Source organism: Pagrus major, chromosome 9 (genome assembly GCF_040436345.1).
Source record: "Pagrus major chromosome 9, Pma_NU_1.0".
NCBI lineage: Eukaryota > Metazoa > Chordata > Actinopteri > Spariformes > Sparidae > Pagrus > Pagrus major.
Window position 1 is genome coordinate 8,415,424 of NC_133223.1, and position 58,152 is coordinate 8,473,575.

The window sequence follows — 58,152 nt, forward strand, 5'->3', positions numbered from 1 at the left end:
TTTCCAATGATGTACAAAGCTTTTACATTGTTAGAATGAAATAATTAAGCTGTAAAAGTTGTTTGACAGCTTTTCCTGAAATCAGAGTTTACTTAAGAGAAATTATGGAGCAAGACAAGAAAAGGGAATCACTTTTCTACAGGGTGCCTACATTTTTAAAATATCTCTTCTGTGACCACACCAAACTAAACCAAAGTATAGATCAGCTACACAATCTTCTGTGAAATCACAACATCCCCAGAGACGCTCCTTCTTCATCCCTCACCTCTGGTCCACTCTGTCCGGCCCTAAAACACATAAAAGCAAAAACCTAAAAAACTAGTTTGAAAAGACATGTTCGGGGCACCTTGTTTTTCACATAAACTAACTGCAAATGTACCTCCCAATGGTTGATTGAATACAGGCAGAGAGACCAGTGTGGAAATATATGTACACATTTTATTTAGGACAGAGACACAGCCTCGGGGTGAGCAGCAACTGGCTGCAGCGTCTATACAAACAACATTGAGATCATCCTTTCTCACACATACATACAGTACATCTACCTACAGGCAAATTCAGAGCCAATTATTTTCCAACACCCCAAAATAAAGGTGTGTACGGAAGGACAGAAGTGGTGGGAATTGGCAAAGAAGTCAGGAAATAATGAGGATAAAAAAAAAAATCAGCACACGAAGAATCAAGACAAACTTGAACAGCCTGTTCACAAGTGTTATCTCAACAACATATCTGAGTAATTTTTCATTACTAATGACTCACTGTTCAATGCATGCTCTTAATTGACTTTTCCTTCCTTCCATGTCGCCACTGACTTCATTTCTTGTGGTTTACACATCTTAAGAAAGTTTCAAGAGTCTGATGATGATTTTCATCCAATTTGGCAAATTAACAGGAACCAATCAGTGTGTGGAAAGTAGGAAAAAAAACATGCAAACTATGACGCACAGCTCAGCGATTTGCAGAATGGTTACTTGTCACTGCAAAGTATGTCATAAATGGGCTTAAACATGCAAAATCTCTCTTAGAGTCTGCTCTGGAGTCTTCTCAAATTATCTATGGATAGCAAAGAGCGAGTAATCCTCAAACAGCCCTCACAATTCCACAGGCTGGAGGTTCACATCTTTGTTGTTTAAAGTCTAACACCACCACCCCTCGGTTTCCCATCTTTTTCTGTCACTCTCCATCAGTTGTCACTTAACTACAGAGCTACCCTGATCTTACTTCTCTTCAAAAACTTCCACCCAAACGCAAACTTTTCCACATACTGATTCGTCACTCTGTCACAAGACATGCAGGGTAAAAGATGAAAATGAAAACCATCTAAAGCCAGTTCTGATGTTGCTTTGGCTGCATTATAAAGCTCCCCTTCCATTGAACACGGTCACATGAAACTGTGTTGCATGAAAACGACAAATTAAAGGGCGGTTGTTGTTAGCAAGAGTGACTAACAAGAATATGGTCAGGGAGTGATGGAAAGGCCGGACAGGCTTTTGCACAGTGTACACACCAAAGTCTGTATCTGCTCAAGAAAAACAGAAAGAGATTATATTTTCATGCAAACAGCAGCGAGTGCAGGCGTCCAGACTGTCTCGTCTGGCTACAAGCTCAGCAGTTTGGCTCTTTTTCGAACGTTTTGTGTGTTGTCATTGAGACAAAATCACAGAACAGGAAGCAAGCTATTCAAATCCATGGATTAACAGCAAACATTAGCGTTAGCGTTACATGTGTGCCACTGAGCTGTTGTTAATAATGTTTTTTAAAATTCAAAAATAACAACAGGGTTTATTCCTTCTTCACTTTTTAACTTTGACAGGAAATAGAAAGAAAAACACACAGTAAAAGTAAAAACTGTAGGTTTTAAGGCAGCATGGAGAGGCGCCATCAGTTTGAAGTTTCTGACAGCAGCAGTGGTTCATTTAACATCGCAGATGTTCAACGCTTTGAAGACATATTGATGCCCCGAGCTCTGAGTTCACAGGCAATATCATACAGCTAAAATCTAGGCGTGTTGTCACGACATTTAGGTTTATGTCTCGCTGTAGAGGGGCTCCTCTAATATCAACTACACTTTTCAAATCCTAGGGAAAAAGATTGTCAGAGGAGAGTGAAGGGGAGCGCTGACTTTTGATTGGCAGTCCTGCACTGACAGGCTTGGTAAGGACTCTGCAGCGATCAGTAAGCGACTAAAAAGCTTTTCAATTTAAAAACCCAGAACCTTTTCCAACAGGGCCGTCGATCTAAGGTGACGTCGATCTTAGCCCATCAAAGTAACTTTACATCGGAGCTTTTTACTGTACACACTAAATAAGTTAACCCACTCCTACAGTGGCAAGAGAGCAACGAAACAAAGTCAGTCATCAGATGACCACTTTATAACAGTATGCATGTACGTATATATTTATATATAGTATGTGAATATGTACAGACCTGAAAATATAAACAACAACTCTGTGCATGGCAGGCAAAGGGAACTTTTCTTCATTCATTAAAACACTCAACATGTTACTTTGCAGTCTTGTCATTCTAGTGTATTAACTTTTGGTTTTAAACAGTGTTTTAAACAAGACACAGGGTGAGTAAAGGGAAACAACACAAAATTAAGTAATGCAACTATGTTGTGCCTCAGGAGGGTCGAGACAGTGTTGATGTGACTGCTCTGCCGATAACAAACTGGTCTCAAGCAAACAAATGTGACACAAAGGAATAATTTGGGAATTAGAAAAGTACACAAAAAGTATTTGCCATTTGTTGTCAATGGAGCACATCTGACATCCAAAGCACATCATAGCTTTAGAAAAGAGTTTTGGCCTCCTTGTCCACCATGACAGAAATGTTAGTACACTGAAAAGAATCCATTACAAAATAATGTGTCACCAAAAACAGGATTTGGAAAGCATTAACTTGGTCCAAGAAAAATGCTAAAAACCGAAAAAAAAACAGTGAAGGAAAATTCCCTCCCTATGTTCTTCAAATGCACCCAAAAAACGTTCTACACACACGTACACACAGGCTAGGTTTACAAACAACACACACATCTATCACATCCACTCTGACAGAAGGTGGAACTCAGAAAAAGGCACGACTCAGGAGGGTCTCAGTCTGGGAAGTTACTACAGTGAGAGAGGAGGGAGTTTCTGAGGGCCTCCCTCTACCCAGAAGCTGCGTGGCGATGGCATCACCAACGAATGGACGGGCTGCTCGAGGGTTACTCAAAGTTTAAATCGACCTCACGAGATCCTCAGATTTGTGCTGCATATGTGGGCCAGTGCAGAGCTGTGGCCTGGACAAGATTCAAATGTCATCAATGAGCTTCAGTCTTTGAGAAGTTGCAGTGATGTCAGAGGAAGCCAGCGCTTAATTAACTTCAGCGTGACGAAGATCCAACAAACTCTTCCTCTCTTAGAAGACAATGAGCTTGGCAGAGTGTTTCAGCTGCTGCTCAGTGTGTTTGTGTGTGTGTGTGTGTTTAATTGTGTTTTGCTGATCAGAGTGGGGATCATTGCAGCTGGACTCTGTACGCAGAGATGAGGAGCTTGACCTGAGGAAAGAAAAAAGGAGCAGTTAGCATAATCCACAACTGCTTCATCACAATTAACGTTTGCCTTTTAGCCTCTTACACTGAGTGAGGCAACAATGTGGAAGCTTTGTTTTTTAAAAGCTTTGCATTGGCGGGTTCTACAACCCCTATTTCTAAAAAAGTTTGGACACCTTGTTAAATGTAAATAGAAAAAGAAGGGAATCATTTGCAAATCCTTTTTCACCTTTACTTGATTGAATGCAGTACAAAGACAAGACATTTAAACAGGAACTTTAATGATTTTCAACCAACTTTGTATCACTACAATGTTGGTAGCAGCTGTACAATGGCAAACTTTTCTCTATTGCCTGCACCCAGAGCCCCCAACTCTTTTACTGTCAAAAATCCACCAAATGATGAAAAACACATTATCTGGTGTTTTCTAGAGCTGTTGTATCAACTACAGATTGATATGCCACATTTTTGTATGTGTGCATCCCTGGACATAAAAGAGTATAGTCAGATCCTCACACCCCTCACCCGTTACAAGAAAGACTATCTCTCTCTGGTAACGAGTGAGGGGCGTCTCAACAGACTCTGATCAAACCTAAAAACATATTTTAGTGTTCTGTTTAGCTGCAATACTATATTGTTTGTTACCAGCCTACCGCCTCGCTGTTTCCTGCTTAAAAACGGACTACAATCGAAAACCAAGCACCGCCCAGCTCGCAGTCCGTCACCCAGCACGTGCAGCGCAGTGCAATCTGGTTGTTGTAGGTTTTCTACCTTTTCAGCTTCTCTGTGTTTATTGGCAGCTGGCAAACCAACTTTCAGTTTTGGTGAGAGTTCAATGAGACGACGTCACTAACGACACTATTGGCTGTGTAGTCTTTATAATGACATATCTTCACAGTCTGATATTTCATTAGTTTTATGACAAAATGAGACTTTTATTGACTTGAAAATTATCTTTTAAATTGACAAACATCATATGTGTGACTCATGGCACAAGGATCAATCAATTATTTGTCTCCATTCACTACCAGGTCCCATGAGGGCCACCAGAAGGGTCGGGACTTCAGCACTCTATACCGTCAGTCTTAACAGGGCCTGTTAGAGCATAGCAGCTGTGGTCAGCTTGGACTGTCAGTTACAATTTATTAAGTTTTAACAGTTGAAAACATTTAACAAAATGTCCATAAAAGAAATGTCAAACAAGACCTGTAGTATATTTCACTCCTCCACCATCCATCTATATACTTGTATGATCCACTTTTATTACATAACACATTTTCACAGAAGTTGGCTACATAAGCAGCTTCAGTCTCTGTCTTCGCAGTTACTCTGGTGGTCTCCTGCACTTTCATTGGTCAGGAGTGCTACTGTATACTTGCTCACTCATTCGAAAATTACAAATGGATTCATCTCATTACCTTGACATTACCAAAGTCTGTGTTTTTGTGAAAGTGCATCACCTTGGCTGTTGGTGCCTCTGCTAGACGAATGAAGAGTCTGTTGATGCCTGGAACCGGGCTGAAGGAGTAGATGAAGTGACTATCCTGAAATGTTTGAGGACAAGAAAGTATACATTAGGAACAAGAAGCATTTTCCATGAATAACTTCGATTTTACACATTATGATATTTTGTTATTGTTTTATCTTTTGATCTGTTTCTGTTTTGTATGTTTTCTCTGTCATTTTACCCCTTTGTATTTTACCAAGTGTTTTCTGTTTGTTCTAATAATCTACTCACAAACTTTTGCTTTTAGTTCAGTGCTGTGTGATTGTCTGCTGTTTTTGTTAAGAACCAACCAGGAAGATGGGCAGCTGGAATTTGTCGTTGAGCACCACGGCATGGACGCTGCAGGGTCCGCAGAGCCTGGCTGTGATTTCATTCAGGAAGTTAGCATGGAAGATGAAGAGGAGGATGCCTGATCCTGGAGTGGGAGGGAGGGACAGAGGTATTGTGGGAGACAAAAAAAATTTAAAAAGGTACAGAGAATATCAGAAGTCTCTCACAATGTCATCTTCACAGCAGAGGTCCCAAATCTCAAATTGATCAATGACAATGTCATCAGCTCAACAACATAAAACCAAACCACATGTCTTATGTTATGTGACCTGATAAAGTTGTTTATCAGCTGTAAACATATATGATGAGCTCTAAATTGAAAGTTTGTGTTTTACCCTCAGGTTGAGGCTGTGACTTGAAGCCAAACTCCATGGAAAAGTCTGGTCCTTCACAAAGCCTGTGACAGGCGAGAGGGAAGACGGGCTCCAGCAGCACCAGACGAGACTCAAAGTATGCTCGGATGGTGTCCTCCGCCACACTGGACAGCCTGAGAGACCAAGAGATGGTCATAAAAAAAACGTTCTAAATGCCATTATGAGCAAAATGCATGAGAATACATGATGGATGGATGGACAAGAACACAAACACACATCAAAACGCAGGGATTCGATTTTAAAACTGCTGTGTAACCTTCTGTTTATTGGTCAGTATTAGTAATATAGTGCTGTATTCAATTTACTGACTTCACCTCTGATGATTTCTTCTAAGTACTCACGTTAAGATTTTTTGCAGACATGCCAAACTGTCATTAATAAAATATTTTAATTTTTCTTTCTCCTCCAACACACATTGTCTCTGCATGCTTTCGCCACCACTAGTGTTGAGCGAGGGTGGATGCTATGCTTAACACTTACATGCTTATGTGGTCCTTGATGAGGTCATAAACCATCAGACTGTTGCTGAGCTTGGCGAAGTACATGGCCGTGTTCTTGTGTTTGGACAGGATGTTGCAGTCAGCTCCGTACTCCAGCAGGAGGCGCACTACATCAGCGTTCCCTCTTTTGCATGCCTGAAGTGAAGGACAGGAAACATTTACCAACACAACCTGAGTCCCTTGTACAGATCTGACCACTGGAAATTACTCTGGGTAAGAAACCTGAAGGTACATTAAGTGTTTTCATCACAGCCTGTCTCTTTCTCTTGCTTTATCCCCTGTGACCGAGGATAGATTTGCTATGGTAATATGGCTAATGGTAAAAGTGTGTCATCCAACCTGGTTTTGAGTCTCTAGCTTTAACATATTTGTGACACCTCTTGGCTCAGGTGTGAAATTGTAAAAAGACACAGAAGTCAAACACAGAAGTTTGTGTGTGAAAGTGAGCATCACCCTCATCAGTGCCGTCTCCCCGCCTAATGTCTGAGCGTTGACATAGGAGCCTGCCTCCAGCAGAATTGCAACAGTCGTCAAGAAATTCTGAGAGAAGACAGAAATAAAAAACAAATGAGTGAGGAAACAGGACTGTATGATGTGCTGTGAACCACCAGTGTTTTATATTTCAAACCTGCATCAGTTGGTTTTTGGCCACTTTGGGGCAGTTCAACAAGCTGAAATAACAACGCTGACATATTATCATGGTCTAAAGATTTTAATGCTAATGTGTTGGCTTATTTAAACATTAAGCAGAGAGTAGCAATATTCCAATATGTAGTCCAATATTTACTTTGACTGAACTGTCTTCACCAACTCCTGAAGGAGGGGCTGAGATATCTATTCTAAGAGAAAACCATCATAGTAAATAGTCAAATATAAGGTTGAGAGGTGATGTTACCTTGTCAGCAGCATGCATCAGGGCTGTGGTGCCATTCTTCTGCCGACCATTCACCCTCACCCCCTTCTTTATCAGCAACCTGAGGATGTCGTCCTGCCCCCCCGCTGCTGCGAGCATGCTCAGGGACATACCACTGGCATCCTGTGGACAGAGCAACAGATACAAGGCTACCATGTCACAGATGAAGAGTGGATGAATAAATGAATAAATAAAATGTATGTCAAAAAAATATTCTGATTTAAAAACCTTGCGTAGACCCACTGGGGAAAATGACCAAGTATTGTCCCATAGGCCTGATTTTATTTTCACTAACTATTAATTATGTCATAAAGAAAAGGCTACTCCCTAATTGTACATAGTTCTTTTATTTTGCTTCATTAATATTATTATAAATACTTTTCTGTGTGTACTTTTGAAAATGACTATTCTAGAATCTATAACGTTGTGCGCAATTTCCAAAACCAACTTGAAATCTATGTGTTATGTGACATGTGAGGGTGAGAGAGTGCTGAGTTGGTTTATATCTTTTACAAGTGATATAGAAGCACAAATAACAATGCTGGTGTGAATATTTATGATGAGGTGGATCTATAAATGACTTGTGATATGACGTCAAGGCATCAGGCAGGGCACTTGCATGCTGTATACTTGGCTATCTTGTCACAGGAATGTCCATTCTAGGGCCTCTCAGACTGGGGAGTCAATCAGTAAACAATGAAAGTCATAATGCAGTAATTGCTCTTCACTGTTCAACAACCTCAGTTGTATTTCAGGAAGCATTTATGTTCACTTCAATCAGCCTCTGTAGATGATTTATGGATTCTGAAAAAATGCCTGTCCCCCTCAGCAGAAACTGATGTGTGATACAATGTGTAGGTGTTTCTGCAAAATCAGTGTCAAATAACTGTGCACAAAAAGCCAGGAGGTTTAAGCATGGTTGTTGCTGATATTAGTAATATTTCAAATAGTCACAGTCATTCTGAAATTTGATTTGCAGGCTTGCAGGAGCCAGGAGCCAATCTCAGTTGACATTAGGAGGCCTGGTGCAACCTGGACAGGTTGTCAGTCTATCACAGGGTTGGCAGTTATACACAAACAACCATTCACACAATCTTCTCTACGGGCAATTTAGTACTTGGATTTCTACACTAGGAGCAAACCCACACAGGAACAGCGAGAACATGCAAAACCTGCCAGGTTAAGACCCAGAATCTTCTTACTGTGATGTAATGTCCAGTGTACCACCCCTAACTATGGATTTACAGGTGAAACACTTCAACTTTCTAACATTTGTATATTGCTGACATTCACATTGTGAATTCACAAAGCTTCAGCAAGGTTTGTATCTCACAAAGAAAAAAACTTAAGTTTAAAATGAAATGTATTCGACTGATGAGAAAAAAACACAAAAAAGCCAACGACAATACATACGTTTAAAATTAAATGCATCATGGAACCCGTTCACATTATGAGCGGGTTATTTCAGAAAAAAACTTTGTATGGTAGTGAATGGAGAACATTGTAGACCTGCTCCTGTATATTAGCAGCTCACAGAACTGACCAACTCTCCTTTCACATAACTGCAGTTGTCAATATGAGTAGATATATTGTGATTTTCATCAGTTTTTAGTACCTTTTCTGTGCCGAGTTGGCGCCCATGTTGGTGTTGGTGACGTGTGTTGAGTGAGACGATGTAGTTCACTGAGCGCTTCAAGACAAAACTAGATGATATTCAACTCAAATCATGACAAACTGCGACCTTCTTGACTAAGAAAATTATCTTTCAAATTGACAAACATCATATGTATAGTTCATGGTACGAAAAAAGGTCCCATGGGCTGCAATTGAAGAGGTGAGACTTCGGCTCTCTATACACTTGCAAGCTCAAATCCACTAAACATAGTTTCCTTGGGCACTTTGTATTACAAAAAGTCTGAGTAATCAAATAAAACGCTGAAAATTTGACATTCAACCCAGTAAGAACAAATAAACCATATCTTTTCATAACAATACAATGTTTTTTAAGTCAAGAAGCATTTTATTGTACAAGCAGAAGTCATAAGATTCTTACAATACTTGATAAGAGGCATTAACTGAAGGCATCATAATTGCACCAGAATGAACAGTAACACGCACTGTGTGCTTATACAAGAGAAAGAAAGCTATCTACTTTACAGGAAAAAAAAAGTGTTGATTTGCAACAACAAACAGCAATGGTAGTGTCTAAATGATCATTTATCATTTGAGGACCTCAAACAGCTTCATTTTCCAAACACTGATGTATCTGAGGTGTAACCCTAACTACTGTATGTACTGCAATACAGATATACCCCTTTCACATGGAAGCAACAACACAGGAAAAATCTGTTTGCCATTGGTATGAATGAGTTATGGGTTATCCGACCTGGTTCTGCATCAGTCAGGATTGTGTGTCTGAGACTAATTGCTTTGGTATGAAAGGGTGAACACTTGTTACTCTACACAGGTTCACTACAGCTGCTACTGACGATAACACAAAAGGTTTTGTCCATGACAAATAGCAGCAGTGCTATCTAGAACTCTTAACCATAACTTCTGCTCCTTTTGATCATAAAAAAATAGTGAAAATTACTGTAGACTGCATGTTAAATGCAAATGAATACATCTAGTGTCATCTAGTGAATATCCAGCATAAAATAAAAGCTGTGGTGACCAATTTTTAAAACTGAAATGGGACAACCCTGTTTAGCCAAGACTACGGTCACAAGTCTGGGACCAGCAGTCTGCTTGTGGTAAATGTAGGTTGAACATGTGTTCATAATCTGAAGGTTTGTATCTCACAGAGAAAAAAAACCTAAAGTTTCAAATTAAATGTAGTCAGCAGATGAAAAAAAACAAACACAAAAAACAAAAACAAAACACACGTTTAAAATTAAATGTTCACATCCTGTTTCTTTACGTTTTTACACACACTAACCGGATTAACGGTATACATGCGCTGAATAAAACGGAATATTGGGCAAAAACCTAGGTGTGTTCATCAGATTTTTCATGATCTGATAACTGCTTTCATCCCATAAAGCGTACCACATTATGCTGTTTACATGACCACTTGAATAATCTGGTAACTCCATTAATCAGATAATGATCGGCTTATTAGTGAGCATTTAAATGGGCTCATTGTTTCAGAAATACTTTACGGCATTTTCAGTTAAAGGTGATAATACTAGGAACAATCTGAATTTACTTAAAGGGGTTCAATGTAACAATTAGTAGTAACGTGCAGATAGTAACATGACATGAAAAATGAGACCTTCCCCATCTCCCTCAGGTGTCTATATAGGCCTGTGGGCGATTTGTTGAAGTATTTTTAATGCTGCTGGACTGCGGATTTCTTTGTGAAGGAAATGAAGTCTGCTAACATAATCCAATGTCAGGCTTCCACCACAACACAAAAGTTCTGCAAAGCCCCATTAACATCCACTGTCTAATGTCTGTTTTGCTCATCCACTTATGTTTAAAAATGTAAAAGGGATGCCATTTTCAACTGGTTTTTGATGCTTGTCATGTATTAACTTTGTAACAACACTAAAAACAATAACCAGAATTCTAACCTGTAGGTTTACAGGCCAAGGTAGTAAACAGCTCACAAAAGTTATCAGGAGCAGAATTACTATGCTTGTGTAAGCAATCAACATAATTAGGACAAAGTGTAATAAAGCAAATTATCAAAATAATAAGGCAATCTGATCTTGGCAACTGGATATTAGTGTTAAAAATATCCAGATAATAAAAGCTTAAAACGAATTAATACAAATGAGACCAATGCAGTGCATTTTACCTCAAATTAGAGTACATCAAATACGATCAAGTACTAAAATGTTCTACACAGTTGCAGTATAGTGATACAAAAATACAACCAAACTTTTCGGCAGTTTGTTAAAAAAACAAATCTATAAATGAAGATAATGAACATTTATCGACAGAATCCTCAAAGAACAAAAAATATGTTTTCAATATTTAAGTGCGAGGTATACAAACAGAGCTCCTAAATCTCTAACATCAGCAAGGAAGGTAAGTCATGACTGCTGCAGGCTATCAGGGGCCATCTACAATTTAGGCTACTGGCTAAAGCAAGAATATTATACAATTAGGCCAGGCATTTGGGAGTTATGTAAAGCAAATCAACACACATGTTGGAGGGACTAGCTGCAAAGATTTGCTGGTAGTTTTTCAATTTCAGTTTTGATCATCAAAATTGATACAAATGCTACTGAAAACATTACAGGCAGAAATATAGATCCAAGTAAGTTTTGATGTGAATAAAAGTAAAAATCCCACTCAATGTACAGTCACTGATGCTACCTTTGCCCAGTGCAGGGTGGGGAATGCCCTGATCACGATGGCTGGGAAGTCCCAGACGATTCCGTGTTTACTTTCACCATTTTCACAAATATTGTGTTTGAAACTGTGAAAGTCTATTTGGGTGCCATGGTGGCTAATTGCCACGGACAATGACTTGTGGCAAATTGCAAATCCTGGCGAAATAATGTTCACATTTACTAAATGATCACACATCTAAAACTTGAATATTTCTAGAGATAACCTGTGATGATCTGACAAATTGACAGTGTTATATATTTGACTATGTTACATACGTAGATGCAATCGAACCATATTCAACATTAAAACCTGCTTTTCCTGACCCAAAGCTACTGTTCAAACACCCTTAGTTCAACCTCTTTTGTTTATATTCATGCAACAGCACACCAGGAGCTTGGTCTGATGGACTTGATCCAGAATATTTCAAAAGCTTCTTAAAAAGTGTGACTCAAAGAAAGGCAGGGCAGTTTGTCAACATCCATATGGCTAGTGAGACCAAGGTTCACTGACAGTACTACTCACATCTGCTAAATTCTTGAGCCCCCACACACCTAAAATGTCACCGATCACTTATTCACTTATATTGACTATAGCAAGTCCTTTTTACAAATATTTACAGAGATAGATAAACAGGACCATCCCACTCCGTGTTTGGATTAAGTGTCTCTGGTTCCTGTCCACCACTTTGTTTGGAGGCGACTGGATGCCCTCTTCTTTTCATTGACTGAATTGAGTTATGTACATAGTATTTGACTTCCCTCCATGTTCTGCTGTTCAGGGCAGGTTCAGCAGCTAAACATGCATCACAATCCTTTTTGCCTGGCACTTTGACCAGTTTACAGAAGTCTCCAAATTGACGCCTCACAGCTGCCTGTTCCTCCTCACTCCATAACCTCTTGATTCTCTTTTGAGGCTTGGCAGCTGAAGTGACCGCAGGGGACATTGGCGAACTTTCCTGTACCACTCGTGTTCTGTCAGGAACGCTGGGTCTATGGATTGTTGGGACAACCTGTGCAGTTGCAGGGGTCCTCGGTGGGTTTGCGGGGTAAGCTGGTGTACTTGAATGGTTTAGAGGTGTGAATGAAGAAATGATAGGCCTACTTCTGTCATTTAGTGTTGAGAATGCAGGGATCATTGGTGAGCTCGGAGTATTTAATGGTGTGAATGTAGACACCATTGAGGTGCTTGGTGCATTAAGCGCGCTAAAAGTAGGAATCATTTGTGAACTTGTAGTGTCCTGTGGTGCATACACAGAAGGGGGCAAAATACTTGTGGCATTCTGTGTGTAAGGAGGAGACATTGGCAGCATCATGTTCTCCGATGTGTATGCAGGAGGCATTAGTGCATTTGTAGTGTTGTGCGGAGTAAATGTAGGAACCACTTGTGTATCAGTAGCATTCAGTGGCGTGAAAGTAGAAATCAGTGGTTGACTGGTATGGACCATGTCTGTACTAGTGGAACACAAGGATGCATAAGTTGGAGTCAGCTCTGTGGGGAATGGTGTTGATGATTCACTCAGGTTGGTTTGTGGTGCCATTGTCATACAACAATTTGAAGTCAGGTGATCAGGATGCACTGTTGTCAGACTACAGACAACACTCTCATCTTCCAAAACTTTCTTAGCGGTTTGAACTCCAGATTTTGGACTGTCATCTGCAATCCCTTCAGACTTATTTCTCCTCCGTATCGTCTGTAGTGTGTTGTGAACATAGTTTTTGACATCTGTCCAAGATCTTCCACAAAGATCTGGTTCAGCAGCTATGCAAGCATTGCACTCCTTTTTGCCTGGAACCTTCATTGTTGTGATGAATTCACACAAGTAACGCTTCACTGCAGCCTGCTCCCTCTCACTCCAAGGTCTTCTCTTCAAAGCCGACTTCTGTGCAGTTCCTAAGAAGATAAAAGTGTATTAAATCATCATTTTATTGTAGAAACACAATGTTGAATACAATTAGATTGCAATACTCTCTCAATTTAAAATCATACAAAATTTAAACTGTTGGGTTTGACAGTTCATTTTTGACCACGGAAAAAGCAAAATTTTGTTTTGTCAGCTGCTATTTGCGAGATAGTTTGATATTGTCAAAAAATCCTGAACAAACAACTAAGTGTACCTAGAGTGGGGACTGTTTGGCAACTGCCGTTTCAAAGATCAACAATAAACTGTCAAGTCCTAAAAAGGTTTGGATAATGGGAAGTTTAAACATCTATTGATCCATGTCAATGAGAAAACTGCATCTGCTGATTAACAAGTAATTAAGTGTACCTGAGTGGAGATTGTTAAGTAAAATTTTAACTATACTTCGAGAGCACAGGCTATTTGCCATCCAACCGTTGTAATCAAAGAACACATTAATGCAAAAGGATCCATAGGAGCAAAAGGTAATCACCGTCTCTAGCAGTACTGGGTGGACTTGATGGCAGTGTTCGATCTATCTTGAGAAGTTGTTTGCTCACTTCCTCCAGCTGTGATGCATTTTTTGAGAGCCTATAACACTCCTGGCTGCTCCTTCCGACCAGTTTGGCCACTTGATCCAATTCGTGTTCACTGAGGCTCATTATCTGCCAGCAGCTGGCAATTTGCTCTCTTAATGATGAAGACAGAAGTGCTTCTGGGTTTTTAACTCCACATTCCATTGCGGCCCGTCGGAAACAGTCCAATCCTCTAATGAAGGATGGGCCTTCAGTCCTTGCAAACAGGTATGGGTTAGTTTTGGACACACCTGCTTGTTCTCGATTTTCAATGAGTAAATCAACTGACAAAACCATCCTTTCTGTTAGCAGAACCAGCATGTTCCTTCCATACTGACCTTCAAGTTCCAACCTGGTGAAATTGGCACCAAGGTCCAGCTCCAATTTAGTGCTTTTCCTTATTTGATCTGCAGAGGGCACAAATGTTCCCCGACTCTTTTTGTGAGTATAGGTTTGCAAGAGCAATCTACCAATATTTCCTACCCTTCCTCTGTTAAACAGACACACATCTGCTAGAGTGGCCTCGCTGAGCTTTTTCCATGTTGACAGATTAGGACTTTCTTTCAGCTCTTTCCTCGCTTCATCTTCTTCCCTTGTGATAAACCTATGGAGTTTTATCAAATCTTCCGTCACAGTTGATTTGTCTACTTCCACTTTTTTGACCTCTTGCTTGAGAGATAATGCAAGAGCTTTGCGTGAAAAACACTCACTCCATTTTGTATCAAGAAGCTGTATGAACTTTTTCACTTCACTTTCAGTTTCACTGTCCTCCGTCATACGACTTTCCCCGAAAGCTATTTCTGCAGCTCGTTTCAAAGAGTAGCCGATCTTCGAGACAAGGGAAACGGTTTTAAATTTACTGGAACTGGGATCAAATCCACTCACTTTTTTGGCCCCTTCAACAGCTAATTCAAATCTGGATGGTAGACATACTTCATGCAAATACGTAACGCTCTTGTCAAGCTCATGTACAGCAAGCACAAATCTACCCAGTTCCCTCATCTTTTGTGCAATATACGCAAACTGAGACTTATCATGGTCATACTTAGCAGACAAGGCATTGCCATATTTACAAATAAGTGGGTCGTTTCTGATATGCCTTGAAATGTCATCTTGATGCATGATGTGTATGATTTCCTCGCAGCGTTCAGTTAGGAACTCTGACATTGGAAGCAGCCGAGAGGCGGCACTGTGGACTCCGCTTCTTTTTGTCCTTTCAGAGGATTTCTGATCTCCCTTTCTGGCCTTACATGACCTCTCATGTCTCCATAAATCAGTTTTGCGATAAAAAGCAAAGCAGTGCTGACAAGGCAGGAAGTCACGTACTGATATGCTGGGATTTTTCACCTGCTTCTTTGTGACAATTTCCCCCTCACCACTTTTGAGAACTTTGAAATTATGTTCATAGTCTCCTTTATTTCGGATTTGGTCAAGCAAAGTCTGTCTGACTTTGGAACCTTTGGGAAAGTGTATTGCATGGGCAACATCTGTTTCTTCTGCATGTTTCCTCTCCAAATGCTTTGCAAGTTGGGTAAAAGCCATTTTGCAATATAAACAGAAGTGCTTTTTGCATGACTCTTTTTTCTCATCATCCACTGGGGTTGGTTTTGTTTCAAGCACTTTTTTGCAGGTCCTTAAACTGGATCGCGTTGGTTGTTTCCTCTCCACATTTTTCCTGCGGCGCCTTGATCGTCTTTTAGCAATCCCCTTTGTTTCTGACTTTAACAGAACTTGTTCTGTACTATCTGACTGACCTGCCACAACATCCTCTGCCTCATCACCTGACTCATTTGCTTTCTCGGGGGAACTCTGTTCGTTAACTACGCCATTTTTTTCTGTTTTGTCACTGTCCCTTGTCAGCATCCCTTCTGCATTTCTGGCTGGATTTGAATTATCAAAGTTCAAACTCATTTTACTTGATAAACCACCTTTTGTGTTGTCTGAGATCTTGTCTTCTTGTGCTTGCTTCTGGTCTTCCTCTCCTTGACTTTCCTGCATGGTAGCTGAATCACAAGCAGCATAATCGGATTCAGTTATATCCCTCCCACATGTTTGGATCTTTTCATGTTCCTTCACTGTCACTTGCTCAGTGTTTGTACTGGCAAGGCAGCTTGGAATTTTTTCACCATCGTTTGGGCCATCCAAATCTTGTGGGATAAGCTCATTTAGTGTTGGAGTACCCTCTTCATTTTGTGCACTGTCAAGGTTAGAGGTCAACTTAAGAGCATCACTTGAACTCCTCTCTTCAATCAAGCTCCTCTCTCCTTCAAATGACTTCGTCTCACCAATAGTACAAGCCTGCAAAAGAACAAGTATATGTAAGACTCATCGCCAAATCAGACCTCATGAATATTTTGATTGGTGAACTTATAAGACAGATCCATAAGGACATAAATGTGTGTGTGTGTGTGTGTGTGTGTGTGCGTGCGTGCGTGCGTGCGTGCGTGTGGTGGGGGTGGTTTGACTTTTGGTTGTTAAGCGGTGGTGATAAGCTATGCTTTTTTGCTATTGCCTTTTCAAAATCCTGTGCACATTTTTCAGTTGCTGTTTACACATCAGCACCTTGGTAATGCCCCATAAAGAGTCAGGCTCATTCAAACAGAAGTCAACGTGATGGCCACACATCACCTTTTAGCCCAACATCAGTATCAGAAGACCCCTGACAACTCTCGAATCTCCAGTACAAAAACCACATGTGACCCATTCAGGAATAGTTAATGGCTTTATTGGATCAAGCAGCGTTTTGACATTGTAATTGTCTAACCAAGTATATGTAGTCATGGGGTGTTGGATGAAATGCTACATGGAGAGAACATAATATGCACTGACACTAGACCTACATTCATGGCTTGCAATCAAAACAAATAATTATATTACTTTTGATGGCATATACAAAATATTTCAACTAACCGTTGCTGTGTTTTTACAGTAAAATCTATGAAAGTGGTGATTCAACACAACAGTCTTCAATGTGGCTTAAAAAGAAAAGAGAAAAAAATAAAAATAAAATAATAAACCATTACAGATTCCAGGACCAGGCCAAGTACAAATGGCAAAACATGGGAACATTTTCATTGTGTCTGGCCATTCACAACATAAAGTTTTTCTTTTAGATCTATGCTTCGAAACTTTTGATGGTAAGATAAAAGCAAAAATAAATCCTGAATACATGAAAAGTTACTGACGATGGGGGGTGCACATGTTCTATGATCATGATTATGATACATGTTCTGAAAGCACAGTATGTACCTGCTTCAAAGGGTTCATCTTGTCCTGTTACTTCATGTGTTCAGTATCTTCTTCCATTGGCTTGTTCTCTGCAAGGTAAAATGACACCACAGTCTCTAATGTGCAATAATTATAATGAATATACCATATGATGAATTCATATTAGATCCAAGTTACCAACCACACAGTTACACCTAGATTAACAACTTAAATAAACCATTTATTGTTTTATATAATAACCTAGGTTAACTTAAGCTGCTAAGAGCAATGAGTAAACAGAGTGAAGAACATCTTAAGTCATCCAGAGAGAAGCAGTAAGATCTCATAACAGAGCTCTGGTGGAAATTTTCATTAGCTTTTTGCAGATTCTGCCCACAAACAACAATACAGTTCACGTTAAAATTAAGCTGCATGGCCCTTTAATACTCAATACATTATTGGTATAATTTGATACTAAAAACTTGTAATTACAACAAAGTTGTTCCTTCTTCATAAAATACAAAGTCTTAAGCAAACTAAATGACTACATCACAAAATATTTACAACATTACATCACTGTCGCTTAACAAATATCATATTTTTGAGGTCACACTCTTACCTTTTTGTAGAAGCAATGGTGCTTTGGAGTTGTATAAACATCTTGAGGCGTTGAATTATTAGTAGACATGAAGTATTTAGATGTAGATCTTGACGAAACAGATTCTTTGGTGCACAGTTCTATACTACATTTTATCATCTGTAAGTGTAGTATGGGTTAATTATTAAGATGCTTTGAATGCGACGGAATGAAGTCTTCTCTGCCTACATCATGTAGCCCTTGTGAGCCATTTCCCTCATGTTTACGGTTCAGTATTTTCCATTCCTGCTGATACTGTTGCATAACTTGCACATTTACTCAAGGGTTTTCTAAGATATTTCAAAGTGCTTCCAAATTTGATCCAGTCAATTCACAAACAGATGATTGTATCCTGACACAGAAAATTTCTCTACAAGCATCTGTTGTCTCATAATAATTACCACCTTGACATCATTGTAAGAAGTCTGAAGATTGTGCTGAAAACTGTTAAAATACTTCTTGCGGAGACATTCCACATAGGACAAAAGCAAGGATGACCATTGTAAAATGGCCTTTAAAATATTTCCAACCACTTCCACAATTGGAAGGACTATTTTTAACCTAATGTCAGTTCATGTTTAGGTAATGCAGAGGACCTTGCTGGGCAACTATTCAGTGCCGGTGTAACAAACAGAACTGTGTGACACTGGTTATCCAAAGAAATTCACATTTTTCCCATACTGGACTGCACAAACACACCCACACATACACACTGGGGACGACCAAGGTGCGAGCTGTTAAATATGTGAAATGTGTTTTGGAATTGAAAGCTTAGGAAGTCTTGATATATATGTAAAAAAAAAAAAAAAAGATAAAATAAATAATAATAAAATAAGGCACAAGATATTCAGCAGATAGAAATTAGATGGTTTGGAAGTATGGCTTTATAAAATGTACTTAAAAAACAATGTTTGGAAGGGGATTGAACATACCTCCTGGTCCAGATTGTAGTCCTCTTTGGAATTAAGTGCCAATTTTACAGCCATGTAATTTCCATTTTTCACAGCATCCCGCAACTCACCTAACAGGAACAAAGTGAAGCGAAATTAAATTTAAAGAATGTATCAATTATAGATTTCACAACCAAACATTCATGAAAAAAATAAAAAAATAGGGCCTTCTAGTGGTACAACAATTCTCAAGTGCAGAAACTGTATGCATTGTATGCTTTTACTGACAACCTAGCTCTGATAAAGCTACTAGCATAGTAACATATTAGCAGCAATGGTGTGATTACCTTACTGTTAAAAGGCACAGTACAATAAAGTATATTTTAGAAAATGTTATCATGTGTCCCTGTGTTAATTGTGCTGCACTTAAGGATGAATACATATGTACATTTATCAAACCAAATAGGATTTGCACCCACAGCACCCATCAAATAAAATGGCATTTGACTGTAAGCTTGTGGCTCACTGTAGCTAGCAAAGCAATATCATGGATCAGACCTGTGTGTTTAGATGTCGTTAATAACATTTTAGTAAGAATGTGATTGTGCTGCAATTAGTTAATTTGGTCCTTGTTTCCTCCTCCTCCTCTTGATTTAAGAAAGTGGGTAAGGGAGGTGGGGATTAAAGCCAACAGTCCTCTATAAATCCATACTGTTTCATAAAGGCTAAGCCATGTCCATTAATTCAATCTAAATCTCTCATGTACCTATATCCAGCCCACATATTTCAAATAGGCAACATTAAAGACGCTAAAGAGTCTGAAACTGCCATTTCATCTGGACTTTTAAAGACAAGGAGATAAAAATTCTACTGCAGCTCCTTAGAAGCTTCTAGATGCAGCAGTAGTCAGTCAGTAGACAAAAGTCGGCCATTTGTCTTCAACTTGAATACTCACTGGGTGATAAAGGTGGAGCTGAAAGGATCTCATCCTCCCCATTCAGATGTTTCTGAAAGTCATCCAGAGTCATCCAGTCCAGGTTGAGGTCCATTCCTAGACTCAAAGTGGCTTGGCCCTTGTCTGTACAACACACAGTGCAGAGAAAGATGCTACATTAGTTGACAGGCTGAAACCTTGAATACTGCAATTCAAATGTTCTCTTGTCTTAAAATGTCTTGCTCACATTTATCTTTCAAATCTGGATTAATGTTGTTTCACTGAGGTCATATGTTAAACTGATCAAAAATCAAGGGAAATGTATCATTTAATATGAAACAACAATCTGGTATGTGGAAGCAGCGAAGATGAGCATGTGCTTAGTGGCCTGTCAGAAACATACCAGATTTGTCAGCGCCCTCTGGTGTGTCCTGGGTGTCCTGATTGTCATCACAGGCCATAAAGAGTCTGGGCTCACTGTCCTCTCTCCTCTTCTTCCTGTCATCTGTTGGGGTTCTCCTCTCCCAGCCGGGACGCTGTGTCTCCTCTTGCCTCTCCTTCCGCTCCCTGGGTTCCTCTCCCGGCCGCTGCTTTGCTGTAGGTTCATCTCCTTCCCTCTCATCACTGTCCAGGTTGAAGCCATAACTCTGGCCAGGCTTGGAGACTATAGGGGGAGTAGACAAACGGTCATATATTCTTGGGAGATAAAGACCCTAGACAGTCTTACATCTTCCATCACAGCCATCCATCAAACCTATAGACAACAACAGCTTGCTTTATCTTCATGGTTGCCATTCATCTTTCCTGCCTGGTGAAGACTATTCTTTCTTTGTCTATAGTGGGCATGTTGATAAAGTGGTGATGGCACTTAAAAACAAGAAAGGTTTGAAATTATGATGGGACATGGTGCTGTATCAAAGAGGGATACTCACGGCTAAAATGAGCGTAATCTACAAATTGTTTCATTGCTCCCTTAATTGTCAAAATATGAAGGCTTTACAAAATACTTAGAAAGTAAATTTCGTGTTAAGATGTCCTTTTGTATGCCAATCTAAAGTAGATAATCTCTTGGAGCAAATGACAAACAACAAACATCCATCAAGCCCTATTTTTCAGCCTTCACCTGTGGCACCTAACAACAAAGTTCTTCAGGTCTTCTCTGTGGTGCACTGTGACGCTGCCTTACTGCAATGATGGTGCTTTGCCTTCTGATTGTGCCGTGAACAAAGTGCTAACAGCTACTCAGCTTTTAGCTACACTACAGTGCGGTTCACCACTTGCACGATGACAACAAGGAAAAGATGAATACTGATACTGCTGATACAAAAGTACTTATACTTCACACACACAAAAGAAAAAGAGTAAGTATAAGAGCATTAGATACGTAATAACTTAATGTCGAGGAGGGAATCTTTTCCCTTGACTAGTGTGTTCTTCTCATGAGAGGCAATCCTCACGACATCAGAGCTTCTGATTGCTCTTTCCCTGAGATACAAAATCTCCTTCAACACCTCTGACAAACGTTTCTATTCCATGGTTTGTGGGAAACAAAAAGCTAGAAATGATTAAAAAAAAACCCACACAAATGCAAAATTGATAATACTGCATCTCTCACTGTGTAACTGCTCTCTACACTCACACTACAGATACTCTGTTGATGAATGAGTAGTTTGGACTACAAACACATCTGGGGTAATGAAAAAACCAACTGAACATTCAACAAAATCAGGCATGCCATTCATTGTTGAGTACTTCTAAATTTTGTTTCATGAGTAACTTGTTTCACATGTAAACGGATTGTAGATGCCAGTGTCAACACACTAAAGGTGTAATCAAATATATTTTGCACGGTTTTACATATTTGGATTCCTGTATTTGGTTTATTTTCACCTGGTGTTAGGTTGCTCTTTGACTGAAGTCAGTCTGGGTTGATGTGAATACATGTTCAAACTAAGAAAATCAACAACTACACGTTTCATACATGTAATATGTTTCACATTTGTGTCATGCATACCATCTGATTGCTTGTTCTTCTCCGTCTTCTTGGGCTCTGGTTTCTGCACTGGAGAATCTTTGTTTGTCTTGGGGATCTTCTCAATCTTTCCTATTATCTATTGTTGGGGAAAAAAACAAAAAATGTTAAAACCTTGTAGTTTTCCAGGCAAACCACTGAGCAGCAGGGTCCATCAAACAGGGCAAACATTAATGCATTTGACTTGGTTATCCTGAAACAATAAGCATTTTGTTGATGTGGTCATGTCATGTCATGTCCTGACTTTTTGGATTTCCATCAATTATGTCTTAATGGAAATGAAGCATTCACACCATTCTATTTGACAAACTAAAATTAATAAAGAAATTACAGAAACATCTGATCATATTCTCAGAGGTGCTTGCAGGTGCCTTTGGTGCTTTTCTACAACTGCTTCAACGAGTTCTTCAGGTATTCTCTGTTTTAGCCAGGTAACTGCTCATCAGGACCAACCTTGTTGTCAATGCCTCTTACTGTTTCCTCTCTGGGCTTTTCGTCAGCTGATGAGGCAAAATACTGTTTTGCTGATGTGACTTTTTAAATAAGCTATATGTATTTTTTAATTTAACCATACACAAGAGATGCAACCTGTTACAGATCATTGTAAACAGATCAGATATCACAAATTCCCATTAAATCCAGCTTTGTGTTTTACAGTGGTATACTTACATGTTCAATTACCACTCAGTGCTTCACAATTAATGCACCATAAATTTTAATCTGAAGATAATGGTCAGCCTTTACTGTGAAAAGGTTTCTTCTTTTCTAACAGAATAATAATGATAATAATAATGATAATAATAATAATAATAATAATAATAATAATAAAATAAATAAATTAATTAATTACAATTTCATAGGCCTAAAAAGCACGTCTGTGTATGAACGTCTTCAGTTGAACCCAGTCAGATATTTTTCATTTTGTTAAGACTGAGACTTTGAGTCTGGGTATCACAACTGCGTAAGAGGAAAACTAGAATTACTGCCTTGCGATTGTAAGCCTCCACCAATCAGTCAAGTTGCAGTTTACATCCATGTCTGTCCAGAAGGGTATAATACATGTAGTAAACACTTTGAAGGAATTTAATAACAAGTATTAAATGTATTTTTTAGGCAAAATGGAAGTTATCACTATATTGACATGTATGATTAGTTTCTATTAAACATGCTGTCTTCACTTACAGACTATTTTTTACAGAGGAGTACAGAGGACTGATAGAGAGCTTCATCACATGATGCAACGACAATCACCTGAGGATCAATATCAGCAATATGAGCTTATGGTGGAAAACAATGCTTCAAATATTAATGTTACTGCAAAGAAGCTACTAATTCTAAAACGTGAATGCTTCACACACATCTTCAATCCGGCAGCACAAAAGATCTATACAGATTACTGAGTTGAATAATGGTCAGAAAAGTGTTTTTTCAGATCATTATGTCACAGCGAAGTTGACCTTTGACCTTTTGTGTATAAAACATCTTCCCTTCATTTTATCCTAATAGACATTTGTGTGAAATTCTGTCACAGTTAGCATATGAATTCCTGCGATAAGGGAAAACAAAACAAAACATTTTTGGTGAGGTCACAGTGAGCTTTGACCACTAAAATCTAATCAGTTTATCCGACAAAATGGGCTTCAACCATTTTTTTTGCACTTTTGACGAGTTAAATCAACATGTATCACACTTTCAACTCCAACAAATTACTGTCGTACGATGCAAAAAAAAAAAAAGCAAAAATATACATAGCACTAATACTGTACCTTTGTGGATTTGCTGCTGCTCTTTTCTGCGGGGGCCTGATGCACTGGCTGCCTGCGGGGGGCGCGGTCCTTGGCCTCACAGTTTAACAGGAACTTTTCAAACAGGTTTGTGGAGCCTGTGGCATCCTTCTGTCCCAAAACCTCCTCTTTAGCCACCTCTTCCTCCTTACCCTTGCTGCTGCTAGCTGCTGTGACAGAGGATGAGGACGACGAGGATGTGGAGGAAGACGGTACTTTGGGTGGTGCTGATGAGCTCTCCTGTCCTTTGCTCTTGGCTTTCTTATGTAAGGTGGAGCTATCGCTGGAGTCTGAGTGTGGGGCAGATTCGTCCTTGCCTTTAGAGGTGAGGCTCTTTAGTTTTTGGAGGCTGATTTCTTTCGTGGCAGCGTCTGGCTTTCTGCTCTTTTTGTCATGGATGAGGTCCTTAATGCCCTGCAGCTTTACTTCCCACTTCCCCTTCTTTTGCTTAGACTCATCCAAACGTGCCTTTTCAGCTGACTTTACCGCAGTTTCCGTTGATGCAGTAACGTCCATTTGGGCCTCTGATGGGCCATCACTCAGGTAGTCTTCCAGAGGTGCAGCGGCCTCGTCTTCCGAGGTTTCAATTTTCCTTTCCTTCTTCCCTTTCTTTTTCTTCCCCTCCTCTCCTTTTTCTTTCTTATGCTTTCCTCCCTCCTTTCCCTTGTCCTTCCTGTGTTTTTTGGAGGGAACAGGCTCATCTTCCTCCTCATCAGAGTCAACCAGCCGCTTTTTTGATTCAGTCTTTTTCTCCTTGGAAGGAGAGGGTGGAGTTGGGGGTCTCTCTTCTTCTACTTCTTCTTCTTCTTCTTCTTCATCTTCTTCTTCTTCATCTTCATCTGTCTCTGGTGCTGGGAGAGGCCTGATATCCTCCTTCCGTTTGTCTTTATTCTTCTTCTTTTTCTCCTTTGGAGGTGGCTCCTCTTCCCGGATCTTTGTCTTTTTCTTCTTCTTTATGGGTGACTCAGTTGGACGGTCTTTGTCACCGTCACTCTCCGAGTCGGCATCGAAGACGTCGCTCTTTGTAGGCAGCAGTTTCTAAAAAGGGAACGGAACAGGCACTGTCATATTTTTTAAGATTATACATTATATTTTAGGATTTCTGGCTTGAAGGCTCCCTGTGGAGTTTTAGACCTCTAGAAGAAATATGGAGCCGTTTCTCTTTGAGTCGGTCCCCATTTGTTTTATCACATACTCATACATGAGAACACACCTGCACGTCCACATGGGTGACGCAGTACACAGTTCTACCAATGATGTCACACTAATCCACTGATTTACAGGTGGCGGTAATATGCCAAGATATGCTGCAATGCGTCAACAAAGAGCTGCAAGCTAGTAAATATGGATGTTAACAATGCTGGACTTTGGCAAATGTTTTAAAAAGGAAGAAGATGCACTTGACCCTGTCTGTTTGACCTCAAGGATACACACACAAACTTGTTTTGATGAGTAACACTGAACTTTGGCTTGTTAACAATAAAACTCTACCAGGCCCCTTTAAGTCAAAATGGTCAGCTCTCTGAATAAAAATGTGGTGCTGTTCTCAAACTAATTCTCCCTCCTCATTCTATTAATTACACATATACAGATTTGACTACAACATCAGTAATATTAGACAGCGTTTTCTTAAAATTAACCTGACGGCAAACTACAGCATCTGTCTCGTTATAAAGGACAGCATGGAAAACTATGGCGCAGATCATTTACACTTCAGTAGATTCAACACAGACTCACTTATGGTTAGCCTTGGGGCTGCACAATACAATAAAATATTATAATGCAATTATTCTGAGAGATATTAGTTTAAGCTATATAATTCACAATTAGCGGGAATTATTATTTTTGCATTATTCTGTTTTCACAAAAAAAAAAAAAAAAAAAAGATAAAAATCATTATGATGTGATGTGACAGTGGTTGGGGTCTGTACCAAACAAACATGTTTTCTTACATCTTAAGAACAAAGTTTGTAGGCCAGGGCCTCTCTGCTGCATTACAGGTCTCCTGTTTTGTCACACATTTTACCCTTCGAAAAATTACGACTTCTGTGATTTGGATATTTAATCTATATCTACAGAGACACGGACTGTTTTAAAATTATAAATAGATAGTACCTAGTACACCAGTATTACTGTTACACAATTATTATGTATACCTGGCTGTCACTTAAACTTACCACAGTCTTCTTGGGTTCTGCTTCTTTCTTGGCCTTTACTTCAGCCATGTTCTTCTTAAAAGATAAGAGGACCTCGCGACAGTCCTCCAAATGGGCCTCTGGCTCCCAAGTGTCATCATCAGAGCAATAATTCTTCCAACGGACTCTGTAGAGCACTTCACCCTAAAAACAGACAAAAGAGGTATGAAGCTAGAACTTGGCTGAAGGCTCTTTTACCAGCCAACAGAATCGGTTGAGCAATACAACATTTCCATATGATAGCTGCCTGCATGCAAACATGGCTGATGGATGAGATAAAATTAATAATAGTAGTATTTTGAATGGTGGACACTTTTTTTGTTCCACTGGTTGTATTCATAATAGATTATACATTACACACAAGACAGCATGAGTTCATTGGGGAGAAAAAGCAAAACACTTAAAGCTACACTAGAAAACTGCTGGAAAAATATAAACATCAGCAAATGCTCATTGCAGGTGCACATATTAACTGACCTGAACCATGTTGTAATTATTTACACAATGGAAAACAAATGTGACAAGCTAGGAAAATGCTTTAATGTCAGGTTCAGGGTTTTGATGGCATGCACATAAATGTGATTTAATTAAGCAGTTGCATCACCAACATTTATTTGGGCATTCCAGTGTCTCTACAACAACTAAGTTTACAGGACAGCCGTCAAGAAAACAAAGCAAATGCTGAAAAAAGTATGAAACTTTTTTTTATATATATGACATTACCAGAAGCCTTGAGTGATAGCCTGCAAGTGTGACTTCTCTCAAACGAGAATAGTTCTAAATTTCAAAAATATTTGTGCTTTTTGTCAGGACATTATTTTCATACAAGAGAACTTATATGAAAATCATGTAGTTGAAGAGCAGCCAATGATTCCTGAGGCTAAGGCTTACATTTAACAAGCCAGGATCAAGGTAATTCAGTTAAACAATGTTTTTCGCCTTTGGTGGATTTAAAGAGGAGTGTTTTCATACAAACATTTGAAAGTGGCCAACACTGGGAGACAACAGCACACAAAATAATAAGTATACCCTAATCTTCTTAAAGTCAAACATGTCTATGCAGAAATAATAACAGGAAAACTGCACCAGTGACAAAACAAGTATCTACAGCATTAGTGTACTTATCACTGTGACAGTCTCTCCAGCACAGTATTTAGCAAACAATACTGGCACTGCTCAAGTTCATTTAAATTCATGTTTCGTATAAGAAAACTGTTACATTTAAGACTTGACCGTGATGCTGCTTTGATAAAGTTGAAATAACTGTTTAACAGTGTAAAGGTGAGGATAGCACTGTAGCTGGAGATAATTTTTTTTGTCAGTGTGAATGCGTCTTAAAACGGCTAACTGTTCAGTTATGGAAACTAACTTATTTAGTAGTTAACTTTTGATGGGAAGATCAATACATTTCTCTTCAGTTGGAAGCAACATTGGCAAGTGATCTCTCCCTTTCTGCCAAGTTGCTCCCTCACCTATACTTAACTTATTCATGTGTCTTCATAATGCAAAAAAAACAACAACCTAATTATGATAAAAACAGACTAATAATAATAATAATAATAATAATAATAATAATGTTTCTCTAGCATAAATTCACCTATGTTAACTCAGTGTTTCTGAATCTTTAAATCTCATAAATCACCTTAAGAGTTTCAAAAGCTGGGGGAAAATCTCATTACTTTAATTGATGTAAACAAACAAAGTGAATGTGAAGCCTGGCACTCAAAGAACAAAACAAACCTGACCCTCCAACACCTCCACTCACACACACACACACACACACACACACACACACACACACACACACACACACACACACACACTCACACACACACACTCACACACACACACAAAAGCACTCCCTCCATAATCACCCACGTGAAGGGCTAGTTATTATTTAAGTGTGAAAATGTGGCACCTCCTTGGGACTAGGCATTACTTTGTAAACACAATTTAAGAGTATAATGGGAGGGATCACCTCTGTAAAGAAGGGGGGGATTAACTGTGTAGTCACCCACAATCAACAACAGCTAAAGCATTTAGTCAAAAGTCTGATTTAATTCTATTTTTTTTCAATAAAATCTTGATACACGCCAAAGATACCTTGGCTACGATATACTTGGCTAATAAATGGTATTTTTGATGCTTTTGTTCCATTCAGCACTACACTGTAATCAATAAGAGTGAAGGTTTATCATTAGTGGGTCAGGTGCTAAACCCCAAACTGAAATATTCAAGTAACTTTACGTAGCAGATCAACACGTTACAACTACGTTACTATGTGCTCGGAAAGACACCACGTAACTTAAAACAATTAAAACCAACTCCAGTTGATTATTATCCTCTGTGGCATTTCTCTATTAATGCACAGAAATGTACAATACAGCTTAGTCGGTCAGTTTATGTCATTTCAAATACGGCGGCCACAATGGTAACCCTAGCAGCCTTCGTACTGGGAATTAACTACGTTAACTGGCTTTGTTTACCATCAGGGAACCATCAACCATTCAATCTGTTTGGTGCACAATGTGACTAGCATTATTATCCCCAATATTTGTTTGATCTAGCTATGCCGCTGGTCAAGAGCGCCCGTGATGAAAATATTTGCAGGCTTGCAAAGCGCCCGTCCTTGGCCCCAGCAGGGGAGAGGCGAGCGGACATCATGGGAGAAGTTGTACAGAAAACGATGCTGTGTGTGCACGAGCAGGGAGCCCCGTCAAAGGAGTAGTGTCATATGACTGCTTAACTGACACAAGAGCAATTCACTGCACCAAAATACACTTGAAATACATTGCAGAGAGGCGTTTAGATGACAGAAAGTGTCTGGGCATCGTTGTAGGTGGGCTATGCGTCGTGGGAGTGGAGTGAAAGCAATGCCAGCCATGTTTGCCAAGCTAGCCAGGCGGCTACGTAGCATTTAGCTAGCTTTAACGTTACCTCTTCCACTCGCATGTCAATGATCCGCTCCACTTCGTACACATCTTCTTCCTCGTCTTGTTCACTGTCCGCAGGCTCTACCTTATCAGTCTCAGCATCCATGGCTGCGGGTTGGTGCTGGTTTGCAAAAATTTAGCTATTCAGATTCAGCACTCCTTAAGGCCGCGTTGGTTGCTTGCTCACCGAGACAGGACGCTAGCGTACCTGGCCGTAGTTACTGCACTAGCGCCGCAGACCAGCTACCGCCCGCTCTCACAATGCTGCATTCACATGCTGCTCCCAGCCTCCCATTATTCTACTTCCAAGTCGTATTCACGCTATTCATCAATTTTTAGTTGTTGTGCTCGAAGTTTGTAAGGGGCAAAACTAATCTGTGCATTACGGTACGTAGCATGTATCATATAACTGAAGTAATTCAGAAACACGCGATACTAATCACTACTAAATGGCGAACACCGGTATATTGTTTCAACCTCCGGGGTCTGATATGCATGTTATGCCCCTTTTTAGTTTCCACTATAGACATGTATTGACTATTTGGATTGTGACGACATTAGCTTAGTGCAATATCGATTTTCCGACATGTGGATGCCAATACTACTGTGTATAGTTGTTTCAGATGTTAAAACCCAAAACTCCTATGTTTAGTAAAGGCAGCATGGACCCTCAGATTTTTACGTACCGAGCGATGTAAATATGGCGGACTACTCAAAGCAGACAGTCAGAGCCAGAAATCAAGAGATTAATCTGATACAACACTTTGACACGCATTTATAATTGAAAACAGCATTTGTGTTATCATCTCCTGCATATGGCTACGTTTAAAACACAAAACTAACTCAAAATAAAGTTTTTGTTTAGCCAATAAAGGTGGGTGACATTAAATTTAACGATTTATGTGTATTCTGAATACCTTACCTTATATAGAGTACATTCAGTGTCCAAGATATGTTTCAGATAAATAAATAGCATATTCAAAATATCAGGAAATGTATACTTGTGAAGTTTAATAGTTTGTTAGCAGTGACTTGTTCTGACAGCATTTAGTTTAATTCAAACCTGCCTTAGAAAATTAAAATAATGACCTAACTAACATTTTGAATTGATAAATCATTTAAATTGACAATGCAAAGGACATCATACATCGTGTATGTTCAGTTATTACCTGGATTTATTTAAACATGAACACACATACAACAAAATAAAAAAATCAGGTGAAAAAAAATAGAGGGAAATATTTGCTTCACTCCAATAATGAGTAAGCTACCAGAAATTAAAATAACTATGACAGAGGCTGCACAAATAAATCATAACATTGCAGAAAATGAGTGCTCCAGTATCTTCGATTTATGTCATTTATTACCTCAGTCTGATTAGATTTTTCAGATTTATAACCTGAATTTTTAAAACTTGTATGAACGGCCATCTGGTGTTGTAGCTGTGGGTTTGACTGTGTGGCACAGCGTCTTCAGTTCTCTCCCATCTCAGACACCAAAAATGATTCTGAGATCCGCCAGGGAGAGTTTGGTGAAGGTGCTTCCTGTCCCTGACAGCACATTCTGAGCCAGCTCCTTCTTCTTCACCTGCAGGGTGGAAATCTTCTCCTCCACTGTGCCTTCACACTCAAACCTGGAAACACACACACACACACACACACACACACACACACACACACACACACACACACACACACACACACACACACACACACACACACACACACACACACACGTATAAACTAAATTATAATACACTAGAAAAAAGGCACACCACAGCCTTTAGTAAATGTAACTAACAATGAAGATGAATACAGCTTAAGTTTTTGTACAGATTCATTTATTAGCCATCTTTAAAACATTTTTTCAAGTTTCTCATGAATCTTCACATTTGTTGTTTCACTTCCCTATATGGAAATTTGAATTGGATCTCTGTTTTAGGCAACTTTAACTCTGTTCAACATTAACTTGTATTCTGTCACTCAAGAGCTTGACCTATCTCAGTACTGTCCTTCTGTAACAATATCGTATGATGGAATACTAAATAATAGTAGTAGCTACACACACACGCACACACACCCTGCTGCTTTTTACCTGTGGATTGTGACATCTTTAGTTTGTCCAACTCTGTAGATTCTGTCACATGCCTGATCCTCCAAGGCTGGGTTCCTGTCAGAATGTACACGGGTCAACCACTGTTATACTGAACATGTCAAATATTTTCTCCCTTTATTAATTTTCATTAAAGAAGTGTTTTTTGCCATATATATAGTGATGCAAAATTTAACAAGCATGTTTGAAGAAAGTTAAAGTGCACATTTTTGCTGAAACCCTGTAAAAAGGTTATAATGTCTTTAAATAATGTCTTGTTAAACGTTCGATGGTAATTAGAGTTGAAACTGAAGCACTGGAATGGGATGAAGAGACAGTTGAAGTGTCAGTTAAAGGGAATTTCAGTTGAAGGTCAAAAAGAGAGCAATAGCAAGTACTTTAACAACAACAGCAAAGCACAACAGCACAAAAGGAATAAAAATAGCAATAATTCAGACAAAGGACATGCTGTTTGTCCAGCTGGCTACATCAAGCAGAGGGAAGCAAACACCAGCAATTATACTCTCTTGGATTTGTGCTGTCAGTGTGTGTCTCACCAGTGCATGTCCATGAGAAAGAGGTGATTCCCTCCAATGAGATTGAGTCCAACCCCTCCGGCACAAAGAGAAACCAGCATCACCTGTGGCAGAAAATCCGAAAAATATTTTTAGTTTAATGTTACACTGGTCAAAATCCAGTTCTGAAGATTGACCCTGAGCAGTACTGTCGGAAATCTTAAGTGTTTTAAGTTGTGTGACCAAACAATGGAGTTAAAGGCATATTTCTTAACTTTTTCACTTTATAGATTTGAAAAAAATCTGTCAAGTGATTATTATTGAAAATACAGGCCTGTTATACACATGTTAATGTACATTTCTAATGTAAACAAACCTTAAACAGCAACAGGAGACATTACATTTTTAATGTTTTGTGTTTTTCATATATGTATTGAACTACTAAAAGGTTTTAGTCATGTATTTTGTTGACAAAGTTCTGGGTGAGATTTACCTGAATTCCTTTAGCGTCAGTGTTGAATTCTTCGACAAGGTCCATGCGGCGTTTGGGGTTGACAGTCCCATCAATAACACCATATTTCAGGCCCATCTGCCGCAGATGAACTGCAACAATTTGGAGCATGCTGGTCCACTGGGACACGATCACGCTACACATTACCAGAGAGAAGGATAACATGGATTACACATGTGATGGTAACATTTAAACTGTTATTTTGGGTCGATTAGGGTGACCACTTACAGGTTAACAGATGTTAGCACTTTACAGGTGAATTAACGTATAGTCCTTTTAAAGATCTTCCATAGCAGATGGAGACATTTAAACATCACGATTTTCATGAAAATTCTATCTGCTGAGGAAGATTGTGGGACACAGTCGAGAGCTCCAAAACAGCTCCCGTGTGGACCTTGTGGTGAGACGGATTTACCAATACCATTTTAACACACACATATATATATATACCTGCATATATGCAGATTTTTTAAATGCTAAAATAGGATAGGATAGCAACTGTACCCTTTCCCACTGACGACAAAAGCTAGATTTTAGTGGGTGTTAGTTGGTTTTCATGACCAGTGAGAAAGGGGGTCAAGATTGCTAAATTATCTGGATGAAAAGAATGTTAATTTTTTGCTGCAAGAATAAGAAATAAGTCAAACTGAGGCAGATTTAGAACATAACTGGAAGAAAAACTGTTGAGGTGACTGTGAGACTTTGATATTTTACCTTTTCTGATCATCACTCCTTTGTTTGATTGCCTTCAGCTCGGAGACAATAGCAGAAATCTGGAAAATTGAGGTAGAGGAATTAGTTCATTTGTGTTTAAAATTAACATCATTAACAGCAGCGATACAGGAAAATTTGAAGATCTGCATCACACCCTGTCCCGTCAAACACGGAAAAACAACATTTTCTCACCAGACATGTAGATTTCCCCTGGGCTCTTGACAAAGACAGATTTTAACCTATGACTTATAAAAGTAACTAAGATACTGTTACTGTAGGTGCAGTAATTATAGCTGAACTTTATGTCCAAAGACACTTGTGTGCTCATATGCTGTCTGCACTCACCAACAATTACTTCTTCTCATCTAGACTTTTCTAAGATGTGTAGTGGGGAGAGAAAGGCTAAACCATGGTTATCCATGGTTAACTCCTGTAAACAACCTGTTACACTTACTGACCTCCACAGAGACCTCTAAAAACCACAGTTCTGATACAACCATTTTATAAACTGCACAGAAAGAGAATAGTCTCTCTAGTCACAGTAGAATACAAACAGCCTGCAGGACACATTCTCACATTCAGGGGGTTATTGTGCTGTTATGGTGCTGAGAACAACGGTTGCCCACCTTGCTGCTCTCACTGGTTTCCTCAAACAGCTTTGAGGGGAAGCGGGTGCCATTAAGGGCCACAGTGTCTTTCGGGTCAGGGCCCGATGACGAGGGATTGGAGGAGAGTGACAGAGCGCTGAGCTGCTCCTCCAGAGACAAGACGATCCCATCACCCTGCAGCTCTGAGGAGTCAAGAGTCTGAGCAGAGATGGGACGAGAGACAGAAGGAAATCAGTGCTTGTGTTGGTCTTTGTGTGTATTTATGTGTGTGAGAATGTCAAACCCAGTGAGCCTTGTCAGAGCATGTGAGTGTGTGTGTACCTTCTTCAGTAGAGAGATGTGACAGCAGCACTGTCGGAGGCGCAGCAACAGAGACAAGATGTGGACGGTGCTAGACGCCTGTTGAGGCTGCTGGGAACTCGACACAGCAGGGTCAGCCTGGGACACACCAAACTCTTGGGCCACTGGGGAGGGAAGACACACAGACCTTTAATTACACACACCAATTAGTTCTAACAATACTGATTGCAAACCAGATTTGTCTTAAAAGCACAGAATCTCAATCAAAACAAAAGATGAAAAGAGGTCTTTCGTGTCAGCAGCCGTCAGATGTGGCCTGGATCCAGAGCACCTTTCAGCTTTAAATCATGTTTCAAATGCAATATTTTAGTGTTATTTATTTTTATTGTGTCCTGTGAATATAATGTCTCTATTGTTTGATGTTTGTATGAGTTGATTTGGTTGCAAATTATTTTCTCCATTAGGGATTAATGACGCTGTCTTATCTAATCTAAATTATTCTTTGTGTGATAATTTCTCAACAAAATATAATTCATGTGCTTGTAAAGCATGTTTGTCTGTGCTCAAATTGTCAAAAAGCGTTCTCAGGACTGAGGCACAAATATTATTCCATATAATCATAGCCACACCTCTCACAATATGGGGGCAGAATTCATGACAAACTGCCTGATGAGGACTATAAAAATCAACCATCTAATATCTCACCTTTGTCAAAGGGATTACAACTGGATTTGTTTCCCTTGCTCACATCATTTCCTTCATGTCTCTTCAGGTAGTTCTGCAAAGTAGATCTAGAGGAAAAGAGCAAATCACCAGTCTAGTGTCATTTTATATGTTATTAATGATCCATCGGCTGTATCCAGTTAGACGTAACGGCATCCCGTCTCTTTTTTAAGCAGTTACACACATTTAGACCTCGGAGCTGTCGTAAGCATCCTTGATGGTAGTCAGAGTCTAGTTCAATAGGGAACACTGGTTAGTCTTTATTTAATTCCTAGCCTTTTTTCCCCACACACTTAATGGAAAACATTATGGAGATGGACAAAAGAAAAGAAAGGTTGTGAAGTTGTTGCAAAAACACAAACAACACTAGATAAAATCAGAAATTCCCCCCCAAAAAATCTTGATAATCATTTATCATCAATGGCCAAATTGTGTAGTCTTTAATATATTGACAAAACAAGGAATGGGATGGTAAAATCTTCAACTTTTGTGTGTGTACAACTGCATACAACTTTTCCTCAGCATTTTCTTATATTGGGTTTGAAACCGAAGAATGAGTGAGTACACTGTAAAAGACAAACAGAGGATACGGGAGATGATTTCTCATAAATCTGTTTAAATTGAAAAATATGACAGGTTATATTACCTGGATTGGGCAAAGACCACATCATACACAGCCTGTTCATCCTGGGACAGTTTGAGTCGATGCACCTCGAGGGTCCGATCAGGAAGAGACACCTGAAACATTCAACATTTCACTTCAGCCTGGATCCACAGTGAGTGTTGATGTTTGAATCAGAGAACGCCTCAGTTGTAGATTGCAAAGAGTCGGATCTTTTTGTCTGAACAAACCAGCCGCAAATTTTCTTTGTGGCCCTCATAATGAATGTCCTCAATGTAATGCTGCCATCCAAGGTGCATGTGCGTCCCTACCAGTGGTTTTCCTGTGGAGTCCAGCTGGTCTTTGGTCCGTCGGAGGAGAAGACTCCTTGTCAGGAGGTTGAGTCTCTCTCTGCCTCTGTTAGAGCCGTTGTCCACCTGAGCTTTCCACAGTTTGTACTCATCAAACGGAGAACAACGCAGAAACCTGAAAGACAGACGGAGACAGACAGTGAGGAAACACAGTCGCATTTAAATGAATCATGTGGACTTCACTTGACAATGAAGAGGTCAGTAGATTTAAAAACCACTTCAGGGTCAGAAACATTTTTCTGTGCATTACCAGGAGAAAAGCACCATTTCACTCAACAATATTTTTTTCTGCAATGGAACAAGATGTCAACTCAGAACAGTCTTCAGGCTCTTCATAATAGATATAAATATTTAAAGTTGAACCTTTTCTTTCTCTAACTGAAAAGTTGGTTAGCGCCAACAAGGTGGTGATTTTGTTCCTGTATGTTTGGTTGTTAGTCTGATATTTCAGAGGTGAGTACTAAACAGATTTCAGTGGAGTCTCTAAAGTTGAGGTTAATCTATAGCGCCATCTTGTGGCCACTTATAAAGCACTTTTCATTTTTTAACTCCTGATCAGCAATGAAAAGCTTATTTTTCCCCTAGTTTAAATATGAAGATGGATACATCAGTTAAAGTCATGAAAATTTCCACCTTAATGGATTATAAATTGATTATCTGTATGTTTATTATTTACTTTAACCAGCTTCTATGGTTTAGTTTTATTCTATCATATTTTCCATTTCAGTTTTTGCCGTTTACATTGATATGCAGTGCATCTCTCATAAACAAAATTTACATAAAAAGTCATCACAAATCTTCCTGTTGTAATTTAAAATTCTTTAATATACTTTAACGTCAATAAAAATAGGGCAAAACCAGACACGTCCATCCTGCAAACAAAACGGAAGGAGCGTCTCTACCAGGTAAGATTTCTAAAACTCTTGTATTCACTGTGTTTTTGTCTTACTTGAGCAGTGAGTACATGTCCAGCAGGTTGTTCTGGATGGGTGTGCCAGTGACAGCCCAGCGGGCACGAGCCCTCAGCTTACACACAGCCATGGACGTCTGCACTTTTGGGTTCTTGATGTTATGGCCTTCGTCCAGAACCACCCGGGCCCAGGCCACTCTCAGAAGAGGAGCCGAGTGTGGTGGCTGAGGGGAAAAAACATGAGATGAAGAAGTTTGAGTCATTAGTTTTGGTGCCAGAGATCATTTATCATTTTTCACATCTTACAAGAATAATTTTAAGCTACAGCAATGAAGCTGCGGTTTTTTGTCATGAATAAATATTTCTCACCACATCATCAGCATCTTTGGTGGGTTTCTCAGCCTCCTCCTTCTGGACTGGGATCTCTTTAGAGACCAAACTGTATGTGGTCACCACCACATCATAATCTGCCAGCCTGAGGGACAGAAAGAGAACACTTAATTCAGTTCGATTGCGTGTGCTTTAACAATCCTCTAAACTTGAATAGAATGACAGAATGAGTGTGGAAGATATTAAAAAGGTCCAATCTGTAAGAATTCCCAACTTATCAAATACTGATGCTACCGGAAGGCAACCTTGAACATAAAATCAAGGTTTGGGTAATAGTTCTGCATCAGTTTTTGACTTTTTAGTGAAATGATCATGCTGTGGTGTTATTTGATAAAATTCTTGAATAATACAAAAAGATTCTTTCTGGGGTTAAGTGAGCGGTTATTTGTTGTGTGAAAAGCGCAAACAGGAAGTGGGCTCTGTCTCAGCAAGACAGATCAGTGGTGTTCAAAATTGCTTAGAAGGCACACAAGTCAACAACAGACCTGTGGTGCAATCTAATCATGTTCCTTGTCTTTTTATGGCTTCTTTACAGCCGTTTTTAAGTATTCAATCAGACATAAAGGTAAATGAACCGAACACAAAACTATAACACAGGAGGTGTTCCTTTGTGCCTGGTTCAGACCAAATAAAAATAGGGTGTCACTGCACGTTTAGTAACAGAGACACATTGCAGAAAAGATAAAACAAGAGTGGTGTGTATGTGTGAATGGTTCCCTCACACTCTGGCACTTTTCTCGCGGTTGGGGCCGTGGTACAGGTACACAGTCAGCTTGCCTGTCTTGACATGTCTTTCAATCTCTCTCTTCCAGTGGTGAATCAGCGAGGCAGGACAGATGATCAGGGTGCCTTTAGAAACCACCAGGCTAGAGTCTGGATGATCAACAAACAAACAAAAATTAATCAAAATGTGCATACTGAATAATCAATTTAAGTCTGACCTCCAGAATTGAAACAAAAAGAGAGGTTTCAATCCAATTTAAATCTGAATTGCATGCACACAGATTACAACGCTGTCATTTATCAGACAAACCGAACGAGTGGGAAGAGGTTATATTTACCAGTTTTTGAGATCCAACCCTCCAGCTTCTTCTCTTCCTTCTTTTCATCTTCATCTTTTGCCTTCTTCTTCTTGGCCAGTATGAGAGAAATCATGGTCAGGGTTTTCCCCAGACCCATGTCATCCGCTTAATCCAAAAAAGAGCGACAAGAACAAGAAGGAGAAGCAAAGAAAAAACAATTATGATTTGAAGCCTATGAAACAATAGCTATAATAACACCTCTATCTCACATTCCTTAAGATTTGTCATCTGTTTTTGTTGTAATCTTTTTTAATAACAATCATGTAAAAAAAATAAAAGTAAATAAATAAAAAGGTGAACATACCAAGAATTCCTCCACAGGGATTCTGGGCTTCTCTCCAGAGCAGCCAGGCTAAAGCTCTCCTCTGATGGGCCAGGAGCGTCACCTGATCAACCAAGAGGACAATGTCATTATTAGAGTTACATGGTAGACCAATCTAAAGAATAAGTAGAAGCTCTGTTTTCATAACCAGTTGTCAAGTGAATCTAAAATAAACATTTCTTAGAACGTCTTCCTAAATATAGCAAATACACTATGGTCAAAAGTATGTGGACACCCAAAGGTTACACCCATAAAGATTATTCAACATCTCATTCCAAAACTATGAGCATCAATCTGCTACACAGCTCAGCTCCAGGTCAGGTTACATACCCTGCCTGAATGAATGGGTGTCCACATATTTTTTATTTTAAAAACATATTAGAATGAACAATGGATGCATCATTTCCTCATTAGTAGTTTCAAATGTTCTAAGTGAGGGCCTGATGAAAACCAGACTAGTGACTGAAGGAGTATCTAACCTTGATGCCTTTGGGGTCTGGAACCTCGGCCTCAGGGTCAGGGCAAGACTCCAGGGATTTGTGGAGATGGTCGATGGCCTCGCAGGTGGCATTTTTCACCGCCAGCAGACGTCCATCAGTCATCCTGCCACCATAAAAAGCCTGGGCCTGTGGATTCACTGGAAAGATGAATGACTGAGAGTTAACTCATAAAATGTTAAAATAAAAAAATAATTAAAAAAAACAGAATCACAGGGGAAATAGAGATGCTGAAAAGTGAGGATAGCCATCTCCTGCAACAGGCTAGCTAGCTTAAAATAAAACTGGAAAGGGCAGACAGAGTTACAGAAATGTCTCCACGTACGGCCTACCTCCATACATCTGGGTGTAGCCCTGGCTCAGCTGGAGCCCCAGGGAGCTGCTGGAGGCCTGGTGTTGGGAGAGCCCCAGGGCAGGGGGGGCTGGGAGCAGGATGGTGCCGCCCTGCCGGCTGAATGGGTTAACTTGGCTGCTACCCGCACTAGCATCACTGCTTTTCTGTCCAACCTGGGATTCTGAAAGTGATTTGTACATTACAGCTGTAACATTAGTGTTAATTCTCAAATAAACGCTTTATGTTAGTGAACTAAAAACAGGCCTACATTTCTCAAACATCTATATATAATCTCCCTAATGCACAGTGAGTAGGTTACCTGGCTGAGAAGCAACAGTGAGGCTCAGAGACTCCAGTGCATCCTCCAGCTCTTTGACCTGAGTCCTCAGCCTCTCCCCTTTATCTGGCAGAGCCGCCACATTCACCACAGACAGAGTGGCCTTAACAGGAGAGGATGTTAATGGGATGAGAGGATAGACAGAGAGATACAGATTAAAATGGATGTATAGAAATGACAACCTAACTCTAAGGAGAATATCTGTTTCATTCATATGAAAGCCAAAGAATCAAGGTTGTGCCATATGTTCTGCTGTTGTGGTCTGTAGTACTAAACACTGTAGACTGTTTAGACTTCTAAAATGTTTCAATAATAAATCAGCATCGCTTGTTCTACGTTTTAGGTGGCTGAGAGAATAAAACTCCCTCCTTGTCTACAGAGTCAGAGACAAGGTTAAGGCAATGATACATCATTTCCAAGTGTTGTCACAATGTTTTCTTTCTTGTTTTTTTTAAGACACAGGCCCGTTGTGGTCTCAAATGTCAGAAAGCACAGCATTCAGTTTCACAGTTTTGGAGCTAAACTATGTGATGAGCTCATTGGTGGAGAAGAAGAATAGAGCAATATTCTGATTTTGATTTAATGGTGTACACTAGAAATACATCATCATCATCATAAGTATCTGCACATTTCCACCTGAAACCAAGTGATGATGTAATAGCAGTAACAGGCTGATTAAATGAATTTCACATAAATATAAACCATGAAGTTGATATTTATGTAACATTTATGTCACTGTGGAGACACCATTTCTGTTGCTATACATCAGATGGGTCACTTTCTGTATATATGTATGTAGGGGTCCAAATCGATAGCTGGCACACCCATGTGGCACGAGTCTAAGAAAGAATCCATCAAAAATCCATCAGCGCCTTCATTTCTTACAGAGACGCAGTGTTTTTGGCATATGCAAGTATTGTGTTCATTTTTTAATCGAGCTACCATAGAGTCAGATGGCAAATGAGGTATATTATGAGATTTTACTGCTTGTTTATCATCATTCAATTAAGCGATAAAAATGTTCTCTATGCATCTGCTACATCAGTTACTCTCAGTTTTCCATCAGATTGCAGCAGACAGGACACAAGACTGTGCCACTGGAGTCCAACATTACATCAGCATGGTCCATCTTATCAGCTGATTTTAGCTCATCACAAATTTATTTAGGTGTTTATGTGCTGACAGACCACAAGAAATTGCAGCAAAGCAAGGCTGAAGATATGTTTGAGGTGCATATCTTTGATCAGAATTCTTTATAACAATATTACCATAAGCCTAACAATCCAGTATTTTTATCCAGATTAAATTGTTCCCAAAAATCTGGCCAAATAGTCAGTCATGTGTTTGGGTGAGTCACTTACTTACCTTTTTCTGTTGGAGCTGAGCAGTGAGCAGGCTGTGCAGCCCTTTGGGATCTCCCTGCTGAGGTTTGACCTTAGACGCTGGCTGGAAGCCAGGGAAGGTGGTCAGGGTCTTTTGGACAGTAGAGGCAGGAGGAGTCTTCTGAGCAGCAGGTTTCACAGACACCAACACTACGTCGTCATCATCATTGTCTTGGTTGTTTTTGTTTTGACTGGACTCTGTGGATTCTGTTGGTTTGTTAGATGCGCTATCAGAGTCTCTGGAAGCATCAGTGCTTCCACTCAGTGCAGATTTAGAGACACTGTCTTTTACAGTTTGTTCCACCACACAGGTTTTACCATTGGCTGGTTTCTGGGTCGAGTCCTTGTGAGGATCCTGTGAGGTTTGATTTATTTTCTCAGGATGAGCAGCCTTGACACTGGAGGAAGAAATCGTTTTCTTTCCTTCTCTCGTGTCAGTGTGGTTCTCTTTAATCTTGTCTTTCACCTTCTCCGTCACCTTTTCCACAGCATTAGCTTTGGGACTTCTTCTCTCCTCATCTGAAACTCTCTTCTTTACCTTCATCCCTGCTGGAAGTTGTTTACCTCTGTAAGTATCGGATGAATTCAGCTTGCCCTCCTCCTCATCTTTCTCTCCTGCACCTTTGCTCTTCACATTTTCTTTCTGATTACTTTCTCTTCCCTCAGCCTTGGGACTCGCCTCACTGTCCTTCTCCTCTCTTTTTTTCTCATCACTTCTATCACTCTGCATCCTTCTCCTCTCAGAGTCCTTGTCAGTCTTGCTGGGAGCCTTAAAAGGGTTTCGGGCAGGTGGCAGGCAGGAGGGCTGCAGCTGTGCATCAGACAGAGGGTTTCTCTTTTCTTTCTCTGGCTGCAATGGTGGAAAACAACAGATATTTTAAAAATAGGTAACAGTTTTAAGGAAAAGGAAGCAAATTAAGAAACTATTTACACAATTTTACAATAAATTAAATTTTGATAAATGATTATTTTCACAATTAATTGATTAACTGTTTGGTCTATAAAACATCACAAGACAGTGAAAATGTCATCTAACGTATTACTTTGTTATTGTACTATTTATTATATTATAAAACAAAGAGAAGCATCATATTCCTCCCTTTGAGAACCTGGAACCATTCACCCTGACTGTAAAACCTACATCTTTGGAAGAATTGGTTTCTGTTCCGTTTTGATTATTTTCTGTTTTGATGTGCTGCAATCACTTTATTTGTAATGTGTACTATAACGTTTAAAGCAACGCATTCATTTAAACTTTAAATAAACTTACTTATTTGCCTACTAAATGTTTGTAATTTTCCTTAAATGACCATCAGAATATTTAAAGAATGGGGCTGCATGATATGGTAAAAAACTTAACTTAATTATTTTAACAGATACTGCGATTGTCAGATGATGGTGAGAATGACCATTTTTGGATCGCAATTTTCATTTTCACTCTCTTGCATCTGGAGAACAAGATTTGAAGACCAGAGCATCTCTGCAGCACTACAGTACTTCATTAAAATGTTGTTTGTCACATATTTTACCTTTATCAAAAAACTGCAACTTTAGATATTGCACTCAGCCATTTTGATCATATTTTGCAGCTCTGGTTAAAGATTAATTTTCTTTTGATCAACTAATTGATGGCTCGACTACTTGTTGCAGTTACATTCCATGCTTTTGCTTTATGCTTAGACAGTGAAACATGGAGAAGTTAAAGAAAATAAGTTCAAAGGGGAGTGATGCAGCATTACATGCAACAAGGATTCCCGGATACACTTGAATCGGAGTCAGTGACCTACTCGCAAATTTTCTAAATATCCGATTATATCTCTACAGTAATTAATTACACAAACTTGTACTTAAAACTTGTAAATCTGACACTAACATATTTGGTCTCTGAAGAAAAGTTGGAATGATGAGAAAGAATTCAACATAAATTTGTGAACATGAGTGTGTGACGATTGAGAGTTGGAGAGATAAAAGTGTTGTCAACATATAATGAGTCCCAGGTCTGGCTGGTGCCAACGGTATAGAAATAAAAGGTGTGTATGGTGTCTTACTGCAGTCCAAGGCACGTATCCACACCACCTCTGGCCGGCTTTTTTCCCCACAATACAGCGGTAGAACAACCTGGAAAAAGAGAACAACTCAGAATTAGAGGTCCGATACAAGCAACCAGGTGTGTGGTCACCTTAAAACAGGTATCTTATTCAAGTGGCTAATATACATGTAAAGCTGCCAACAGGAATGTTCATGGTTCAAGGTTCAAGGTATCTTTATTGTCCCTGCAGGTCAATTGGTCAGCAGCCAGGATCACACAAAAACATACAAAACACAGCGACACTAGTGGACAAACAACAGGACACAGTGGACAGAACCGTTTAGTAGGGGTTCATTCAGCATCCAAGTCAAAGCACCAGAAAACAAGCAAGCTATGCAAAATGAGCTAACAACAGTTTAATACTATATACGGTTCAGTCAAGTTTCATCACATGTATACAAAAAGAAAAATCCTTTTTGTTTTGGACCACAACACAATCCACCTGCACACCCACCTGTAGCTCTCCTGCTGCTGAATGTAGGTGAGAGCTTGAAGTTCCACCATCGAGTCTTCATGATGGAGGCAGTGGGATGGTGGGACACTGGAGGAGATGATAATAATAATGATGATGATATTGCAGATCAAAAACACGATGATAAGTCAGAGTAAAAAAAAACTTGCTTTCTCTTCCAAACCCAAAAGGGGAAGAAGAAATGTAAAATTTGCCAAACAAATGAACTAGTATGCCATTAAATGACAACACACAGTTTCTTTTTACAATAGCAATAGACAGAATCAGACCCAGTGTGTATAAAATAATGGCTGATGTGAGTGGAATAAAATTGGATACGAGTATGAAAGCAAAATCAGTATGTGCCAAAGAGACAGTTAAGACTTTGGCAAACCAAACATATGAAACTGCATATATTACATAAGCTAACAAATCTAAAAAGGGGTTTCAGGTGTTTAGATATAAGAGAGTGGTCTCATGCATCTCTACTTTCAGGTACTAGATTGTGGAACAGTTCTAGGTTGGACGTCCTAAGGCTGCTTTAGTGTGGGAACCTATATATTTTCACAATAATCAGGATCTATAATCCATGTCACTGCTGTGATAGGCAATAGGATCCACCCTCGCCTTTGACATACTCTCTATACTCGTCTGACAGGGACAGAAAAAGGGAATCATTGTGGAAATGATGTAAATACCTGGCCAGCTGACTGAAATCACAGCCTTGCCTGTCAACGCATACGTAGAAGCTTTTGCCTTTATTTGGTCCATCTTTTACGCCCGTTTTTAGCATACACACGCTGCCTGTATGGGGATATAGAGAACAAGGTATTTAGTGAATCACATATACTTTCTACTCACTGCACGTTAGCAAGGGAACGTATGGGATTAATATGTTTGGTGAAATCAAAAAAGGAAATGACCATGGAGAGAAACTGCCTTGTCATGCACATAAAAAACGAATAACACGCAAATGTGACCTCTGGAAACTCAACACAATATCTGAGTTTCTATTTAACAACAAACTATAGAATATCATTAAGTTACTGCGACTTACCGTGGACATTACATAAAGTCTTTTCCATTGTTCCTACAGTTAGTTCAGTGTCAGTTGCTATAACGTGGAATTCAGTATTTTCGTATCAACCAATCAAAACCTTCAGAAAATACATCCGGTGCGTTTATTTTCAGTATAGTGGTTCTTGTCCAAATTAGTAAATGAAAATCATGTATATTTTCCACAAATGAAAATATATAATAAAATACAAAGTGTTATAACTTGTACTACATAAAACTACATTGCGCAAAATTGAAACTCGGCGCTACGCAAAATTGTATTCGCTTGATGACGTTTATTGTGAAATATTTTTGCGAAGAACCGTTTAACCGGATGTAATTCACGGCTAGTTTTTCTAATCAGTAATTTTTTCTGTCACTTTTAATGATTTAAAACGTCTAGTTTGTACACATCAACTATTATATTCGTTATATTATATGACACAAAGAGCCAAATTTAAAATAAGTCCGCGAAACCGATAGTTTAAAACCCATGTGAACTACATTACCCAAAATGCACCAACTGATTTGTCGGTTTGCTTTACTCTCGCGGGCTTTGTTTTGATATGGCGGCAGGCTTCGAAACTTTTGTCTGTTATGTTTCTGTAAGGCTCGCTATCGCTCCAGTAACACTGCTTTCCGCCCATGTTACAGGTAAATCACATGTGTTATGACACTTTTATAAATGTTCCTAACTTGTCTGCCTCGTCACTGCAGTGTAACGCCTGTAAAAAAAACTTTCTTCTGTCTCAAGTAAAACGCAGCCTGCTAACAACAGGCAGGTAGCCAAGCCTTTAAAAGGCACCTAAAACTGACTGACGACACCAAAGTGTCTAAATATAAGATAGTTAACTCCATGTCATGAATGGAGTCACGCTGTCAATGATTCATCCAGGCTGTTTTCAGCACCTGTGATGTAGTTTACTGTTGCTAACCAAACAAACGCTCATTTAAAACCGACATCATTCTCTCGTGACATGTCAAGGTGTTACATTTAACCGGTCCAAGCCAGATAACGTGTCTTAGAAAATTAGCTAATGTTACTTCAGTTTAAACCGGCTGCTATATATAGTTTTCTTGGATCTGGACTTTATTCACGGTATGATTAACACTTAACCTGTCACCATAATCTGTTCGGTCAAATCCCGGATTAGGGAGCCGCTGCCTGAGTCAGTGCGGTCAACATGTCATCTCCAGCCGGGCTTCACTTCTCCCAGGCAGACTTCCTGGCGCGGTGGATGCCAAGTAGCACCAGAGCCGGGGTTATCCTCAACCCCTGCCTGGACTTGGTTGGCCCCTTGCGGAACACTTCTGCTGTGGAATCCCCGTCACTGGAACCAGACGACTCCTTTGCCTCAGACTTCGCCCCTCTACCCGCCTCCGCAGACAGCAGCTGCATCGGTGTGGATGGATATGGCCGATTACCTGGAGGAGAGAGGGCTGGGACTGATAGGCCAGAGAACGGTCTGTCCTCCGAGCCCCCGAGAAATTTAGATGGAGAGCTGGACAGTTTGGATGAGATGGCAAGCAAGTCCGAGGATCTGCCTGTAAGAATGAAGCTGGAACAGGTAGGAACATTAGTGCATTTTACAATCTGGTTGTGACAATTAATACAGAAGAGATGTTCTCAGTCAGACTTACCTGACCACACCATCTGAAATAGACAGCTCTTCCCACTACCATGTAATCTGAAGGGATGGACATCTGCCTGACAATTTAACCAGAGTGTTTCCATACCTAAACAGATATTGTGATATATTCTATCAAAACTGGGAGAAGGTCTTCTAGCAGTTGTGGTCTGAGGCTGAGAGAACACCTTTAATTATTTTGATGTATGCCCAGCTAACAGCTCAATACATCAAACCAAATGGAAACAGGCCTGCAGCAATGTATTCGTCACTAATGTTATCTGCTGATGTCCTGAAAATGAGATTTGTGTGGACTCAATCAACTGTTCCCGTTTGCTTAATACCCTCATCTCATTCACACTCACTCACTCCCACACACACACACCTTGTGCTCTTCCTGCTACTCTTAGTATTTTTCTCCGAAGGCTATTTATGTCCGCACGACTCAAACAGTGTCTGAAGCGAGAGTGCATGCAAGTCAGTTAGCACTTTTAATATGTCATCTTATCAGTATGTGCAGTGTACAGTTGTGGTGGGCAGCCACAAATATAAGAAAAAGAAGAGTCTTGCTATATTGTGAGGTAAAATATAGTTTTGTGTGTTTGTGCAGTTGAGACAATGGCAGCAGCATATGCAGGAACAGCTTAAAGCCCATCAGCTGGAGGAGCTGCTGCGTCTGCAGGAGGAGCAGCAGAGGCTGCTCGGAATGATAAATGGATCGCAGGACTGCACAGGAGGTAAAAAAGAGAAATTACCAGAATAACTGCAAATGTAAAGTAGAGTTGTACAGCAGCCAGCAAAGCCTACCCTTACTTTCATCAGATTGTTGACATGGTTGTGAAGACAAATCAGTTCTGTGTGAAATTCTAACAGTGTATGTTTCTGACAGGCACGTGGAACTCCAGAGAAGATGATCAGGATCAGAGTGTCGATACTTGCCATTTTCATGAACATGATGACACGTTTCTACCAAGCAATGGTGTGACTTTGACTGAAGACAACAGCGGAAAAGAAGATGCAGCCTTCTCTGACAGGTAAATACTATATCACATTTTATTAAGCATTAAAAAGAGACTCTCAAGAAGAGATAAACCAAGCAAGTCATGCAACAAGCACCTACGCAGCTCTTTGTATAACTGTATTTCTTGAAAGACTTGTCTGTTTGCATACATTTGCTTTGTTTGCTTTCCAGGCCTATTGAGGGTCAGAAGAAGACTTTTGAGGAGTTGTTGGAGGAGCAGCTGAGGCTGGAGGAGCAGAGGCTGAAGTCTGCCCAGCAACAGCAGGTCAGAAAATATAACAATGGCCCCTATACAAACAAATGGCCTATATAAAAATAAAAACATCAGTCAGTACTTAAACACAGTAGATAGTGTTCAAAGCTGGAGAGTTTTGAAAGCAAAGTTCTAAAGAAAGCCAATCATTTAATTATGAGCCATTTCATTTGATTGTGTCATTGTGACATGATAATGTTATTGCAAGCAGAGTGTCTCCGTATTGGTGAATTCAAGGAAGCTTTGTGATCTTAGGCTTTAAAGTTGCTAAATGTCCAAATTCACATTATATTCACATTGTGTCTCCTCACCTGAACAGAGCCAAGATGGAGCTGAAGCTGATCAAGCTCCTCCCAAGCGGGCCTTTCTGAAGCGAGGCGAGGGTCTCTCAAGATTCACCAACAATCGTAAAACCTTGTTACCAAAAACAGAGGTGAAAAAGGACCCGAAACCACAAGTCCAGGCCAGAGGAATGTCTCGCAGCAACTCAGAGCCTGCATCTATCCAGAGAGGGAGCACAAATGGTGTCCAGCGGCTTCCTGTCCAACGCAAAACTGCCACGCTCAACAAGGAGAACCGACAGAGAGGTCTCAGTTCACCACCTCAGGATATTAGAGTTGAGAGTAAGACAGCTCGGACAAAAGTTTTGGGGAGTCATCAAAGGCATAACACAGAGGGATCAGAGTTGATTCAAACTGACCCAGAGGGTGGACGAACCAAACAACATCAAATGGGGCAAGTAAATGTGCAGAATAATAGGAAAGTGGCCCTGTCAACTCAGGCTGCAAGGAACCCTGGTCATAACACACAGCCCAACCCTGTGACCAAACAGGTGGGCATGGGAAGAGGGCCAGAGAAGGCTGAAAATGATGCAGCTAAAGAGACAATTTGTTGTTCAGTAGTGGAATCAGCAGAAGGAAGAACAGGGTCAGAAGACAGAGGAGGAGTTCCCCAGGAATCGTTTGAGTTGTCGTTCCAGGAGAAGCTCAAGCGCTGGGAGTGTGACCGGCAGTTGGAAAGCATGGAGCTGGGAGAGTTTGAGTTGCTGGAAGAAGCTGCCGAGGAGCTGTCCTTCTCATCTAACTCCTCCTTTGTCATGAAGGTGCTTTATTCAACTCACGTAGCAAGTGTTAGCAACAAAACTTTATGGTACAAGTATTCAGCATAAGCATTCTCTTAGTTGCAATATGGGGATTGCAGAAAACAACCACTTGGACTTGAGTAAAGAAAGCTAAACAGAATTTCCAGTAGTTATAGACTTGATTGTGTGGATTTTTGTTCCCGGTATCGTCCCATTATATTTTACCTGTTGACTTTAGCTGTGTGGTTTTAAAGACTTTGTTCTGTACTCGCAGGTTCTTCAGATGGACCGGCTGCAGGCTGCCAGGGGGCACCATCCGCGGCGGCTCTCCTCCACCCCTATTAAGTCACCCCCCAAAGTTTCACTTCAGAGGTGCAGTAGTGTTGGTAGTATTGGTGGTTTGGCATGTAAAAGCAGTTCCATGAACTCAGAAGCATTTGTGACGAAGATAAGAGACAACACTCTGAAGAACAAAGTGAGCATTGGTGATAAGGAGGAACAGGACAGTGGGAGAGAAGACGAGCACCTGAACTCTGATCTGTCTTCTTTAAGTGGCTCTGAATCTGAAGACCAGGAAGCGGCAGTCAAACCACATTTGTTTCCCAGCACTCGTTGCTTTCCTGCACAGTCTAACCCACCATACAACAAGCGGTCGTATCAGGACGAAGACAGTTTCAGGGATTCAGCTTCAGATGTGACGGGAGCTGATGAAAGGGAGAGTGACAGCGTCCTCAGCGTGGCTGACGAGTCCACTCTGCTAGAGGACAAAGACGGGCACGAGGGTGGAGTTGTGTTTGACGACAATGACACGTGGAACGACCTGGAAGACACCGTCAGCAAAGCCAATAACAGTAGAGGAGTTTATTCAGTTTCGAAAGCAACGGCCAATGGAATCTCACCACCAGAGCGGACTCTGTCAAGGAAGGTGGCAACGAGCAAAGTTGTGGAGCTGGATAAGGGCACAGTTATTGTTTCCGCTAATCATGAGCCAGATCCTCCTCCTCCTCCTGCCTCCCAGCTCATGACAAGATTGTTCCCCTCCCTGAAGCCGAAGACCCAGAGTGCACCTCTCCCTCCGCCTCCTGCTGCCCTTGCTGCTCCTGAGTCCAAAAAAACAGAGGTGGAGACAGGTGAGACAAACACTTGTAGTCTTTTGAAGGTCATAACCTCCATCAGTATTTATATTCTCAGACAGGAAGCACTTTTTCATGGCTGTTCACGAATGAATTAGATTTTTCACTGAAGCATGACAACTTAATGCAACGTTTTCGTGCTTTCATTATTAAGCTGGTTGTTATTATTCTTCAGTTAATGGATTAATTCAGGTTTCAAGATATTCAGTTTGCGATTTTGAGGCAGGTATTGATATTATAATTTTTGTTTAAGTAATTCTTACATCTAGAGAGCTGGTGCCAGTGAATGTTAGCATTTTTGATTGCTAAATGACTTGTACGATTGATCATGTATCAAAATAATTTTTTGTTGATCTACTAATGATTCCAACACAACATGTCAACAACATCTTTCTTCTACTTTTTCTTTGTACTGTAAAGTTTACAGAACCAAATCCAACAATACCCTCAGTACCTTTTAAAAAACTACACATATGCATGGGACAGATTCTAATGATCTGTCACTCTTGTGCCATGTAAAGTATATTTAATCTGAAACACTTTTGTGTTTTGAGCCCTGAGACCACATCGGTTAAACCTCAAAGGATTGTGAGAAGAATAATTTTGCTGACTGGTGATTTTTGCCACAGCAGAGAGCAGAGAGTGAAACAGACTTGAGGTAATGTGTGTATTTTTGTGTGTCCTTGTCCACAGGCCAGCAGGTTCAGTCTAGACTGCTGAGGGAGAGACTGGTTGAGCTGGAGATTGAGATTGAGAGATTCAAGAAGGAGAATGCTGCGCTCGCCAAACTCAGACAGGAGAATGAGAAAAACCAGGAAAATCTCAGGTGATACATCTGCTTATACTCAGTGTGTCGTGTGTGTGTGTGGTCATGCATGTGTGTGTGTGTGTGTGTGTGTGTGTGTGTGTTTCATTGTGGATATTTTGTGGATCCAGTTTTTTTATGTCAGTGGGACTTCCTGGTAAAATAAAGATAAAATAGATACATATTGTTGTTAAACACCCAAAGTTAATCTTTCAACTTCCCGTTTGATGCTGTTTTTACATTTTTTGGATTTTCATTTTTATTAATTTTACGTGTGCCGGTATTACGATGAAGTGAGGCGATCCCTTACAAATCAAAATCAAAATGTTGTGGCAATCCCAACTATGTCTTTTAAGATTCATCCTTGCACAAGTATACAATTCTGTTCCAGGTTCAGAGGTTCTGACATCTCTGAATGAGTCATGCCAGCATTCCACAGATCATTAACTGTGTAATAGTTTGCTTACACTATAGAATTTGACAAAAACATATGTTACAAAAAAACAGACGTCTTTTTTTGTTTTGTTTTTACGATCAAGAGACCTGACAACATTTTAGGAGACTGTGAATGATGAACACTCAATCAATTGGGTGATTCTCTTCAAATGTACATCCACTTCTTTAACTTCTTTAATCATGTCCAGTTTTGGGAACAGATATTTTGATGAATTATGGGTTTGTGTCTACTGGGCTGTTTGATTTATGTCTGCTTTATTGTTATTTTCGTAGGAAAGAGCTTTTGGAGTTTGAGCAGATAAAAGCAGAGGAGCTGGCCAAGTTTGAGGAGTACAAGAAGGAGGAGAACAGGAAGCTGCAGAAGGAGCGTAAACTGTTTGAGAAGCATGCATCAGCCGCCAGAGCCATCCCCGACAAGAAAGAACGAGAAGAGATCCAGGTGACCCAGGATCAAAACTTGTACCATATCAGCAATGTATATTTTAATAATCTGGAATAATAAAACCAGTGAATTATTTAAAATGACATGTACATGCACACAATGTGAAACAATTCAATGATCAGTTGACTCATCCCTCCAAAAATGAAGTTCTGACTATAAAAAGAAGCTATTGTCTGTCGAATCTTGAAAAAGGCTGAACTCTCCTTGAATCTGTCCTTGTCCTCCCTGCCAGGCGTTGAAGCAGCAGCTGCTCTCCCTGCAGGAGGAGGTGAGGGGGAAGGAGAGTCGCTGGGCCTCCACACAGAGCCGGCTGAGGCAACAGATCGACTCGCTCAGACAGGAGAACACTTCTCTCCAAGACGAGGTACCCCCCTGACCTCTGACCCTTTCGCCCCATTCACACCTGGCATTATCTGGCCATGCATAAGTTGTGTTTCTAAGCATACCTTCTTCTTTTAATTCAAGATTCAAATGATGGAAAAGCTCCGGCTCAGCACCTGGAAGAAAAACCCTGTCAGTGCAGAAAAGGACAAAGAACCCAAAGACAGTCCCAGAATGTTTGAGAACAACGTGTCAGCTGTGACCAAAGGAGTGAAATTTGCTGTGAGCATGTTTATATTTTTTATTGGTTATTTTCACCTTCTCTGAGTCACATTTCTCAATTTTATGATCACAAAAAATATACTCAGACTTAATTGATTATATTGAAACTGAAATCAGCCATTTCAAATCAGTGACTAGGACAGTGTGGGAAGAATAATGGGTCCATAATACTTATTTTTGATTTGTGTTATCTTTGCACTTAAAGCGACTCATCATGTCTCTTTGATGGTCCCCAGTCTTTCATTGACCAAATGTCACTTTAATTCCAATTATCTCTTCAGATTTTTTTTTGCATCTTTGTATAATAATTAAATCACAAGTTCTCTGTCGTTGTTATCAGAGTCCACTTGACTCAAGAGGATGCAGCACAATCAGCAGCAGCCCTCCACAGAGCAGCACTGCTGCAGCCACCAGAAGAGGCTCCAGGGAGAGCAGTCAGGCTGCTACAGGTACGGTTTCTACTGCTTAGTTACAGGTTTTTGCAGACTTTGAAGTACTTATCATAGATATTTTAACAAGGGATCACATGATCACTTTCTTGTATGTAAAAGGTGTTGCGTGTAGTGATGACCCAACAGAAAATTATCATCCAACTCATCAGTTCCCCTTCAGCTTTATGGAACATCATAGTGACTTTCAGCTCATAAATTTTGATTTTCCAGCTCACCACTTTACCATTTTGGTTCACTCTCACTGTTCTTAGCGTGTCATTTTTCGCTGCAGCAGGAAGCTTTGCTCAGTAACAAAAGCTCTGATAAACCCACTGTACACTACCTGCTCAGCACCAAACAGCAGCCAAACACAATTCGAGACTAGTGGAGCATTTGACAGCTAAAGAGACAGATATTTCCTAACGAGTAGGTTTGAGACCAGAAAGGAAGTAAAAGGAGAGTAAAGGACTGGACACGTGGTTGGACTGGACACTGCTCCAAATGAATGATAATGTTACTCTGTATTTGATAGATGAGTTATTAGGTAACTCTTTTCTCTTTGATAATATGTCAGTGTCGAACTTACAGCATGTTTTTTACTGCCCCTGAGTGCACATACTAATCAGTTACTGCAGGTTTAAATTTTTTTTGACAGGTAGAAAAATGGCCGGTTTTATAATGTTTGTGGAAAATAAGTCCTCTGACTTTTAGTAACGGGTTCCTTTATGTTGGTGTTCAGTGTTTACTGAAGTTAATCTCAATCAACCCTTGATTTATAAAAGTTTGATGTTGGAACCAATTTTCTAGTAGTTGAGAATGATTAACATTTTTCTGTTTTGTGTTGACTGTCAGCAGGGATGAAGAGCAGCCTGAGGAGGCCAGGCTCCTTTTCCTCGGCCTCCTCTTCGTCCTCATTGCCTGGCAGGAGGACCGAGGAGAGGTCGACACCCGCCAGCAAGAGTCAGGACAAATCTCCAAACCAAGAACACTCAAACGACTGCTCTCCGGTGAGAGACGTTGTTAGTGCTGTCCTCTCTCTGGTGTAACAAATCTGTATAAATGTATTATAGATGTAATGTGTATTGGAAAACTAGCTAAAGCTAATTTACAGCTTCTGATCCTGTTCAGAGTCTGTTGACAGTGGTGTGGTGGTCAGTTCAGCCAGTCACCATGTTTATTTACCTTCTTATTCTGTTCAAGCCAGAGAGCTGCTGGAGCCTGGACATGCTGCTGTCTTTCAGGGCTCAGTCACCACAGCCATGTTTAATTCTTTGCTTTTTTTTTATTATATTATTATTGTAGAAAAGAGATTCTCTGCCAAAAGAACCAGAGTCCAGTGAGGCTGAAGAGGCAGAAGAAGCTCAGGAGGTTATCACACATCCTGATGGAAAGGTGAGAAAGTGGAAAGATGTCATTGGACTCGGTCAAAATAATCTATAGTGTGTTTACTCATGCCAGTAAAGGAACATGTCCCCCAGAGCAACAGTGTGGCTCATTGATCGTTTGTGGGCATCAGTGGAGCACTATTGCACAGAATGGCAGAGAATAAGATTTATCAGGCTTCAAATATACAGAAAAACGTATACATACATTTAGTGTTGTTTTGGGGCTTTTCACTTGATTCTCACTGAGCAAAAACATATCCAAAAGACGTTAACTCCATGTCTTTGCTGACCTTGTAAAATTTGAACGTCATACAAGATTTTCATTTTGTATTTGTACTTTATGTATTCTTTAGACATCTGTGACTGAAGTCGAAAACATGTCTGAAATAACAGCGTAGAAACTTTCATTTTGAACCCTGTGAGGACGTCACTTGGACATCAAAAGTGAACGTTGAAAAGATGTCAGAAGAACTTTCATTCTGGTTCTCCAGTGGAAGTCTTTTCAACTTTGTGAAAGACGTTAACTTGCCGTCTTTTGGATGTTTTTGCTCAGTGGGTTTGTTGACAGTAAAATAGAGAATAATCCCAGACTTATCCCTTAACTTGGGATGTAATATTTCTCAGAATAGGTAATCAAACAAAGTATTTAATGAGATAATCAAGATAAAGTATCATAGTAAAAGTATTAGCGGTAATAATAACATAAATATTTATGATATTCTTAGATATAGATATTTAAAGTTAGTTCAATATGACCAATGTTAAAATGTTTTTTAAGAGGTAAATACTGCAGATAGTAACTATATCAGACACTTTGCAAAACTTCACATTAAAAACTCACATTGTCAGTGAGTTTGTTTGGTGTGATTGATGATAACTAGAATGTGCTGATAAAACCTGGTCGCGATCCTTCCAGATCGAGAAGGTTCTGGCCGGCGGTGATCGTCTTATTACCTTCCCCAACGGGACCAGGAAGGAGGTTTCAGCAGACGGACTGACGGTCAAAGTCACCTTCTTCAACGGAGACACCAAACAGATCACAGCTGACCAGAGAGTGGTGAGACATTTACATTTTGTCCAAAGTGACTCACAATAACTGCGTTCAGCCTCCGTATCCAGACAAATAAGTGAGTGTGTGTGTAGTGGTACAGTGAGCCAGGGAACGTTTGCTGAGTAAGCTTTTTGATAGTTAAAAATATTCACTGTGTTCCTGGGAGCTGTTGGACCTGATGCACCATGCTCAGATGTAGAATTGTTGAAGGAGGGTTGGTGGTATCTGACTAACCTTTCCCACTCTGATTTTCTTGGTTGAGATTTAAACACAGGAGAACCAGATGTAGTCAACAAGCTCCTAAAAAAATGACGATGATGCAATGATCCACCTTCAAGGTCTTCATTGTTTTCTCCTGCGCCTGAACACAGTTGGGGTTCAGTGTGCAAACCACCAACCTTCTTTGTGGAGATTTGAACACAAATATGCTCCTTGTGTAAATAATTAACAATAAACAGATTATAAATTACCATTATTCATATCAGCTAAACAGACTGATTACAGGAAATAGATTTGTTCTTTTGAAGTGATTGATGGCACCTCGTTAAAATAAATTGTTGTGCTTAAAGGGCAGCGTGTGTCTTTAGTCTTGGAATAAAAAATTGCCTTACGTAGACTAAATATTTTACGTTTTCTAATGAAGCTGATTATGTACTTATATTGGTTTTTGAAGACTTCATTATTATGGAAACTTATTTCAGTGTTAAGGAAGAGAAGGTTGCAAGCACTCTAAGAAGCCTATAAATAAAAACTCTTGGCTGTGACGTTATGTGGACATTGAGTTCATCTTAAATTGAAGTTTTAACCTCCTAAACTCAGGATGTGAATTTGATTGAATTTGAGAGCTCACAGTTGAACTTGAGCAGTCTCCTGTGAAATAAGATAAACATAAGGAGCACATCTGTTACCCATCTGAATGTATCTACTCAGTAGATTCTACTGGGGACACTTTTAACACGACTCTGCTCCTTGTGCTCAGATCTACTACTACGCTGAAGCCCAGACGACACACATCACCTATCCAGATGGGATGGAGGTGCTGCACTTCCCCAACAACCAGACTGGTGAGAGCAGATGCTCACTCTAGAGTGAGCAGTTAGTTGAGATTTTGTTGCACATTTGTAAAATGTGATCATGGATCATTTTTGACACTCAGAGGGTACTTATTGTGCGCCATATAATAAATAAGGAGTGATTTTGGCAGCGGTGGAAGAAGAACTCAGATCTTTTACTTAAGTAAAATTAGTAATACCACTAATGTTGCCTGGTCTATAATATGTTAGAAAATAGTGAAAAGCCCAGCGCTCACAGTGATGTCTCCAAATATCTAATTTTATCTGACACGCAGTCTAACATGCAAAGGTATTTGTTTACTTCCATAAATGAGAAATAAATCCTACAAAATACTGGAATATTTTGACTTTTTTTCTTTGACCCTTCTCAAAATTATTGATCAGTTCTCAAAGTAGTAGTTGCAGATTATTTTTCTGTTGATCAGCTAATCACTAAAATTGATGCCTCAGTGTGTAAGGATCAATGTAATGGTTGTAAATATCGCTTTCAAATAAACCGGTAAAAATTCAACATTTCCCTCTCAGATGTAGTGTAGTAGAAGTATAAAGTAGGAGAACATGAGAGTCCATCACTGGAGTTTGTCACAGCCCAGTTATCAGGTTGTTTTATTTTACTTTATTAATCCAGTTTACAAGTGGTTTGAAAAACAACAATTTTATACCTATCCTGGCTTCACTTGTAAATTGATTGCGCTGAAAATTAAGTCAAAAAACAAAAAAACAGGTTTTGAGTGCAAAAGTGCAAATCAGTCATGATCACTTCACAGTTATGATGGCAATGTATTGTACATTACACTTTGTTTTATTTCTGCTCCAGAAAAGCATTTCCCAGATGGCCGTAAGGAAATCACCTTCCCAGACCAGACAGTCAAGAACCTGTTTCCCAATGGCAGAGAGGAGAGCGTGCTGACAGATGGCACCATCATACAGGTCAACCCGTAAGTAGAGACCACAGCGCCTGTTTGTCTCTCTGCCTCTGTCGTTTGTTGAGTTTATTTCTATGTTCAAGTCTCACCTTGATTGAAAACTAACTGGGTGTGAATGTGTGCTGCCTCTCTCAGGGACGGCACCAAGGAGATCCTTTTCAACACAGGCCAGAAGGAGATCCACACGGCAGACTACAAGAGGAGGGAGTATCCAGACGGCACCGTGAAGACGGTCTACACTGACGGCAAGCAGGAGACACGCTACCCCAATGGACGGCTCAGGATCAAAGACAAAGATGGCAACGTCATCGTGGACAACAGAGCGTAGAGACAGTCTCTCACAGTTAAAGATTTCGGGATCCTAAGGCTGATTTCAGAACTATGATTCCCAAAGACTTGCAAAAAGTCTCAAACAAGTCAGACTCGGTGGAATCACTTGTCTCTCTTGCTCCCCCCTAATGAAATCAGCTGTGTTGGTATGCAGAGCCTTTAAAATCACTCTCCAGATGGACACATCTCAGCTGCTACACCTACACTACGTTCCTTCTGTATGGCAGCCGATGTGTTGTAAACACTTTTTTACATTAGATTCAGTGAAACATGTCACATCTTCTTGAAGTTTGGCAAATGTGTCGAATGCAATTCTGTTCACATAAGTTATTTACTCATTTATGTTTATTTGCACGTTACCACCACCGATTGTAACTTGGTGTAACTGAACAGACAGAACAGAGCTCTCAAGATGTTGCTCTGCAGTGCTACTAGTGGTTAAAAACTCCACAGGGACCTTCAGACTTTTTACATGTGTGTTCTCGTGCACAGGTGGCGGAGCCAGAAATGAAATGTAGCAATGTGCCAACAAAGGCAGGACTGCTGGCATTAACATGGATGTAAACAATATGGATTTCAATCATTTAAGAAAAAACTGGCTTCACAATGTTTAATGAGGAAGGAAATGCATTCAGTATATTCATTTGACTTCAAAGACACAAACAAAACTTTTCCTGAACAAAAACTTTGCAAGAAAACTCAACAAGGCACCTTTAATGTATTTAAGTGATGTAAAGAATGTTTCAGGTCTAAAAAGGTGTATATATATTTTGCAGTGAAGTCCCTTCTTACTTCTGTTTGACAGTCTTGTTTGTAGCAGGATGTTTTGGCCCATTACCTACCACCAGACCTCATTCAGTCTTATTGTTTAAATATTAACATTCATAACTCAATGTTTACATTTTCAGTGAAGGCCTGGGAGAAGAAATGCTGAACAGAAACAAAATGTGACCTGTGCAGCAGTGTTTTTCTGTTTTAAATGTTTGTTTACAACTATTTTAATTTGTAAAAATTTTAAATACATATTTATTTTCTTAGCTGACTGTACATTTTTTGTAAAATAAATTTTAACCTTTTTTTCCACGTTTGAGTTTTCATTATAACATTATAAACGACAACAAACAACACAAACAGTGAGATGTACAGTCGAATACAAAGTAGAAAAAAAACAGTTGGAGATATTTCAATATTCATACTATTATACTATAATTAGACATTTATTTAGTTGGTGTCATAAGCAGTATAGATGTTCTATTCTTTCCAGTTCTTATTAAATGCATCCTCTCTGACTCAGTGGGTATGTCAGGTTTAACAAACAATCGGACAAATTCCAGCCACTGATCCTGTTTTGGGGTGTTTACATTAAGCCAGTTCCTTGTAATAGTTTTTTTTTTACTTGCTTCCAGCAAGACTTTGATCAGGCAGATCTTCTCTCATTACAGCATTCTCAATATTTCTTAGATACATCACAGGGCAGATTTCATGTCCCAAAATTGATTTTATAACTGTAGTTACATTTACCCAATATGACCTTATATTTGAACAGTTCCAGAAAATGCGGGAATGGTCAGCCACCATACGCCCACACAGCCTCCAACACTGTTGTTGTGCAAGTTGCCTGCCTTTTATTTTTGGATGTTATGAAAAAACGGGTTTAATTCTTCCA

General features: G+C 39.8%; 3 protein-coding genes across 4 annotated transcripts; 1 reads left to right on the forward strand and 2 right to left on the reverse strand.

Annotated features, from left to right (window-relative positions):
* Positions 1 to 416: 416 nt before the first annotated feature.
* mphosph8 (M-phase phosphoprotein 8) lies at positions 417 to 28,889 on the reverse strand. Of its 2 annotated transcripts, XM_073473409.1 has the most exons (14): positions 28,589 to 28,877; positions 25,634 to 25,795; positions 23,439 to 24,494; positions 21,655 to 21,751; positions 20,044 to 20,304; positions 19,662 to 19,784; positions 18,749 to 18,837; positions 7,139 to 7,279; positions 6,697 to 6,783; positions 6,224 to 6,378; positions 5,705 to 5,856; positions 5,330 to 5,454; positions 4,993 to 5,076; positions 417 to 3,538 (listed from the first exon to the last, which is right to left on the reverse strand). In XM_073473409.1, the coding sequence occupies exons 1-14, from the start codon at positions 28,688 to 28,690 to the stop codon at positions 3,497 to 3,499; spliced, it is 2,676 nt and encodes an 891-aa protein (XP_073329510.1). In that variant the 5' UTR covers positions 28,691 to 28,877; the 3' UTR covers positions 417 to 3,496. The 2 variants fall into 2 exon arrangements, with proteins under 2 accessions (XP_073329510.1, XP_073329509.1); XM_073473408.1 differs by lacking the exons at positions 417 to 3,538; positions 4,993 to 5,076; positions 5,330 to 5,454; ... (2 more) ...; positions 6,697 to 6,783; positions 7,139 to 7,279 and adding exons at positions 9,156 to 13,390; positions 13,891 to 16,270 and having other exon boundaries at positions 28,589 to 28,889.
* An 852-nt stretch (positions 28,890 to 29,741) lies between these two features.
* On the reverse strand, positions 29,742 to 43,945 carry ttf2 (transcription termination factor, RNA polymerase II). The gene is made up of 23 exons (XM_073473979.1): positions 43,870 to 43,945; positions 43,511 to 43,616; positions 42,816 to 42,902; positions 42,321 to 42,390; positions 40,256 to 41,122; positions 38,873 to 38,993; positions 38,552 to 38,734; positions 38,202 to 38,359; positions 37,705 to 37,786; positions 37,380 to 37,505; positions 37,041 to 37,191; positions 36,298 to 36,403; positions 35,968 to 36,152; positions 34,980 to 35,133; positions 34,693 to 34,784; positions 34,029 to 34,114; positions 33,345 to 33,487; positions 33,042 to 33,221; positions 32,416 to 32,474; positions 31,684 to 31,837; positions 31,233 to 31,315; positions 30,679 to 30,753; positions 29,742 to 30,217 (listed from the first exon to the last, which is right to left on the reverse strand). Exons 1-23 carry the CDS (start codon positions 43,895 to 43,897, stop codon positions 30,073 to 30,075), a joined length of 3,441 nt encoding a protein of 1,146 aa, XP_073330080.1. The 5' UTR covers positions 43,898 to 43,945; the 3' UTR covers positions 29,742 to 30,072.
* A 480-nt stretch (positions 43,946 to 44,425) lies between these two features.
* cpap (centrosome assembly and centriole elongation protein) lies at positions 44,426 to 56,943 on the forward strand. The gene is made up of 18 exons (XM_073473959.1): positions 44,426 to 44,522; positions 45,023 to 45,436; positions 46,107 to 46,233; positions 46,386 to 46,530; positions 46,689 to 46,782; positions 47,090 to 47,872; positions 48,126 to 48,981; positions 49,678 to 49,810; positions 50,519 to 50,684; positions 50,920 to 51,051; positions 51,153 to 51,290; positions 51,631 to 51,739; positions 52,574 to 52,728; positions 53,024 to 53,113; positions 54,023 to 54,163; positions 55,137 to 55,221; positions 56,048 to 56,168; positions 56,292 to 56,943. Exons 2-18 carry the CDS (start codon positions 45,053 to 45,055, stop codon positions 56,482 to 56,484), a joined length of 3,852 nt encoding a protein of 1,283 aa, XP_073330060.1. The 5' UTR covers positions 44,426 to 44,522; positions 45,023 to 45,052; the 3' UTR covers positions 56,485 to 56,943.
* Positions 56,944 to 58,152: the final 1,209 nt, after the last annotated feature.

Bases quoted from the DNA above. Each gene is read 5' to 3' on its own strand.
- mphosph8 (XM_073473408.1), bottom strand. From the start codon at position 28,690: ATGGATGCTGAGACTGATAAGGTAGAGCCTGCGGACAGTGAACAAGAC. The intron at 19,785-20,043 runs GTATGTTTCTGA...TGTGTTGTACAG, and splicing joins AGAGGGCGCTGACAAATCTG to ACAAGGGCCAAGCCACTTTG. The intron at 16,271-18,748 runs GTATGTTCAATC...GTTCTTTTGCAG, and splicing joins ACTACAATCTGGACCAGGAG to GCTTGTACTATTGGTGAGAC.
- cpap (XM_073473959.1), top strand. From the start codon at position 45,053: ATGTCATCTCCAGCCGGGCTTCACTTCTCCCAGGCAGACTTCCTGGCG. The intron at 54,164-55,136 runs GTGAGACATTTA...CCTTGTGCTCAG, and splicing joins TCACAGCTGACCAGAGAGTG to ATCTACTACTACGCTGAAGC. The intron at 56,169-56,291 runs GTAAGTAGAGAC...TGCCTCTCTCAG, and splicing joins ACCATCATACAGGTCAACCC to GGACGGCACCAAGGAGATCC.
- ttf2 (XM_073473979.1), bottom strand. From the start codon at position 43,897: ATGGAAAAGACTTTATGTAATGTCCACG. The intron at 34,115-34,692 runs GTAATATAACCT...CTTTTCCTCTAG, and splicing joins GTGGTCTTTGCCCAATCCAG to ATCTACTTTGCAGAACTACC. The intron at 30,218-30,678 runs GTAAAAAGCAGC...GTGTGTTTCCAG, and splicing joins AAAGATGTCACAATCCACAG to GTTTGAGTGTGAAGGCACAG.